Below are 72,089 nucleotides of genomic sequence, written 5' to 3'. Positions count from 1 at the left end.
GAAAGAAGAAGGCATCATGTCAATGTCTGAAAACATGAATCCACTTCTACCTGAAACTGGCTTTAACCATTAGACTTCCCAGTTATATCAGCCAATATTTTCCTCTTTTATTTAAACTGATTTGAACTGGGTTTCCCTCCATTGTATGTGAAGTAACTTGATGAATACAGATTGCTGAGCCAATGCCTCTTTAACAGTTTTTTTAAAAAAATTCCTCTTTTATAAATTTTAATGTTTGGAACAATTAATTTAACTTAAAACACATTAGCAGAGGGCTATAATGCAGAATGAGCCATAGAGCCACCATGGACACTCAGAGGTGATAAAGCACATGATCCTGGGCCTTTAAAAACTTATAAAACTATTTTGTGAAAGAGAAACAGATAGGAAGGTAGACATCAATGATGTAAGGCAGAGTGTAAAGTTCTACACTATTAATTCAAAATGCCATGGGAATCACAGATAGGAAAAAGAATTCTACTTGGATATTGCATATTTAAAAGAATGTTTTCTGAAAGGACTAGGATTTTATCTGGGTTTTGTAGAATGAATATGATTCAAATACAGTTCAGAAAGTGATATTTCTGCCTGGTGAGGCATTAAAAAAAGGCATGCAGGCTGAATAGTGCAGAACATGTTAAAAATTAGGGTCTGGGCACAGTGGCTCACATCTGTAATCCCAGCACTTTGGGAGGCCAAGGCGGGCAGATCGCCTGAGGTCGGGAGTTTGAGACCAGCCTGATCAACATAGAGAAATCCTGTCTCTACTAAAAATACAAAATTAGGGTGTGGTGGCGCATGCCTGTAATCCCAGCTACTTGGGAGAATTGCTTGAACCCGGGAGGCAGAGGTTGTGGTGAGCAGAGATCGCACCATTGCACTCCAGCCTGGGCAAAAGGAGCGAAACTGTCTCAAAAAAAAAGAAAAAAAAATGAATGAAATCTAGGATATTATACAAATGGTCATAGGAGCTTGGGAAAATACTTGTTGGCAGGCAGTGGAGTACTCAACAAAGGTATAAGCTTAGCAACAGCAAGAGCATCAGCAGGCTTGGAAGGGGCCTTATGTTCAAGGCATACTATATAGGAAAAGTTTTCCTAAGCAGCACAGAAGAAAACATAGACCTATGTGACTCAATCACTGGGGTAAGAATCTTTCTATAATAAATACAGGCCTTGCTGTTTTAAACTCCAAGGCAGCCAGCAAGTTTTGAGTGTATAAAAACGCACTAATGAAGTTATAGCTTAAAGTGTTCAGGCCAGGCCTTGCTGTTTTAAACTCCAAGGCAGCCAGCAAGTTCTGTGTACAAAAATGCACTAACAAAGTTATAGCTTAAAGTGTTCAGGCCAGGCCTAGGTAGGCAATTAATGACAATTCCATTAAAACTGAAAATGCCTAAGCTCATTAAAGTGGCATATTATATAATTGCAAAGATCTTGTTCTCATTTTAGCACTGAAATACCAGAAACATAAGGCTCCAAAGAAAAAATCAAATTACAAATGGTATGCATATCTAGACCCTTACCCAAACCATTCCCTATCCTGAAAAATGATTAATAGATAAAGCAAAAATCAGGCATGAATTGAGGACTTATCTCAACAAAGTTGAAATATACTTGCTATGGATTTTGGACAACTGGAAGAAAGGGACAATATCTTGAGTGACACAAAAGCAAGAAAGCATTTGTTTTCTTTGTCCCCCATCTGTCGTGCTTTATTCAGATATCATTGAGTCTATGCTATGGTATTTGTCAATGATAAAAGAGGCTCTGGGACCATGGTATTTTCTGGATAGCTGTTTAAAGAGTTGGGCATTGGTTTCTAAATTCAGTGGATATAAATCCAATGCTTTGATACTCCTGAGTGTGCATTTCACTTTTAGGGATTATTAAAAAATGATACTCATAAAAGTAGGTATTATATTAATATAACCACCAGGAATACCATTCCACTGGAGAAAGAGCTCAGGTGGTAGTTGCTAAAGCGACCCCCCCACACACACACCTAACCTGTGTATTGACAATCTGGCACTCTTGCTAGCTAAAGCTGAAAAGAATAAAAAGTTAAAAATAGTTAATTTTAGACTAAAATTTAACTCAACACAATTTGAGTTCGAACTTCAATAACTTCAGACTAACATTCTTGAACTTAAAGTGCAATGGGAAATAATCTTTCAACTTTAATTTCTGTTGAGAATTTCACAATTAGAGACAGTTTACATTTAAATTTGGCATATATCTATTTTTGGCATTTTTATTGTCTGAGTATCATTGTGTATTGTATTATAGTATCTTAACTTTTCAACATTTTATTTTATGCAGAATTGTTGATAGACTGTATTGGACAATGCAGCTAGATTTAAGTTGGGATTGGAAATGGAGTAAGAAGTGACTTTTTAGTGATGTGTAAAGTGACAGTGGAATTCATATAATTAATGTCCCATCTGGCACTTTTCAGAGCCTTCTGGGGACAAAATGTAAGCTACAGAGCAGTGCTTTCAAAAAGGGATTTCCAAGGAGCAGTGGATGTCATTCTTATGTTAATTTTCCACTGATGAAAACCCATGCCCAGCAGTCCAGCAACCCAAGCCTTCTGAACAATGAAGAGGATGTTTTTCCTACCCCTCCACCTTTGCCATTCTTTTGTCTTATTTCTCAATTGTTCAGAGCTTGGGGAAGAAAGGTTAATGCCATTCATAGTGCAGTCTCAGATTCCAAAATTATTAATCAGATGAGCGTAATTTTTAGAATCAAATCTAATAATGCTGGAATCAAGGATTATTCTTTAAAAATAACAGAAAAATATTTTTAAGACATCACTTTACCAAAATGACAGGAAAAGGGAAGAATCTTTTATATTTTATTTGTAAATTAAAATTAAACAATGATGTTAAAGAAGTACACTGTAATAGATCTGAGTTGCAGGCATTATGCAACCTTTTACAGACCTCCTGGGCCACTCAGTTGATCTGTTAGAGTCTCATCTATAAAATAGGAATGATGATATGAGACTGGGCTGAGATTGGCATATTGGATAAGGTGGTGTTTTTAGGTATATTCAAGCTAAAAACCTACAGCTTGATTATGCATACATTGTACCCATTAGTATCCTGAGTAGGATTGTCTAAAAGAAATACAAATAGAATAACTAATTTAAAGCTTTCTAAAAGCCATATTAAGTAAGCAAAATAAAGCAGATAAAACTAATTTAATATTATATATTATTTGACTTGATATATTCAAAGCATTATTTTTAGTATTAAATTCTTATAAAAAGTATAATATTCTAGATTAGTTTTAAAATTGTCTTTAAAATATGACATGTATTTTATACCTCCAGCACATCTCAATTTGGACTAGACACACTTCAGGTGTTCATGGCCATATGTGGCTAATGGCTTCTGTATTAGCGCATAGAGAAATTAAGGCAGCTGGGGAAGAAAATTAGTACTAGTTTGATTGGAGCAACATAGGTAATATTCTCAAGTTGATGTCATGGTTTACAACTCCCATAGTCAATCATAACGTGGCTAAATTATAGAACAGTCATAAACTTTACATCTGGGTCAAACTCGAGAGGTCATCTGATCTAACCCTTTTGATTTTAGTTGCAGGAATTATGCTCAGGAGAAAATACGTGACCCACCAATGTCACACAGGGAATTGGCAAAAGGGCTGAAACCAAAAGCAAGGCCTCTTATTTTCCAGCTATGGGCACACTACACAAGATGGCTTTGGGGTGTCTCCCTTCTTTGGACCCCGTGAGAGCATTTAACTTACTTCTGAGTGACAAGAAAGAAAACAAGCAGTAATGGTGTTTCCACTTATGCTGGCTGCCTTATATGCTGTGTTAGTTCTTGCATTGCTTTAAAGAAATACCTGAGACTGAGTGATTTATCGAGAAAAGAGGTTTAATTGGCTCACTGTTCTGCAGGCTCTATGGGAAGCATGATGCTGGCATCTGCTCAGAATCTGGGGAGGCCTCAGGAGACTTTCAATCATGGTGGAAGGAGAAGGGGAAGCAGGCATAGCTTACATGGCCAGAGCAGTAGAAAGAAAGAGAGAGGGGAGGTGTCACACACTTTTAGGCCATCAGAACTCATGAGAACTCACTCACTGTGTAGTACCTATATAGGAGATGGTGCTAAACCATTCATGAGAACTCTGTCCCTATGGTCCAGTCACCTCCCACAATTCCCCTCCTCCATCAATAGGGATCACAATTTGACATGAGATTTGGGCAGGAACACAGAACCAAACCATATCATATGCATTCACATATCTTAGTATTTTGTTCTGTTTTAATGACAAATTATCCTTTTAGAAATGAAAAACACTCGAGATTTTTTTTCCTCCTAAAATGGGTTATTCTACAGTGGATATTTTGTAGCAGAGGTAGCCTCACCTCATCCTCCTGGAAGGCAAACATGATAAATACCATACTTGTATAATTGAATAGAAATGTCTTTTCCATTTTCAGGTTTTAAAATCTTCCACCTGCCAACCTCAATATTCCATTACCATCAACTTCTGCATTTCATTTATCCTGCAGATTAGATTTGCAAATAAGAATTGTGGATTCTCTCTTTATTTTAAACTAGGCTTTTCAAGTACTGCATTATGTTCCATTGAGCCACGTTTCAAGATGTGGAAATAAAACTCAATGAGAGATAGTCATAAACACTGTCTTTAACCTCTAGAATTATAGTGATATGTGGCATTACAGGAATCCTCAACATGACAGAAAGTCGTAAGATGGATTATGAGGTAAAACATCTGATGGAAGGAGAGAGTGTAATGGTGGGTTATATGAATGTAATAAATGGTACTCCAGAAGAGATATGTGGGAACTCTGAAGTTTAATGCAGACAGGTGCCCTTAGCTGGGTCAGCTGGGAAACGAAATCCTCAAATAACCAGAAGCCTCCTTCTAGCAACACCATCGTCTTAATGTGTGACCTTAGGCAAGTCACTTACCTGCACGGTCCTCACTTGCCTAGCTTTAAAATGATGCTCATAATCTATACATAACCAGATAATGTTTACGAAGAGCTCTGAGATACTTGGATGAAAGGCCCTATTTACATGTAAAATAGTGTTATTATTCAAATCCCCCCCTCTGCTAAATAGTCTGTAGCAGGTGTATTAAAAGAGAGCAAATGAGGAAGGAGAAAAAGGAAAATTGGCTCCTTAAGGGATGCAAATCTGATTATCCCAAATTGACTCGTTCTGAAAAGGGGGAAGAGGGTAGATCTGCTGCATTTAACCATTTCCAAACAGACTTTACTTTGAATAAGCGAATAAACAGAATGAGACCAATCTGTACATTTTCCAATCATGAGGGAAAAAAACATCTGAGATAAGAATAAGTCTACTAAACTTCTGAGCATAATCCCCCTAAAACCCCTAAAAACAGTTTCAAATACATGCATGTGGCTTCCATTAATATGTAGCACTATAAAAATTTAAAATACAACTATTTCACCACTTTCTTCTTGACTCGTAATGTGTAATTTTATATCAATAAGATATAAAATTGGGAAAATAGTCATTGACCCTACCACTGTTCAATTAACAAATGACAATAACATCAATGTTAATTTAGTTGCATGTATACACATGATTGCCCTGGCCAGAACTTCCAATACCGTGTTGAATAGGAGTGCTGAGAGAGGGCATCCTGGTCCTGTGCTGGTTTTCAAAGGGAATGCTTCCAGATTTTGCCCATTCAGTATGATATTGGCTGTGGATTTGTCATAAATAGCCCTTATTATTTTGAGAAATGTTCCATGAATACCTAGTTTATTGAGAATTTTTAGCATGAAGGGCAGCTGGATTTTGTCAGAGGTCTTTTCTGCATCTATTGAGATGATCATGTGGTTTTTGTCATTGATTCTGTTTATGTGATGGATTACATTTATCAGTGTGCATATGTTGAACCAGCCCTGCATCCCTGCGATGAAGCCAACTTGATCATGGTGGATAAGCTTCTTGATATGATGCTGGATTCAGTTTGCCAGTATTTTATTGAGGATTTTCACGTCAATGTTCATCAGAAATTTTGGCCTGAATTTTTTTGTTGTTGTTGTGTCTCTGCCTGGTTTTGGTATCAGAGTGATGCTGGCCCCATAAAATGAGTTGGGGAGGAGTATCTCTTTTTCTATTGTTTGGAATAGTTTCAGAAGGAATGGTATCAGCTCCTCTTTGTACCTCTGGTAGAATTCGGCTGTGAATTCCTCTGGTCCTGGCCATTTTTTGGTTGGTAGGCTATTAATTACTGCCTCAATTTCAGTACTTGTTATTGATCTATTCAGGGATTTTACTTCTTCCTGGTTTAGATTTGGGAGGTTGTATGTGTCCAGGAATTTATCCATTTCTTCTAGAATTTTTAGTTTATTTCCATAGAGTTTTTTATAGTACTTTCTGATGGTAGTATTTCTGTAGGATCAGTGGTGATACCTCTTTATCATTTTTTTATTGCATCTCTTTGGTTCTTCTCTCTTTTCTTCGTTAGTCTGGCTAGCAATCTATTTTGTTGATCTTTTCAAAAAACCAGCTCCTGGATTGATTTTTTTTTTAAAGGGATTTTCATGTCTCTTTCAGTTCTGCTCTGATCTTAGTTATTTCTTGACTTCTGTCAGCTTTTGAATTTGTTTGCACTTGCTTCTCTGGTTCTTTTAATTGTGACGTTAGGGCATCAATTTTAGAGCTTTCCTGCTTTCACTTGTGGGCATTTAGTGCTATAAATTTCCCCTAGACACTGCTTTAAATGTGTCCCAGAGATTCTGGTACATTGTGTCCTTGTTCTCATTGGTTTCAAAGAACTTCTTTATTTTTGCCTTCATTTCGTTATTTGCCCAGTAGTCATTCAGGAGCAGGTTGTTCAGTTTCCATATAGTTGTACAGTTTTGAGTGAGTTTTTTAATCCTGAGTTTAGTTTGATTGCACTGTGGTCTGAGAGACTGTTTTTTATGATTTCCATTCTTTTGCATTTGATGAGGAGTGTTTTACTTCCAATTATGTGGTCAATTTTAGAAGAAGTGCGATGTAGTGCTGAGAAGAATGTATATTCTGCTGATTTGGGGTGGAGAGTTCTGTAGATGTCTATCAGATCCACTTGGTCCAGAGCTGACTTCAAGTCCTGAATATCCTCGCTAATTTTCTGTCTTGTTGATCTAATATTGACAGTGGGGTGTTAACATCTATCACTATTATTCTGTGGGCACCTGTGTCTCTTTGTAGGTCTCTAAGAACTTGCTTTATGAATCTGGGTGCTCTTGTATTGGGTGAATAAATATTTAGGATAGTTAGCTCTTCTTGTTGCACTGATTCCTTTACCATTATGTAATGCCCTTCTTTGTCTCTTTTGATCTTTGTTGGTTTAAATTCTGTTCAATCAGCAACTAGCATTGCAACCCTTGCTTTCTTTTGCCTTTCATTTGCTTGGTAAATATTCCTCTATCCCTTTATTTTGAGGCTATATGTGTCTTTGCACATGAGATGGGTCTCCTGAATACAGAACACTGATAGGTCTTGACTCTTTATCCAATTTGCCCATCTGTGTCTTTTAATTGGGGAATTTAGCCCACTTACATTTAAGGGTAATATTGTTATTTATGAATTTGATCCTGTTGTTATGATGCTAGCTGGTTATTTTGCTTGTTAGTTGATGCAGTTTCTTCATAGTGTCGATGGTCTTTACAATTTGGTATGTTTTTGCAGTGGCTTGTACTGGTTGTTCCTTTCCATGTTTAGTGCTCCCTTCAGGAGCTCTTGTAAAGCAGCCTGGTGGGGGCAAAATCTCTCAGCATTTGTTTGTCTGTAAAGGATTTTATTTCTCCATCATTTATGAAGCTTAGTTAGGCTGGATATGAAATTCTGGGTTGAAAATTCTTTTAAGAATGTTGAATAATGGCCCCCACTCTCTTCTGGCTTGTAGGGTTTCTGCAGAAAGATCTGCTGTTAGTCTGATGGGCTTCCCTTTGTGGGTGACCTGACTTTTCTCTCTGGCTGCCCTTAACATTTTTTCCTACATTTCACCCTTGGTGAATCTAACGATTATGTGTCTTGAGGTTGCCCTTCTCAAGGAGTATCTTTGTGATGTTCTCCATATTTCCTGAATTTGAATATTGCCCTGTCTTGCTAGGTTGGGGAAGTTCTCCTGGATAATATCCTGAAGAGTGTTTTCCATCTTGGCCCATTCTCCCCATCACTTTCAGGTACACCAGTCAAACATAAATGTGGTCTTTTCACATAGTCTCATATTGGAGGCTTTGTTCATTCCTTTTCATTCATTTTTCTCTAATGTTGTCTTCTCGCTTTATTTCATTAAGTTGATCTTCAATCTCTGATATCCTTTCTTCTGCTTGATCGATTCGGCTATTGATACTTGTGGATGCTTTATGAAGTTCTTGTGCTGTGATTTTCAGCTTCATCTGGTCATTTATGTTCTTCTCTAAACTGGTTATTCTGGTTGGCAATTCCTCTAACCTTTTTTCAAGGTTCTTAGCTTCCTTGCATTGGGTTAGAACATGCTCCTTTAGCTCCTTTAGAGGGTGCTTGCTTCCCCTTTACCTTCCACCATAATTGTAAGTTTCCTGAGGTCTCCTCAGCCATACAGAACTATGAGACAATTAAACCTGTTTTGTTTATCAATTACTCAGTCTCTGGTAGTTCTTTATAGCAGTTTGAAAATGGACTAATACAACAGTTCTGGTGGTGATGAAATCCCTCAACTTTGGCTGGTCTCAGAAACTATTTCTCCTTCATGTTTGAATAATATTTTTACTGGATATACTATTGTAGGGTAAAACTATTTTTTCTTTCTATACTTTAAATAGGTTATGTCACTCTCTTCTGGTCTGTAAGGTTTCCACTAAATTGTCTGCTGCCAGACATATTAGAGCTCTATTGTATGTCATTTGTTGCTTCCTCTTGCTGCTTTTAGAATCCTTTCTTCATCCTTGAACCTTGTGAGTCTGATTATTAAATGCCTTGGGGCAGTCTTCTTTGAGGTAAATCTGCTTGGTGTTCTATAAGCTTCTTGTACTTGAATATTGATATCTTTCTCTAGATTTGAGAAGTTCTTTGTTATTTATTTGAATATGCTTTCTTTTACTCTATCTTCTTTTCAAGGCCAATAACTGAGAATTTTTCTTTTGAGGCTATTTTCTAGATCCTATAGGCATGCTTCATTGGTTTTTATTCTTTGTTTCTTTTGTCACCTCTGACAGTGTATTTTCAAATAATCTGTTTTCAAGCTCACAAATTGCTTTTTCTGTGTGATCAATTCTGCTATTAAAGAACTCTGATGCATTTTTCAGTATGCCAATTGCATTTTTCAGCTCCAGAATTTCTGCTTGATTCTTAATATTTCAATATCTTTGTCACATTTATATAATATAATTCTGAATTCCTTCTCTGCGTTATCTTGAATTTCTTTGAATTTCCTCAACACAGCTATTTTCAGTTCTCTGTCTGAAAGTTCACCTATCTCTGTTTCTCCAGGTTTGGTCCTTGGTAACCTATTTAGTTCGTTTTGTGAGGTCATGATTTTCTGGATGGTGTTTATGCTATCAGATGCTCTTTGGTGTCTGGGCATTGAGGAGTTAGGTATTTATTGTTGTCTTCACTGTTTGGGCTTTTTTGCACCCATTCTTCTTAGGAAGGCTTTCCAGATATTTGAATGGACTTGGGTGTTGTGATCTATGCTGTATCGGCTTTAGGGGACACCCCCAGCCCAGTAACACTGTGGTTCTTGCAGACTCATAGAGGTACTCCCTTGAAGGTCTTGGACAAGATCTGGGAGAATTTTCTGGATTACCAAGCAGAAACTCTTGTTCTCTTCCCTTACTTTCTCCCAAACAGGATCTCTCTCTCTCTGTTTTGAGCCACTTAAAGCTGGAAGTGGAGCAACACAAGCACCCCTATGGCCACCACCACTATGACTGTGTGGGGTCAGATCTGAAGCCAGCACCACACTGGCTCTCACCCAAGGCCTGCTGTTACCATTCCCTGGCTATTGCCTATGTTTTCTCAAGGCCTTGGGGCTCAACAACCAGCAGGTGGCAAAGTCACCCAGATCTGAGTCCTTCCCTTAAGAATGGTAAAATCCTCCAGGCTCTGGTTGGGTCCAGGAGTGCCATCCAGGAGTCAGAGACTAAAGTCAAAAACTTAGAAATCTACCTGGTGTTTTATTATACTGAGGTTGAGCTGCCACTCCTTCCCACCCTTCCCTCCCCTTTCCAAAGGCAGAGGAGCTTCACCCTGTAGCCACCATCACATCAGGCCATGAGGAGTACTGCCAACTGCTGCCAATGTTCCCTTAAGGCCCAAAGCCTCTTAGGTCAGCTTGTGGTGAATGCTGCCTGGCCTAAGACTCACCAATTATGGCAGTGGGCTCCCCTCTGGACCTTGGCAGGTCCAGAAATGCCATCCAAGAGTCAAGTCCTGGAATCGGGACCCCAAGAGTCTGCTGCTTGGTGCTCTACCCTCCTATGGTGTTCTCTTCTCCAAAGCCAGAAAATCTCAGGTGCTCACCCAAGGCCCTCGACATAGTACCTGGGTATCCCTGGTGGTTATTTAGTGCCCAAGGGCTCTTTAATTACCAAGTGACGAATTCTGCCAGGACTGGGTCTTTTCCTTCAAGCCATTGGGTTCCCTTCTGGACCAAGGTGTGTCTAGAAATGTCTTCTTGGAGCTAGAGACTGAAACAGGGGTCTCATGACTTGGACCAGTACCGTATCCAACCGTGGCTTGGCTGGTACCCAAGAGGCAAGACAAAGTTCTCTTCACTCTTCCCTCTCTTTTCCTCTAGCAGAAGGAAAGGGTATCTTTTTTTGAGTTCCAAGCTGTATAGCCTGGAGTTAGGAGATAGGCGATGCCAGCATGCCACTGGCTGCCTCAGCTGGCGTCACAGTATGTCACATGCTGCTCCCGTCCACGGTCTCTGAGCCCAGTCGAGCCCTAGGACCCACCTAAGACTTGTAGTCTTCATGGCCTGGACTGCCTTTTGTTTACCTGGAGACACAAACTACTCCAGCTGTCAGTGGCAAGGTTTGGAGGACCTCAAGATCAGACCACTGAGATTGGTGATTCCCCTCTGGCTAGGACTGGTTTAAATGCTCCTTCCATGGGCAAACATCAGCTGATATTGGTCTTGTTTTCGTTTCTGCTCCAAAGGGAAAACCCTGACTTCAGTGCCTCACAATTGCTGTGTTCTCCCTCCTCAGTGCTCTGAGATGCATTCTGGGGACTGGGGGGTGTAGGACATTCAAGACTATGTTTTCTATCTCTCCAGTGCCTCTTTCAGCAATACAAATATAAAACCAGGTACTATAAAAGCTTACCTAATTTTTGGTTCTTAAATGATGGTGTTTTTCTATGTAGGTAATTGTTAAATTGGTGTCCTTGTGTGGCAGGGAGCAGGGGCAATCAGTGGAGCTTTCTATTCCACCGTCTTGCTCTGCCTCCTCTCTGCCAGCTTTTAATGAAACTATCTGTGAAATAAATCACAAATATTTAGGGATGTACTTTAAAATTACCTGAGAATGAAGAGGAAGGGATGGGTGGGGTGCATAAACACTACATTTGGTATCTTAAGACACAGGTTATATTTCAAAGTTTTTCCAGAAAAAAATGTGCTGGATGAGGTCCAAAGAGCTTGAGACAATACAATGTCAATCTTTTATTTCTAGAATGAAAGGTTTCCACCTAGCATCTTGAGGATCTGTTCTAGGTCTTACATTCTGCCATTACTGGCTTTTTAGCATCCTCATTGTTGTTGTTAATTTATTTCATTCTCTTTTATCCCTTTATGCATATCTGCATATTAGCTTCTGCAATCCTTGTAATAACCCCACAAGGTAAGTGTTACTCCCCCTATTATTGCAGATGTGGATACAAAACAGGAGGGTTATGTTACCTGGCAAGGTCACACTAGAGGAGCAGAGGGAAAAGAATTTTAGCTAGTTCCAGGTGATCCTTACTCATAGAATTTTCCCACTGTACTAGACTACCTTTTAAAAACAGTGTTGTTCCACAGATCTCTCTCACTTCTGTGCATACCTATTTGGCATTCTTCACCTTGACACTTTTGTTAACTGTTTTGAAACAATGAAACGTGCATATAGAATTTGGTAGAATGAAAATTACTTCTTTGAGTGGCTTTCTGCAAAGATCTTGGCCTGTCTGAATAATTACTGTTGAAATTAATGTCATCCTGCTAACCCCTAAAAGCACCTGACATTCTATCTTTGTGACTAATTATTTTACAGAAGGTGCTTTAATTGCAGGATGTAGGAGGTAGTTTCTATAAATGCTTAACATTACAAGGGGACATGATCTGCAATCTTCAGATCATTAAACTACCAGGAATAAGCATGCTTTGGGGACCAATGGCGTTTGTCAAAAGAAGCTCATGTGTTCTGTGGAGGGCAGGAGGCTAGGCCCAGGAAAAGCAGCCTGATAATTGTCCTATGCTGAGTGCTTTTAATTATTTACTAGAAGGAAGATATGGGCAATGCAGGCCTTCTCCAGAGACATGGCTATTCAAAGAACAGGATATATAAAATCACTGAGTGAACTGAAATCGATGTCTAAAATAAATTCCCCAGGACAATTGCAGGTATTTTGCAACTACCACAAAATAAAAGCTGAGGAAGCTGGCTGAAGTTATCCTGTCGGAATTGCAGTATGGTTATTTATTACTTATTTACTGCCTGTCTCACCTATACTAACATAAGCTCTGTGAGAAGCAAGGGCTTCCTCTCCACTTTGCTCCCAGCTGTAACCTGTCATCTAGGGTGAAGCCTGGCACAAAATATGTTATTAAATTAATGAATAAAGGTCACTGGGTGGGAATAACCAAGATCTTGGTTTTAGACCTTGATCCAAAACTCCCTTGGTAGGGATTATTGTAAGATTTTATGACCCTTAAGGACTATGCAATGACAACACTGACATTTTCAAAATGTGATTTGTGGACTGCAGTATCCAGACAAGAGGGGTAATAATTAAAATGCACCTTGTGTCAGTCTACACTAGATTGACATGTTCAGGATATTTGGGGATAGGTTCTTAGAATCTCACCTGTAGATTCTTAAGCAGACCACCACTTCCAAGCCAACCACTGAACTCAAAGGCTGGATTTGTTTGTTCATTAATCTATTTCTCAGTCAACATATTTTCAATCACTTATTTAATCCATATTTACTGTCTTAGTCCATTTGTTCGTTAGTGTCACTATAAAATAATACCTGAGGCTGGGTGACTTATAAAGAAATCAGGTTTATTTGGCTTATAATTCTGAAGGCTGTACCAGAAGAATGGCACCAGCATCTGCTTCTGGTGAGGGCCTCAGGCTGCTTCCATTTATAGCAGAAGGCAAAGGGAGCTGGTGTGTGCAGGATCTTATGGCAAGAGAGGAAGCCTCCCATGGGAGAGGTGCCAGGCTTTTTGTTTTTTAACAACCAGTTCTACAGGGAACTAAAAGAAGTGAGAACTCACTCAGTTACCCATAAAGGAAGGCATTTATCTATTCATTAGGGATCTACCACCATGACCAAAATACTCCCCATTAGGTCCCACCTCCAACACTGGGTATCATATTTCAACATGAAATTTTAAGACACAAACACCCAAACTATAGCATTTACTATGTGTCAGGCACTCCTCTGAATGCCAGTATATTCAGTCTGTACCAAAAGAAGGTTCTGCTTACATGGAATTTATAATTTTATGAGCAGACATACAATGCACAAACACACACAGAAAGTGAATAAGTAAATATCCCAGAGATGGTTACTATTGAGTGTCAACTTGATTGGATCAAAGGATGCAAAGTATTGTTCCTGAGTACATCTGTGAGGGAGTTTCCAAAGGAGATTAACAGTTGAGTCAGTGGACGGACTGGGAAAGGCAGACCCACCCTCAAGATGGGTGAGCACAACCTAATCAGCGGCCAGTATGGCTAGGATAAAATCAGGCAGAGGAACACGGAAGGACTAGAGTGGCTGAGTGTTCCAGCCTCCATCTTTCTCCCATATTGGATGCTTCCTGCCATCAAACATCAGACTTCAAGTTCTTCAGCTTTTGGACTCTTGGGTTTATCCCAGTGATTTGCCAGGGGCTCTCAGGCCTTTGGCCACAGACTGAAGGCTGCACTGTTGGCTTCCCTACTTTTTAGGTTTTGGGACTTGGACTGGCTTCCTTGCTCCTCAGCTTGCACGTGGCCTATTGTGGGACTTCACCTGTGATTGTGTGAGTCATTACTCTTTAATTCCCCTTCATATATACCGCTATCCTTTGGTTCTGTCCCTCCAGAAAACCCTGACTAATACACCTATATAGTGAGAAATCTCTGTCCATGTCTTTTTTCTTTATTCTTGTCAAGCTCTCATTCTAACTCCACCTCAATGTCCACTGGTTTGTTTCTTATATAACTTCATTAAGTTTCTTTATACTTATATAAGCAAATCCAAATACAGATTCTTGTATTTTCATCCTACAGAAAAATAACAAAGTTTTTTTTTTATTTATATAATTCTGTTCCTTGCTTTTTCTTGCCCTTTTCACTTGCCAGTGTATGCTGCAAATACAGCTGACCCTTGAACAATAGGTGGTTGGGAGTACCAAGCCCTTGTGCAGCTACAAATCTAAATATAACTTTTAACTTGTCAATTATTTAACTACTAATTGCCTGCTGTTGACCAAAAGCTTTACTGATAATAAACAGTTGGTTAACATACACTTTGTATGCTATATATACTACATACTGTATTTTTTCAATTATGCAAGCTAGATAAAGAAAATATTAAGAAAATCAAAGGTATATTTGGAGACAGCAGTAAAGAAAAAGAAAGTCATAAGGAAGAAAAAAAATATTTACTATATATTAAGTGAAAGTGAGTAACCATAAAGACCTTCATCCTTGTTGCCTTCATGTTGAGTAGGCTAAAGATGAGAAGGAAGACATGCTGGTCTTGTTGTCTCAGGGGTAGCATAGGTGAATACAAATTTGTGTCTAAGTGCGCTCATACAGTTCAAATCTGTGTTGCTCAAGGGTCAACTGTATTTCCACTATCAGCCCATAAAGAGCTTTCTTGTTCTTTTTCACAGCCTCATGCCATAACATTATCCCATCAATTATTTTCCCAGTCCTCTATTAACAGATCCTCAACCAGCTCACAGCTTTTTTCTACTGCCAATAAGGATGCAATGGATAAACTTGTTCATGCATCATTTCACTAAAGTTCTTATGGACAATAAATCCCCAAAGTGAATTTCTAGAGTGACACCACGTTGTTGTGGTTATTATTGAGTTTGTTTTTTTTCTTTTTAGACAGAGTCTCACTCTGTCACCCAGGCTGGAGTACAATGGTGTGACCATGGCTCACTGCAACCTCCACCTCCTGGGTTTAAGTGATTCTCCTGTCTCAGCCTCCTGAGTAGCTGAGATTACAGGTGCCCACCACCATGCCTGGTTAATTTTTGTATTTTTAGTGGAGACAGCATTTCACCATGCTGGCCAGGTTGGTCTTGAATTCCTCACCTCAGGTGATCTGCCCACTTTGGCCTCCCGAAGTGCTGGAATTACAGGCATGAGCCACCACGCCCAGCCTATTATTGATGTTTTTGATGGTTTGTTTATTGGCTTCTTTGACTATTTTAAAAATGGAATCAAGTTGAACAAGTTAATTACAAAAGGGAAGGAACTAGCAAGAAGTAAAGATTCTCTCAGAAAAAGAATTTAAAGGGATAAAAAGAAATCAGCTTCCTCCAAAGGAGAAAACGGTAGGGAGAGCAAAATGACGACCCCAATAAGTAGTAGTCCTTCTACCTTCACAGCAAAAGATCAACAGAGTTCTCATCCAATTCTTTCCCCTACTTCTATGGGTGTTGAAGTTAGGTCACCTGTTAATAATGAGGGGGTTGTTGCTAGGATGAGGAAGAAGCTCGAGCGAACTGAAAAAATGTTAAACTAGATACTGTGGACAAATTGAACAGTAGCAAAGACTTGGAACCAACCCAAATGTCCAACAACGATAGACTGGATTAAGAAAATGTAGCACATATACACCATGGAATACTATGCTCATGTCCTTTGGAGGACATGGATGAAATGAAAACATTCTCAAAATATCCAAGGACAAAACCATGTTCTCATCATAGGGAAGCAAACCAACATGGCACATGGATACATATGTAACAAACCTGCACATTGTGCACATGTACCCTAAAACCTAAAGTATAATAATAATAAAAAAAAAAGAAGATGAGGGAAATGCAAAAATATTCTTGGCAATAGTCTGGGACCAATTGGAATCGGAAAGTGTGTTGATGCCTACACAGAGAACATCATCACAAATTCAAGTCCTGAAAATGTAAAATAACAGTGGCCAACAGGTTTAAAGTAAGCTTTAGAAAAAAAGAATACTAGCTCAATCCTCTTTTTTTGTTGTTGTCATTAACTGGAGGAAGCTTGAAACTATGAAAAGAACAGACACTTCCTGCTCCATCCCGGCCCTATCACTTCTAATGCAAGTGATACTGGAGAAATCCATTAATTTCCAGAGTTCCAGGATTTTATCAGCTGATTGAGTGTTCTATGTACAAAATTCTAGTATACGTAAAAGACTAAATGAGCTTTGGACCAAAGGCATACTTCTCTTGGGAAACTAACACAATTTTTATATATTTTATATATAAATATAAGTATATTTAAGTGCTTTCGGAAATGTAATATACTCTACATGCATTACCATCATTAGCTCAGAATGGTTAATTCTTGTCTGAAGTTATAAAATACATATGAGGAACTTATAAATAGTCAGTTCTCCTGAAAGTAAAAATTTTTCTGATTATATCATGAGTCATGATTATCACAGAGCTTGGAAATAAATATGTGCTTATATTTTATGTATGCCTGGGTAAATAGATAGATGTGATTTATGTTATTTTTAAACAGAATTTTAACTTACAGAAAGAAGAATACTTGTCTAAGTTATTACTATAGAAGTTTTTTTTACTTTTAAAGCAAGTACTTGACATCCACTAATCTATTATGTTTTATTATTTTTATTATATTCTGTGAACTAGAACATTTATAGATCTGTAATAGATGTAAATGTGTTTTACATGAAGCAGTATACTTCATTCTAACAACTAATAATGAAGATAACAGTATTACTTTAAAAGTCTCATTATGATAATTAAATAATACTATATATGCTTATTTGCATACATACATCCAGCACCTGGTCTCAAAATTAGCTGATGTTCAATATACCTCACCTCCAACATAAATCGATTCAATCAAATTAGGGAAACAAGCCAGGCGTGGTAGCTCATGCCTATAATCCCAGCATTTTGAAAGGCCGAGGCAAGAGGATCACTTGAGCCCAGTGGTTCAAGACCAGCCTGGCAATATAGTGCAATTCCATTTCTACAAAAATATTTTAAAAATTTGCCATGGGAATGGTGAATGCAATTTTTTCCCACAAGGTCTGGCCTGGGATTCTGGCAATTAAAGTGAGTTACCTCAAAGGTATGGTCGGCTCCTGAGGTGGAATGTAGTTGATACAAGTCATATACAAGTTACTGGTGCACACTGAGAAGGCAATTTCAGAAGGTTTGAGGTTTTAAGGAACACAAAAGAGGCAATCACACAAATTCCAAGGAAGATTGAGTGCCACTTTGATGTTCGTGTAGAGCATGCATCCTCTCACTGTGTTAAATGCAACCGGCAAAGCTCTGAATAGGCAAAAGGTTATCTATTGTCCATAAGGCGGAAGGCTGAAGGCTTCCCATAGCCACTCCGGTAAAAAATGTTTAAGGTATCAGAAATACCTCTACTTTTTTTCAAAAAGAAAACAATAATTTCAAAGACAATATAATAGACCCCTCAAATGAATTATAATGGAATTCACTACAAAACCTTAAAAAAAAAAAAAAAAAAAAGCAACTCCATGGTTTAAAAGCCTGACAAAAAAATTCACTGAAGATTTTCCAAGACAGAGGTCGTTTTGGAATTGATGTATCTATTGTGGGAATGTATGTATTTCTTGAGTGTAAAAGTATAACCGAGCACCAACCACATACCAGGTTTTGGTAAGAACTGGGCATACAAAAATGAAGAAGATATAACCGAGGCCCCAGAGGAAAAAAACCTATTATGAGAGACTTACACAAATTAAAAAATGAATAGTAAAACCCCCTAGGGTAGTGTAATGGAGATTTGTGCAAGGTCAAGACTCCGAGACGAAGGCAAAGGCATTGGCCAGCAAAAGAATTTCTTGAAAAATCCAATTTTAGAAACATATACAGATATTTGCCGGAGATAATTGATGGGCATAAAAGTAATAGAAGTCATGTTTGCCAAAATGAATATTTATGTAATGTTTTACTGTAGTATATGATATAACATACCTGCAATATAATACAAATTATATATATATACACACACACACATACACATATTTTTTTCCCAGCATCTGCTGTGATACATCCACTGAGCTAAATGCTTTGTGTTTTCCAGACTCTTTCAGTAGCAGAAAGAAACCAGCATGTTAGAGAGCTCAGCGTTTCAGGAACTGTCAGTAGTTCACACTGATGGGTGTAATGGATACGTGCACATTTTGCACGGTGCAGGTATAGTGATAAGACAATCCTGCAGAAGGAGGAGCAGACAGTCTCTGAAGTATATTCTATTACTTGCTAAGGCATTTGATATTTTCAAGTAAGAGTCCTATCATTGTCCAGAAATATCAACTGCCTAAGCATCTCACAGCCAGCTACCAGAAGGGTCTAGGACTTGTTGTATTTGCCCAAGGTCACATGTTAGGCACATCCATTTTTGTGTGTTGTAGCAGAGGTGGAGTGGAGTTAGGATATGATGTGCATCATGGAGTGTATATTTTTATAAACCCTTCTGTGTATATTTGTATAAGCACACTCCTTCTGCCAAAGTGTGTTAAGTTATAAATATACTGGTGTATAACAAATAATCTCAGTGTGGAAGTTATAAAACCCAACCTCTCTATGCCATTTATAGCATCTTCAACGTTTAATGACTCCCATTGCCTTGTTAGTGCATTTCCAGCCTTCCAGCCTGAAATTTAAACGTTTCAATAGCCTGTCCTCATCTCAGTCTTTCAAGTGAATTTTCTCCTACTAAATTGCTTCTGATGATCCAAGATGTTTTCCTTCTTCAGAATCTTTGCTCAATTGAATTACCAGAATTCTACCAGTGGTTTTGGGAATTTCTAGCTGTTCAGTTTTGCATAAATTTTAAAGCCACTTTGCAATTTACCTTCCTCTGCTGCAATACAGGGAGAATAACCCCTGCTCCACCCACCTCACAGAAGTGCCTTTCTGTCATTCACCCTAATAATATTTACTGTCCAACTATTATGGGTCAGGCACTGATCTAGGCACTGAAGATACAGTAGCGAACAAAGGAGATGAAGGGCTCCACCTTGGTGGGACCTATAATTTAGTGGGTTGGTACAGAAAATAAAAATTAAAAATGAATTAATTTTTATGCTACTAGAAGGGAATAAATGCTGTGAATTATGGTAAATTATGGAAAGAGAGTAAGGAATGACAAGAAATTATCATACGTATCGAATTGATGCCATAATAAAAATATATTACAAGTGATACATAAATGTTATAACAAAAACTGCTACACTGGTATTCAGAGAGTGATCAAATGTGTCAGACACTACACTAAATGCCTTAGGCATTTTTTTTATTTAATTCTCCTAAGAAACTTAAGCAGGCATTATTGCTATTATCTCCGTTTTATGAATAAGAAAATAAAGATATAGAAAAGCAGAGCATTATAATAGTTGTCAAACATATACACGTATACTATTTATGCCAGTTGAAGAGAAATAGTTAATCATACCCTCCAAAACTCACACACACAACCCCAACATACACACAACCTCAACATGCACACATAAACAAATGTTAGCTACTCAAACAGGTAGATATGTTCCTCTGAGGCCCAATGACCAGTTTCAAGGACACTTGACATCATTTCATCTCATTTGGAAGTTACTCATTGTCCTGATGCTTTTTAGGCTAGAGAATTTTAAGTAGAGTAAAATGTGGTTTAAAATAACACTAGAGAATAGGTGAGAGCAAACCAGAACTGTAGGAATCCTCTTTTCTGACAATGATTTTGCCCCTTGACAAGTAGGGGAGCTGAGATCTGCCCTCATCCTTCTGGTCCATTCTAGCTCAAGCCATCTATGGTTCTGTAGTTGCATTTTTCACGTGGTAAGTCAACTCTAAAGACAGAACAGGGGTAAAAACTTGAGAATAGTGGACAAGAAAAGAGTGTGTGAAGAAATAAGTTGTATCAAATTATAACATTGGTCAAAAATGGCAGTACTCATAATCCTGAAGGTAAGCCGTATTGAGGCTGCTGAAGACCTAGAGTAGCTTTTATCCAATTCGTGTTATGGCTGGAGAACTTTTCTTACAATTTGAAAGGACATTTACAGAAGGCCTTTTCTTGGAGAAGCCTGGCTAGTCACCAGAGATATCTGCCAATGACGCTGGTAATTTGGAAATGTCATCCATTTCCAGGGAATAGTTCTATAAACTAAGAAAGTTAGTAATACATCCAAAAATGAATGTGCTTCCGAGGAATAAGCCATGCTAATTCCTTACACAAGAAGGTTGCATATAAACCAGAATACCAAATTGCTAAATTAGTATTTATATTGAGAAATGTAATGTATCAGGTGGATTACATAACCAAGTTTGTTGGTCAGTGCATTTGTTCTGCATGACAAATCTATTCCAGAAATAAAATCATAATCAGAAAGTTATTTTAAAATGAGCATGGAGCCAAAGCAGTGCCAGTCCAATCAGAACTGTGGATGCTACTGAGATATGATGGTTTACCGTGCACATTTCTACCACATGGTCAGATTTGCAGACATGGAGAGACAATTTATTTTTATAAAATATAATCTCTCTCTCCCAGACAGCGCTAAAGACAAATGGGAACCTTTGTTTCAGTGGCTTCTTCTATGACATTTCTGATTTTACAGCCAATATTACCTCTTAGTCTTGGTTGCTGTGTGTGTTTTATGAATGTTAATACAACTTCATTATTTATAAATTATATAGGCTTTTAGAAATGTACGTTTTACAAGTGCAGACTTTGGTAGATATGCTAAGTACATAGACAATAATAACAGCAAGTATTGTACTTCCTATATGTTAGGTATAGTTTAACTTGTTTACATTCATTCATTCATTTGTAAAAGTCTTATTAATTATTTTAGCAAGCTTAGAAGTAGTCACCAGCTTGGTCCCTTTTGCATATGATGAAACTAATGCTAGGACAGTTAGTAAATTGCTCAAGTCTCCCTCTTCTTTACCTTTGAACCCACACTGTCTTGCACTAAATCTCTAAAATAGACTAATTATCTTTTCTCTATGGCTGAGGTCATGCTGTGTTTTATTGTGTTGACATAATAATTCAAACAAGAACAATGAAGTAGGGGAACTTATTTTAAGTTAAAAATAGGAGAAGATACTAGAATTATTTGTTTCATTAATACATATTTTTGATTAGTATCACCCACCTTCCCTAGCAAGTAAGAAGACCATCTCTCTCCTAGTCTACTTACTCTTATGTAACCTTCACTCCTACGAAATGATCATTTCAGCCTCCTGCAAAGCCAAGACAGATTACATTCAATATTACTTCCTCCTCCTGTCAGCTCCTAACTTCCTTAGAGACTACAGTCAGGTGGGTGTAGGTAACCTATCTTCTTTGAAATCTTCTCATGATTGGCGGCTCAGGATGATGCCACGGGTGAAACTTATCAGATTCCCAGAATAGCTGTCTTTGGGAGAAATTGTTTTTCCCTCTTTTCTGGATACTCATGGCTTCCTTCCATTTTATAATCAGAGCACAGCACTTCTACTGCATTAATGCCACAAATAGCTAATTGTTTCGCCCTATCATAATTTCCTTGAGAAATGAATTAACACAACCTCATAGGCCTCATCAGTCTGAGAACTCTGTTTTATTAATTGAATGCACAGAATAAAGCCTTCGTATCTTTTCAAAAATCTAACTATAAAATATACAAGTATAAATTGCAAAATTTTACACTTGGAAAAATAATTTAGGCAAATTTTCCTTTCTTTACAAATTAAGAAAATGAGGTCCCAGGACAGGTGATTGTCCAAAATTGCTCAGTAAAAAGAGACAGAATCAGAACTATAAATCAGGGGTATTAAGTGTTTGTCTAAAACTACTGAATGGACACTAATATTTTGCAAAATGTTTTTGTTTAGTTTTTTTTTCTAGTATTTATTGAGAAGCTTTCTTGAGGGTATATCAAAATCCTTGACATCTGTTTATGGACTATGTGCAAAAAATATAGTACATCATATTTTTTAAGGAATTGAATAAAACGTTACTTATCAATTTATTGAATTCTGAAATTTATACTTTGAGAGACATGAGATGTGTTGGTCACAATCTCTGATTTCCCCAGAAAACTCAAGTTCTTTCATTTCACAATGGCCTTGATGAGAAAAAATTTTCTGAAATGGATTAGCAACAAAATGAAACCCCCAAGAACAGAGTGGAGCTTCTATACTAGAGTGGAAGTCTTCTGACTTCTGTGGTTCATTCATATTCACTTCCAGGAAGCTGATAAGGTGAGTGGTAACAGGAGTTCTGGAGATAAATTCCAATTAGTATATGTTCCTTTCCTTGTAAAGGCAAATGTGTGCAAGGCAAGATAGAGAGAAAAAATAAATCAGCTGTGAGTATCTTGGACCATTTGTGCCATGTGTCGATTTTGTGTAGATTTCCTCCCTGCCTCCAAGCCTCTTAGAAAGTCGTCTACAGCTGATAAGGTCTGTCTCCAAAGTTCTCCCTCTACCCTTCTCCTTTCAGTCAGACTTGGCTTCCACCTACTCTGCTGAACCTCCATTTGCTGAGGCCTGTAGTAATTCTCATGCTCTTCATCAAAGAGGCCTCACTGCTACCTATTTAACTTGAGCTGTCAGCAATTTTAAGCATGTGGCAGGCATTTCTTCATAAACTCTGACTTTCTCTAGCTTTAAAACCACATGGTTTTCTTTCTATTCTTACCAGCCCTTCCTTGGTCTTTACTGGTTCATTCTTCATTTCTAATGAGATGAGGGACTTTCTTGGAGCTAATATTAAACCCATTTCTTATGCTATAATCTTTTCTGGAAAATAATCTTACCCTGAGTGTTATAGTTTGTATATTTTTGTTGTGGTATTTCCAAACGTACACCCTATATTAAGTCTTTCCATCTTAGCTTTACAAATCCAAGCTCTTACGTGGATTGTGCATTTGGATAACTGAGAGGCACTTCAAAACCAACATGCGAATAACTGAATTTAGTATATTCTCCCCAAATTGTATTCATTCTGTAGTGTTATCGATCTCAGAACATTGGGTCATCTTTCATGGGCTCCATCAGAGAAGCAAGCTAGATGCCATTCTGCATAGCTCCTGCTCTCTGACTTCCTTAAATTCCTGTAGTTTTCTAAACATTTCTCAAGACTTCATTTTTCACAATTACAATCTAAGTCCATTTCTGAACACATTGCTGTCTTCCAAGTTCGTTTGCTCTTGAAATGTCTTCTCTTTCTCATGTCTAAGAAACCTTTCTTCATTAAATTTGTGACTCCTTTCAAATATTACCTCACTGAGAAATCATTTTTTGACATTCTAGCTGAAGTTAGATGACTGCTTCTATAGTTTTATAGAACTATGCATACCAGATGGAAAGACATACAAACATGTCACAGTGTAAAGTTGCATGGGTTTTTTTTTTTTTTTTTTTTTTTTGCTATCATCTAAATGTCTTGTCTTTATATTATAAACAACAATCATGTTTGTATCTCCAATGCCAACTATAGTGACTGGCAAACAGCAGATGCTTAATACTTGAAGAATGAAGGAATGAATTTCTGAGTGAAAGCAAGGTGATTTAATGGAGATATGGGGTAGACATCAAGAAAGTAAGAAACCTTGCTTACTGGCAAGCAATATGTATAGAAGGATGCTTGTGGTCAGGCACAGTGTTTCATGCCTGTAATCCCAGCACTTTGAGAGGCCAAGGTGGATGGATCACAAGGTCAGGAGATCGAGACCTTCCTGGCCAACACGGTGAAATCCCGTCTCTACTAAAAATACAAAAATTAGCTGGGCGCGGTGATGCATGCTTGTAATCCCAGCTACTTGGAAGGCTGAGTCAGGAGACTCGCTTGAACCCGGGAGGCAGAGGTTGCAGCAAGCCGAGCTCGCACCACTGCACTGCAGCAGCCTGGTGACAGAGCAAAATTCTGTCAAAAAAAAAAAAAGAAGAAGAAGGATGCTTGTTTACTCATTTGTTTTGATTTGATTTGACTTGTTTTACTTTGTAATTTTAATAAGATATTTTAGGGCAAATAGAATGAGTTATGGAAAAAAGTAATACCAAGAAAGGGGAGAGGATAATTGCTGAATCAGGGACCCAAAGAAATTTTAAAAAGGATTTGAATCAATGATGAAATGAATGAGAACATTCATGAAAAATATAATGCAAAAAAACCTCAGATCCAGCTCAAACTTTACCTCTTCCATTTAGATGGAGTCTTTGTCATAGCCTTTATTATTTTTGTCTCAACTCATCAAATTTATTTACTTGCATGTCCATCCTAACTATTGAAGTAAGATGTCTTAGAGAGAAAAGGTGTTTTGTTCACCTTGGTGCTTTTAGAACAATGTCTGGCATCTTAAAGTATGACCAATATTAACATTGAATAAGTGATAAGTAATGAAGGTGTCAGAGGCGTTTGAATCCGAGTGACTCCATTTTGAGTGAGGGCTAGGAAAATGAGGCTGAGACTTTCTGGGCTGCATTCCTAGGAAATTAGGCATTCCTAGCCTCTAGATATTTATGGTTAAGGGAACAAATTAATAATTTGACTAAAACAGACCCAGACTTGAGAGTGTCCAGATATCTTGATATCTGGAGAACAAAGGCATTCCTAATTTTGCTTTAAAGATAATAATATCAGTTCTTGCAAAATATAGTAATTAAGAAAAATAATCTTGTATCACAAACCTTTGTAGCAGAGCACATCTCCCCAAGATCTATTTTTATCATATATACATATTTTATCATATATACACATATATATATATACACACACACACACACACACACACACACACACACACACAAGGACTGTACTTAGGGCAGACACGTTCCTCCTCTTACCTTCAAGAACATGCTATTCTGTCTATGGAGTAGTCATCCTTTCACCACTTTACTTTCTTAATTAACTTGCTTTTACTTTGTACTGAGGACTTGCCCTGAATTCTTTCTTGTGAGAGATCCAAGAACCCTCTCTTGGGGTCTGGATCAGGACCCCTTTCTAGGAACAAAGGGGCTGGTGTTCATTATCATATTAAGGCTGGAATGCAAGAAGATTCAAAGTTGCATTGTATATTTAATGAATAGGTAAATTTCTGTTTCTAGAAATGTTAATCTTGAACTAAAATTTGATGAACACTTACTTGTCCCAAGTACTTACATGACTAACCACCTAAAAGTGTGCATGTATGTTAAACACTTTATTTCATAGCTGTATTAGTCCAGTCTCACACTGCTGTAAGGATACTACCTGAGACTGGGTAATTTATGAAGAAGGTTTAATTAACTCACAGTTCCACCTGGCTGGAGAGTCAACAGGAAATTTACAACCATGGTGGAAGGTGAAGGGGAGGCAAGGCATGTCTTACATGGCAGTAGGAGAGAGAGAGAGAATACAAGGGAAATTGCCACTTTTAAACCATCAGATCTCATGAGAACACCCTCACTATCATTAGAACATCGTGGAGGAAACCACCACCATGATCCAATCGCTTCCCACCAGGTCCCTCCCTCAACATGTGGGGATTATAATTCCAGATGAGATTTGCATGGGAACATAGAGCCAAACCATATCAGTAGCAGCTTAGCTAGATCAAACAATTTAAGCTGGCTTTGATTCTGGGTATTTCTTGAGCTCATGCTCTTTTCACTCTATATGGATTCATTACTCCAGATAGGTTATGCTTATGCTGCGGTAACCAACACAACACATACAAGTTTGCTTTCCACCCATTATAAGTCCAGTGTGGATTGAGCAACCCTCTATGGCAGCTATGTCTAGAGTGATGACTCACACAGGCATGCTACTTCCATCTTGTGATCCCGTCCTGGCACACAGCCTCTGGTCAGCCACTCCCCAAAGTGAGGAAAGGAGAAAATAGAATGGCAGGGGTTTTTCCCTGCCTAATCCCAAATTGGTGCAGATCACTTCCACTCACATTGTGTTATCCAAAAATGTCCTATAACTCTACCTAACCACAAAGAGTTGGTTCAGTTTATTTTGTGTGACTAGATGGAAATGATAACAAATGAAACTGGGTAAATCCACATCACATCCAATATAATACTGAGGTAAGAGACTTGGCTTTATGGGAATAGAGACACTGTTGGTAGGCCAGGCAGTTAACGAAACAAATATTTACTGCACCCCTACTGTGTGTCAGGCTGTTTCATTTGCTGAATATACAGCAGTGAATGAAACATAGAAGGCCCCCCACAGTCATGGAATTTGCATTCAAGAAGGAGAAGCAAACAAACAAACCTCAAAATGCAATCATTTTAAAAATTAAAGAAGTACAGGTAGGCGTTTGTACAGAATTATCATAGCATTATGTGACAGAAAGTTTCCCAGTAGCTAATTTAGTGTAGGTAGTCGGCAAACATCTTTGTGAGGAGGTGATATGCAAACAGAAATCTGAATGACATGAAGGAGCAGTACATAAAGTTAGGAAGAGACATTCTAGACTGAGCAGAGTTATCTCAAAGACTTTGCTACAGAAATAAACTCTGGGTGGCAGCAAACCAGAAAGTAGGTCATTGTGGATAGAGCAGAATGAGAGAGAGAGAATCATAGTATTATATGTTGTTGTAGGAATAGGGAGAAATCAGCACTTGCATATTTCGAAGGAAAAACAAAGAGTTTTGAGTACAATGAGAAACCATTGGAGAACAGTAAGCAGTAGAGTGACACAATGTGATTTATGTTGATTACTGGCGCAGTTCAGTCTTCCAAACCTTATACATTCCTGAACCCTGAAAATAGAAGCTGAAGTGATAGACATCTGTGTGACAGCCAAAGGCAATATCAGAGTTGAAAAGTGCTAAGCCCCACTTGCTTTCAATGGGACTGTCGGAGAGAAATGCGCTGTTACTGAAAAATGCCAGAGTTGGCAAAATCTAGACTTGCATGAAAAGCTACAAACAAAAAAAAAAAAAAAAGAAAGAAAAAGAAAAAACTGCAGGTGTGTAAAACGCTACTCTAGAATTAGGAAACTCAAGTCACTTAAGCTGGCAATTAAACTGGTGGCACACAGCCAGCCACCCGTCTGGTATGTGGAGTCTCAGAATGCTTTTACATGGATGCTAGATTGAGTCAAGGTAAGCCAAGGTCATGTGGATGCTTGATTCTGTGCTGGCCCAGTCTTGGAACAAGATGGGGAACGGAAGAAGTGGGAGGCATTGTGGGGAGACATGTTCATGATGTGCAGAAATGGCCACATTAGCCAGCAGAGGCGGATGGAAAATTCTTCAGTTGAGCTGTCAGAACTGCTTCAGGAAAATAGCTATCGCTGCAGATTATTTCATACGTAGATGTATGCAATGATGTAACAAGGAAAGTGGTTTTAGGGCATATATTTCAAACCTTGTTTTCTGGAGCCTTCAGGTTCAAAGAAAATAGCTTCAGGAGCCACCATAGTCCTGGAGAGTAAGGAAAAGAAGTGGCATTCCAATACACAGCGGCTCTGTTCTAATTCATCCAAGGCTGTTCTTTATATGTTACGTATTAATAACATTGGGGTTGTAGGTGAAAATTTATTTGGAAGAAATATTCCTACTGAAAAAGGCACATTTTGAATGTAATAAGAGCACAGTATTGAGAGGCATAAGGTTGAAACCATATAAATCACATACATCTGGTAGCATTTTATGCTACTTTATTTAATCCTCACATTTTATAGATGGCTACTCTAAACCTCAATTGACATTTGGGAAAATTGACAATAAAGAAGTTTAAATTCCTTGTTCAAGGTCACACAACCATTAAATGGTAAAGATGAGACTCAAACTTGGATTTCTCATCCCAAGGGCCACACTTTCTTTTCCTGTTATCCCATTAAGTCATGCATGATGGACCCATATCCATCATTCACTGACTGTGATCTCTAGTAGGTACCATCTTCCCAGAATCTCATTTTTATCATTTATTAAAGAGTAACAGAGCACTTAATGAAAACAACCTCATTATTTTGAGGTTCAAGTGATATAATATGCTTATGAGAAGAAACTAGCATGAGCTAAGTGCTAGACACTTTTACAGATGTTGGCTTATGTAATCATCCCAGAATACAATGAGGGGACTGATGATGTCCTACCTTACAGATAAGGATATCAAGTCTAAGCCTAAACAGCCAGAAGTAGAGGGGGCTGCTGACATTTCAATGTGAGTCTCAGTCCATTCATGTGAACAGGGCTTCACCTAACTTTCATGGTGACTGAGTGAGAAATAAAAAAGGAAACTGATTTATCATACATTTAAAGAGTTGAACATCATAAACTAATAAATACATATATAATAAATTAATATATAACTTCTATATTGATAAATATACCTTCAAGCCAAAAACGTGTATAGCTTTTAGGTGACTGAAAGTCAAAGTCAGTCCAAAAATATCAAAAAAGATCAAATTTGTTATTATTGTGCATGTCTAGGTGTTGTACTTATGAAAGAATGATGATTGGATGATTAGAGACATACATAGTTAATACATTACTATATATTTACTTCATGGTTTACCTTCATTTCATCAGCATTGCCATATTTTATAGTCAATATTTTCATATATATATATTTATATTTATAATTGTCCAGCTGACCAAAAATAAAATGTAAATGTACTCAGAGATTAGTAAATGTTAATATTTTATCCAAAATGTAAATTTCAACATATGTAAAATATAAACACTGGAATTATTTTATATCTATTCTCAAACATATTTTTCCTTACAAATATTCAAAACTGACAAACATCATAAAAGCTAAAATGCAAGTTTAATAATATTAATTTCATATCAAAATTATTTTAGATCTTAAAATGCATTATTAAATATTCTTATAAAATATAACTTCCTAATTTTCACATTCAATGTGTATCTACTTGCCAAATTAAGGAATCAATATCACACTTCATGCATGCTATGTCTAGACCAACAAGTATATAAATGTAGGAGTCATATGAATTATTGTAAATTACACAATGTTCATTAGTTGCTATGTATGACTACCATATGCAAGTAGCATGCTAATTAGTCAGTATGTCCAAAGCAGGAATTGGAACATTACGCAAAGAGAAGATGGGCACTAGTTCAACTGAAAAAAATGATACTTCGGTTATGTAAGAATATATTGTGTTCATGTTGAAGATTTGATCTGTGTGATTATTAATTTTATGTGTAAATCCCTGGACCCTTGATTATGCCAGGAAATGCCTAGATATCTGCTTAAATATTATTTCTGGTTATGTCTATACAGGTGTTTTCAGAAGAAATTGGCATTTGAATCACTGAACAAAGTAAAGCAGATGGCCCTCCTTAATTTGAGTGGGCCTCATCCAATTCATCTAGGGCCTGCACAGAGCAAAAAGGTAGAGGAGGGTTGAATTTTCACTTGGTTTGACTATTTGAGCCTTGATGCCTATCTTCTCCTGCCCTTGAACTGGAACTTACTACCAGCATGCCTGGTTCTTAGGGCTTGGACTGGCATTTACACCACAACCTTCCCTGAGTCTCCAGCTTGCAGACAGCAAGATCATACAACTTCTTAGGCTCCACAGTTGTGTGAGGTAAGTCCTTATAGTATCTCTTTCTGTAAAAAAAAAAAAATATATATATATATATAATATATATATAAATATATATATACACACACACATATTTATATGTGTGCATATATATATGTATATGTGTGCATATATATATGTGGATATATATATCCTATTTGTGCTGTTTCTCTGCAGAACCCTAATATAATTCATTGATTAATTTTCTTTTACCTTTACACTTCTGAAGCTGTATAGCAGAAGAGGCATAACGCATGCAACTTTGACTTTTTGATGCAGTGTGTTTTTTGTTTAGTTTTTACATATCTTGGGCCATCTGCTTGTTTTTGAGTATGCAAATGTAGAGATCCTCTCCTTGGGCTTTGCAGCGTTAATCCAAAGAGTGAATGTTTGACAGAGTTACTGCTCCCACCAGGCTGGCCCTGAAAGCTGGATAGCAGGTGATTGAGGTACTTACCTATAATTGTTTGTGTGTACGTGTTTACCTATTTTTGTGATATGACTGTATATAAATCATAAATGTCTATCTAAATTCAAGTCAACAATTTTTTTTTCTGAAAAGGGCCAAATAGTACATATATATATATATATATATATACACACACACACACACACGCACATACATATATATATATATATAGCCAAATGGTCTCCATTGATATTACTCTATTTTGCTGTTGTAGTGCAATATTAGCCATAGATACCATGTAGACAAATGAAGTAAGCATGGCCTTATTTGAATCATAGAAGGCCAAACTTGGCCCATGGGCTGTAATTCATTGACCTCTGCACTGAAGCATGGGATCCTAAATTCTCCTTCCTAAGTTTAAGCAGGTTACTGCATGCAGATGTGCCTTGTAAACAAAACAGAAATTCATAAACTGTTTAATTAAATAACTGGTTGGAATGATCTTTATTATTTTGCTGTTTGAGAACCATGCTCAGTGACAAACTCAATTCACATAATCATCTTTTATCAGATAGCCAACTTGGTCAAGATTTGAACATATTGGGCTTATCATTAACAGTAAATTTGTATGAATGTTAGGTGACAAGATATTCTCAAACTCTGCTATGGTGGTCTTCATTTATTTCTTTTTGCTTGGTTTAACTATGTTTGGGGTCAGAAGAACTACTGACTTTGGGCCAGCCAGTTATCTTAGAACCCTGATAACGACAATATCAAAACTATGACCAACAATAACAGTTCAACAAATGACCAAGAAGTGCTAACAGTTAGCCAGACATTATTCTAACAGCTTTCCTCATGAGAACTCATGTACTGAGACAAACTGCAGTTCTTAATTTTTAGCGAATACTTATAATCCATATATTCTTAAGAGCCAGCTCTGTGGAATGAGGGACCTCATGGAGACGAAAGACCAGGTTCCAATTTATCCATCTGATACTTCTCAGCTAGATAGGCTCTCTGATTCCTTGTCTGTATCAAAGGGAAAGACTTGAATGCTGTAGTGAGTACGAAACAAGGAAAGGTTTGTAAAACACAGTTTTAGAAAAGTGTGAGTGGGGGCCAGTTGTGGTGGCTCACACCTGTAATCCCAACACTTTGGGAGGCTGAGGAGGGGGGATCACTTGAGGTCAGGACTTCAAGACCAGACTGTCCAGCATGGTGAAACCTCATCTCTACTAAAAATACAAAAACTAGCCAGGAGTAGTGGCTCATTCCTGTAATACCAGATACTCGGGAGGCTGAGGCAGGAGAACTACTTGAACCTGGTGGCAAGGTGGAGGTTGCAGATCATGCCACTGCACCCTGGGCGACACAGAAGAGAAGAGAAGAGGAGAGGAGAGGAGAGGAGAGGAGAGGAGAGGAGAGGAGAGGAGAGGAGAGGAGAGGAGAGGAGAGGAGAGGAGAGAGAAAAGAAAGAAACAAAAAGAAAGAAAAGAAAGAAAAAGAGAAGAAAGGAAAGAAAAGAAAAAGGAAAGAAAGAAAAAAGGAAAGAAGGAGGAAAAAAGGGAGGGAAAGAAGGGAAGAAAGGGAAGAAAGGGAAGGAAGGAAGGAAGGAAGGAAGGAAGGAAGGAAGGAAGGAAGGAAGGAAGGACCTCATGACTGTAATCCCAGTTCCAATACTTTAGAAGGCTGAGGCAGGTAGATCACTTGAACACAGGAGTTCAAGACCAGCCTGAGCAACACAGAGAGGTCTTCTCTCTACAAAAAAAATTTAAAATTAGCCTGGTGCAGTGGCATGTAGCTTTGGCCTCAGCTACTCTGGAGGCTGAGGTGGGAGAATCACCTGAGCCCAGGAGGTTGAGGCCACAGTGAACCATGATTGCACCACTGTACTCCAGGCTGGGTAACAGAGTGAGACCTTGTCTCAAAAAAAAAAAAGAAGAAAAGTGTGATTACTATAAAAATATTTTAACTAACATATATTTTCACTCTTTATCAGTATTACAGAAGAACAGGAACTACATCTTAAATAATTTTCTAAATGTGTCTTTCTTTTCTGCCTTCTCTTGCACTGAAAATAAAACAAAAAAGGAACCCATTCACACTCCTCATGATCACAGAACCCAATCTATCTTACTTAAGCCTTCAGCTGTAGACTTCGAACTTTTATTTTTAAGCACGTTTTGTTTCCTCTATTGTTTTTAAAATGTGGCCTTTCAAGAGGTTTGGAATAAGCTTGCAACACATACTAACACTGGAAGTTAATATATGTTAAATCAGTTCCAGGTATGGAAACAATCCTTGCTGATTTGAAGGTAATATATGGTGCTTGTCATTGGAAATGTGTGTGCAGGTGCACTGTCTGCCGACAATGTGAAATTGGCATTAGCATTAATCACAGATTTGAATTTGGCAAATGCGGATTTCAAAGCAAATATAATCCAGTATTACTGCAAAAGGCAATTATAAAACTTCTCACTTTTTCTGAGCAGCAAATTAGAATGTAATTAGAATCACATGCATTAGAGGTGTGTGTGTGTGCGCGCATACGTGCATGAGTTTGTGTGTGTGCATGTGTGTAGGGGTGTGTGTGCATGTGTGTAGGGGTGTGTGTGTGTACGTTTAATGTTTCCTTTTGTCTCTTTATAGCACTCCAAACAAGCAATACTAACAATTTAAATTTAGAGTTTTCTTTATATTATCCAGATTCAGGATACACTCTTCATTCTTACATAGATTGCCTCAATATTCACAATACTAGAACCTCCTTAAATGCATAAACAATGTTCATTTCTACGTTTCTGTAGCTAACTCAGTCTCCACAAGAAGGATAATATCTTCCCATAATTAATACTTACTAGGATTTTTTTCTATGGACTCATAAAGTGAGTGCTGTGTAATTTTATAAACATTATTCTTGACATTGTGCTCCAAATAAATGCAATAATATCATACTTTTTATAACCCATCAGGTTCCTCAAAAATGGCCATTAGAAAATATATCAAATGGCAAGATCAGAGGTTTATTCAAAATTCATCCATTCAAAAGGTACTTATTAAACATTTATTTTATGGAGAGCTATAAGAAGCAGAGCAGTGAATAAACAGAATGTCTGCATCTATGCAAGTCACAATTGATGTAAGTGTTCTAAAGATGTCTATAATAAAAGCTTAAGCACAGAAATCAAAATAGGGAAGCTGAATTTATGGAACTTTCTATGTGCTAGAAATAATTTGAAGTATTTTATGTGCTTATGATTTTATTCCTTAAAACAACCGTATTGTGATTTTACAAAGATGAAACATGTACACAGAAGTCAAGTCACTGCTACACCTAATGTGCAAATGACTGAACCATATTTCTAGTCTAGGTGGTTTAACTAGAGTCCACACTATTTTGGCTACATTATATTGCATCACTCTTGGCTTTACTTGCTACAAAAATGTATGCCAAGCCTTCAGTCAGTTACATGACTTGAATATCTGTTTTTTATGACTGTTATTTTTCATGACTGAACTTTGAATATGAGATGGCAGTGGAAAGTTCTAGGTGTTATTGCCTGTCAAGTACATGAGATCTGGGTATTCTTCTATTCTATTAATATAACATAGAACCATATGCTTTAGCAATCAACTGGGTGAAAGGCAAGGACTTCATCCTCATAAAAACTAATGAACAATAATTTGTGACAAAAAATAGTTACCACACATTTTTCTGAGGGTCATCAGCATGTGGGATAGCAGGTTCAGAATTTCTCAGGTTCAGAATTTCTCTCAGAAATCAGTTCTGGGTCAACTCTAAGACAGGAACAATTATTTGAATGAAGAATTGTCCAAGCAAGTATGGATAAGGCCAGCAGGGTAGTAAAAAACAAATAAGAACTGTGTAGCAGAAAGCAAATACCTAATCTGAAGTTACAGAATATTCTAGTCACCTTAAAAAAGAATCTTATTGCAAAATGTACTGAAAGAGAACAGACGAGTTCACTCATTTCTGAAGGTGAAAAAAAATTTGCCACAAATTGTGATGTTTATCAGAGTGGATGATCATTAGTTATGCATCCTGAATGCATTTTAATAACAAGTCTGTTGGATACATTCCTCATTTAGGACAAAATTATGTCTTTGACATGTGAAACATACTCTGTTTGACAGTAGACATGATTTCATCTGCTCCTGATATTTTTTGGGGGGAGGAAAAGATTATCTGATTGTTGGATGTGGGCTAAGTACTTAGACGCAACTGGTTCAGTTCCACTTTGACAGGGTTGGGAGGGAAGAATCCAGAAGCCAAAACAAACAAAACAAAAACAAAAATTTAATTTTTTTTTCTGGCTTCAGACATGAAATAAGCTTAAGTGGACAGGTTCTGGCCCTGCAAAGTGGTAAGCAGTTGAGAGCTGGAGATTTCTTGAGTTCATTCCATTTCATTACCACCCTATCACTGAATGACAAACAGACAGAATGCTTATTTGGAAGCAGATTGTTGCCTCACATGTAAGCCAAAATCTCCAAACCAAGTTTAATTTGGTAATTAAGCTATGTGTGTGTAGTATCCATCTGCTGCAGGGCAGGTTCTTAGCGTTGGTCAGGAAAGAATTCAAGTGTGAGCCAGTGGTGGAAAAAAGCAGCTTTAGGCTGGGCGCGGTGGCTCACGCTTGTAATCCCAGCACTTTGGGAGGCCGAGGCAGGCGGATCACGAGGTCAGGAGATCGAGACCACGGTGAAACCCCGTCTCTACCAAAAATACAAAAAATTAGCCGGGCGTGGTGGCGGGCGCCTGTAGTCCCAGCTACTCGGAGAGGCTGAGGCAGGAGAATGGCGTGAACTCGGGAGGCGGAGCTTGCAGTGAGCCGATATCGCGCCACTGCACTCCAGCCTGGGCGACAGAGCGAGACTCCGTCTCAAAATAAAAAAAAAAGAAAAAAGAAAAAAGCAGCTTTATTGACGCTGCAGAGTTACAGCTCGGTAGCTGCTCCTTGAGTAACACAGCTAGCCTATAGGCAATGAGCTGAGAATAGCAGCTTACCAGATGTTGGCTAGCTGTATTTCTACCCACTTTTAATTGCATGCAAATTAAAGGGAAGTTTATTCAGAAATTTCTAGAAAATGGGCAGCTACTTGTTGATGTTGTCTTGGAAAGGGACAGTAACTTCCAGGTGTTGCCATAGCATTTGTAAACCATCATGGCGCTGTCGGGAGTGTCTTATGAAGATGGGCAGCGAGGGCAACTAGACATCGCTTTTCGTGCCACTTGCTGGTTCTGTCTAGTCTCCTATCTTGTCCAGGAAACAAGTCCTACCCATCACCTATCTCATATCTTTTTGACTCTTGTGTCTTTCAGTTACTTTCAATCTTTAGGTCAAAACAGGGGTATTATTTAATGAATTCCTTAGAATCCAATAAGAACTTCAGTCCTTTAAGTGGTTACATTTTAACAATTGCTAACCATGTGGCTCACACCAACTTTTTCACTAAGTAAGAAGAGTAAATTAAGCTTCGCATTATTTATGTTAAAATTAATTTGAATAAATTGGGGAACTATTAATATACAATGAGGATTTGTGGTGTCAGGATCTAAGAAAGAAGCAAGCTCATTTCAGTCTGTTTTTCCAATTGAGTTATTGCTGATTTCTAAAGAGAACTGAGAACTATTGAGGGTCTCACAGTACTGGAAAAAGAAAAAAAAAAAAGAATTTAGAGTTTACCAGAGAGAGCCCTGATGAAAACTGAGGTCTGAGTTGAGACTCAGAAGAGATAGTCTCAAAGTAATAAAACACCAGAAACATATTAACACTCATAGAAATCGAAGCCCACCTCTGAATGATCTCAATTTCTGATATGATAAATATGATCTAAGACTACTCGTGCCTTTTTCTGCTTTACTTTCAGAAAGCTCAATGTTTCTGGTAAAAGAGATAATTATGCAGAGATTATTAAAATAACCAAACACACAAAGATGAAAGGTATAATTGAAAACAAATAGGAGCAAGACACAGGAAATCTGTTATCATGCACGTAGTTTAAAATATCAATGATTAATATACTAAAGCAATTAATAAAATAAATTGAGATGATTGACAGCCAACAATAAACAATAATCTTGCTAAATATATTAACCCACAAAATAAAATACTCAATATATTTCTATATATCACCAATTAACCCTTAATAAAATGAAATGTAGAGAACTTTTAACAAGAAAGACTTATAAAGTACGCTATAATAAAATTAGAAACTTCCAATTTTTAAAATATGCCATAAGGAGGCAAAAAAGCAAGCCACACAAGGGAAATGATTTTCCAGCAATAGTAACTGGCATAGTTCTTGTTTGCAGAATATATGAAGATTTCTACAAATAACTTGTAAAGTGTAAACCATAATATAAGGATGCATAAAATACTTGATAAGTCACTTTACAAAAGAGAATATCCAAATAAAACATTAAAAATAATGTAATCATAAATGCGATGCAAATTAAAACTATAATAAAATGATTCATACCACTATACAGTACCTGAATTGCCAAAATTAAAAATACTGTAAATGGTATTTTCAAGAATGTGGACCACGTGGAATTCTCATATACTACAAGAGAATATTGTTATAACTATTTTTGAAAACTGCTTGTCAGAATTTACTAAAGATAAACCTACATACCGGCATACAATATAATATAGCATTCAACCCAGCAACTACATTCCTAAGCATATACCTAACAGGGATGCTTACGCATGTGTGCCGAAAAATACAAGATGGTTCATAATACTATTAAAAATAACCAAAACTGGGAAACACCCCAAAAATTCGTCAACAATTGAATGGACAAATTCATTACTATTTGTAAGGATAGTATACACCCATGAAAGTAAGTGAATTTCAAATAAACTATAAATACTGCAAATACAATTTAGAGAAAAGATGCAATAGATACCATATTTTATGATTCTATTTCTATAAACTTGAGAAATGGGTAAAAGCAATTTATGGTGTGAGAAACCAGAATAGTGGTTACACTTAGGAAAGAGAATGTGGTTCTTTGGGGAAGAGAATAAGGAAAATAATTGAGAAGGAGTAAGAAGGAGTTTCTGGATGTTTCTGGACAAGCTTACTGACTTGTATGGTACTACATGAATGTCCTTATCTTTTGGTAATTTTTACAGCTACACACTTGTGATTTGCAGATGTCTCCCAGTGCTTGTTATTTCTCAGTAGAAATACTTCCAAAGGTTGAAAAAAGCTTTAATGTTCAATTTAACAACATAAAAAAACCATTCTTTATACATCTTTAATTTGCCAATTTACCATTATTTTCTAGGTTACCTGAAATCTTATTTTGCAGATCCCGACTCTCAAAAGTATATGGAGATTTGCATTAAACTCATACAGCTTAATCTCAACCAAATCATTGTCCATGGAATTTGCAGTCAAGGAAGGATTGATACAGTGGCAGTTTCATGTTGGCTCTGAGAGCTTTTGCCACAAGATGGTAAAGAGTATGAGTTAAATAATGGAATATTTAACTATAGATTATATAGAGGCAAATCAAATTGCAAAGATGAATATCCATCTTTTGGAGAAAATTTACAAATGTTCTGGAAGATGACATATTTCTTAATGAATTTTTCAAACACAAAGTCTGTTATGTGAAGACATTACTAGAGCCTTTTCTTTCAATGTCCAGTGTTCTGTAAAATTATGAACAGTTGAATTTGTTTTAAAAGTCTTCTTCAAATGCCCATATAGCGTATCCCTGCTACAGTGCCCAGATCTTGCACTTGCAGCCAGAAGTACTCATTTCCTCACCTGCTAGGAGTATGCACTGAGTTACTCCTTGGAAATTGCCTATTGAAAAAGGCAGCTGCTTTGCTCATGGTTCTACCTTTCCACCTGTAGTAACCTGCCCAAAATAATGGGAGCAAAAGAAAAATTGCACCAGGCACGTAAAACAGCAAGAACGACTTTATCAAAGACTATCGCGATAGAGCAGAAAGATTAAGCTGAACTCCACTAAAAGAAGAGAGGAGATTTTTTAAGTACTAGGGAAGACAGTGAAAAAATGCTAGATGATGTCAGAGAGGAGGTTGATCACTTTGATTCAGTCATCTGTGTTTACTAGTTGGTGCTTATTAAAGGTAGGCTCCTCCCCTTCACAAAGACTGGGGGATACAAGTACTATCTTTCTTGATGATTGCATTTCTAAAGGATGGCTCCCTGGTCCTTGGGAAAGACATTCCTGGGTGTAAAACTGGCAAGAGTTTGGGTAAAGATATATATCTCAAAGGAACAGTAGAAGAATTTATACTTACAAGATTCCCAAAGCAAATGCTCTAAGAAAAGGGAGGGCAGGTACCTATGGTCAGGAAGAAACCTGTCTCAAGTTTAGTCAAGCTGAGGGGAATGCTAAAGCCATCTTGGTCACTAGTCTATGTAAGACTGGCCCCTGCTCCAATGTGGGATATCTCTGAAGGGCCATCTCTGTTCCAGAGACTCCACGGAATCAGATGTGGCCCCTGTTAAACTGCATATCAACCCAACATTTTCCTCTGCCTACTGCTGCTTCCCAATCTCTCATTTCTTGACAGGAGTAGCTATTCAGAACACTCCCAGTCTGCCTTGAGGAAAATTGCCTAAAATCCTGCTTCCCAGGGAACCTCCCTGAACACAAAGCATCTACACCATTTTCACCAGAACAATGCCACTCATTGTTATAAAGTTAGATGTATAACACCTTATCAGAAAAGACCTCTACCCTTATTCTCTACTTCCAGACGAGAGCTAATTTAAATTGCCTTCTTCATTTCCACAACACTCCTGAGCTTGGAACATTATTTCCTAATGCTTTTGTTTCTTTCTTCCCCACTAGCATAAACCTTTTGAATGAAATAAAGATACCATATTGATTTATCATTGTATTTTGCTAGTAAAAACAACTGGATTTGGAATAATTATATTGCAAAGACAAATTAAACACTTTTTAAAGTGAGTCATAATTCCACTAACCGTCTTCACCATGCAGCTAACTAGATACTTTGGTTTTAATTATGATTGAAACGGTAAAATGTTTGTGTATTTTAAAGGATTTTTATTTGGTATCCAGTAAGGGTCATATCAGGAATAAATATGTGTGTTAGTATTTTAACTTAGGTGATGGGATAGCTGCCTTTAAAACAGCTGAATTTTAAAAAAGATTCTACTTCAAAATTTTCATTATTTTTTAATCTTTTAAAACTAAGGCAGATCTTTTTAGCTCTCTCACATATTCTTCAAACTGAATATTAAATTATTTTAAAATTAACAATTGATTCTAATTTATTGTTAAAGGTTAAAAAAGAAGAATATTTCAGAGATCCTCAAGTTGCATCTATAGAATTTGAATATTCTAATATGACTCCTTTTTTACCTTATATGTTTAGCTAAAAATAAAATTAGCTTTGAAATAACTATGACAAAGGCAAGAAGTATGAAAAATAGATTAGATCATTTTTTCACGTCTTACAGAAAGTACTTAGCAGAAAAGGTATTTTAGACTGAATATTGTTATTTCTCCAAAACACATACGTTAAAATCCTAATTCCCATTGTGATGGTTTTAGGAGACGCACCCTTTAAGGATAATTAGCTCATGAGGGTGAAATCTCATGACTGGGATTAGTGCCTTTTTCAAGGAACCCCCTAAAACTCTCTTGCTCTGTTTTTCACCACGAGGATGAGGATGCAAGGAAGATGGTTTCCTGCAACTGGGAAGATAGCCCTCACCAAAATATGACCACATTGGCACTCTAATCTCAGATTTCCACCTTCCAGAAATAAAATAAATACCCTTCTGTTTCTTATAAGCCACCCAGTCTATAATATTTTATTATGGCAGCACAAACTAAGATAGAAGGTTAACTACAATAAAATAAAAAAGATTGATTCACCAAGTAAAAGCATCATAGGAGCAAATTATATTGATCAACCAATCAATTAATAACCTAAAAAAGTATGATGTATACAATTAAGGAAGTGATGATGTTAATTACGTTATTCCATGCTATGATGCACTGAACACCTTGAAGAACGTATTTGCTTCATTAGAAGTAAATATATGGAAGTAAATATATATTTAATTATCTATAAGTAAATATATTATTTCTTCTAAACAGAATTATGAGTTAACTCAAATTCATATATTCGTAAGTTTGAAGGTGTCAAACTAGTACTGAAACAACTTAACATTAAAATAATTATAAGTAATATAATATTGTTATAAACTTAGAATATTTATAACTAAATAATAACAAAATCACTATGTATCTAACTTGGGGGATGCTGTTAAAGTACTACTTAGAGTGAAATTTGTAGCCCTAATGGAAATTTTGAAAAACAGAAAATGTTAAAAATTAATGATCTAAGAAATACATTTAAAACATTAGTAGCAAAATAAGTAAAACAAACACAAATAATATGAGAAATGACATAAGACATTCACAAGAATACAAAGAAAAGAGAATCTGCAAGTCAATAGCAGTTATTCTGAAAATACACATCTATGAAGACTTTGGTCAGCAAAAGAGAAAATGACACCACAAACAAATTTAAGGAAGATATTGAGATTTATATTAATATATAATTTTAAAAACAAGAATAATTTCATAGTGCTTTGGAAAATTTAAATCAAAGGGACAATTGCCTAGAAAAAAAAATCTCACCAAACCTGGCTCAAAAATGAATACAAAACTAAAACACATCAGACTAATATGCATTTACAAACTAACATCAATAAATAAACAATTACTGATCTAACAAAATCAAAACCATGTTTGAAAAATAATAATACTGATAGACGTTCTTTAGGACACCTAAACATTACTGAATATGCATATAGAAATCAACAAAAATACCTATGACATAAACTAAGGAGCAGAACAAAGCAAAAAATAAAAATAAATAAGGAGCTAGACTGTGACAGAAATGACAAACGAAACATACCCCATTATATTACATAAATGGAACTAGTACCAGAACCACAGATTTTCCCACTAGATCTCTTTTAATTCCACACCAAAGTCAATTTACACTTCATTAAAAACTTGAATGTAAAGGAAAAATGGCAAAAGTCTTATGTAAAACATATTTTTATAATCTTTCATAAAGAATAATTTTTTACATAAACCATAAAAAATTACAACAAAAAAGATTAATATATTGGAACATATTAAGTTTTTTAAATGTTACAGAACAAAAGACAGCATAAACATCATAAAAAGTCATACCTCATATCTGGCATGTAACCAAAGGTTGAATCTAATATATTTAAAAATATATATATATATATAAATCAATTAAAGACAAATAATTGGCTGGGCGCGATGGCTCATGCTTGTAATACCAGCACTTTGGGAGGCCGAGGCGGGCAGATCACGAGGTCAGGAGATCGAGACCATGGTGAAACCCCGTCTGTACTAAAAAATACAAAAAATTAGTCGGGCGTGGTGGTGGGCGCCTGTAGTCCCAGCTACTTGGAGAGGCTGAGGCAGGAGAATGGCGTGAACCCGGGAGGCGGAGCTTGCAGTGAGCCGAGATTGCGCCACTGCACTCCAGCCTGAGCAACAGAGCAAGACTCCGTCTCAAAAAAAAAGAAAAAAAAAGACAAATATCACAATAGAAAAATAGAAACTATAGAAAACTTATAGAGAATAAAATATAAATGGCCAAAAAAGAAAACAAAAACATCAAAACATGCTTATTCTCACTAAAAACTGTCAATATCCTAATTTGAAATAAATAAGGTTTCATCTCTCACTGCTATAGTCAAAAAATTAATGCTAATATTTTAACCAAATATTTTCAAGGCTATAGAGAAATGGTGAGAGTATTATTGACAGTAATAAAAATTACTACAACTTTTATGACTTTGGAAAGCTATTGATAAATGGCTGGTACCTCGTAGAATTATATAATCTCTAGATGAGTAGTATCTGTCTTGATTTGTATGCCGGAAAAAACACTCACATGTATGAAAAAGTGAGGAATGTTGCATTGAAGCAGTGATTGTAACAGCCAAAGTGGAATAAACTTTCTCAGTAAGAGAATAATTCAGTCAATCATGGTTTATTTATATAATCATATTCTATATAGCAGTTAAGATAAATTATACTCATATGTATTAATATGAATACATCTCAAAATCATAAGAGTGAATAAAGAAGTATGATTCCACTTGTGTAAATTTTAAAGCACACAAAAATAACAACTATATTTATTTATTTATTTTTTTTGCTTCAGTTGGGTTCCCTGGAAGCAGACTCTGAGATGGAAAGTTGTGTGCAGAATATTTTGAGGGGAATTCCTTAGGAAAGTGTCTTATTCTCTTCTTGTGTTGCTAAAACAGAATACCTGAGACTGGGTAATTTATAAAGAGAAGAGGTTTAACTGGCTCATCGTTCTGCAGGCTGTGCAGGAAACATGGCACTGGCACCTGCTCCTGGTGAGGCCTCAGGAAGCTTTCAATCATGATGGAAGGCAAAGCAGGAACTGGTGTATCACAGGCCCAGAGCAGAAGCAAGGGGTTGGGAAGTGCCACACTCTTTTAAATCACCTGATTTTACATGAACTCAGAGACAGAGCTTACTCATTACCATGAGGACACCAAGCTATTCATGCAAAATTATTTGCCTCCATGGCCCAAATACCTCCCACCTCCCATAGGCTCTACTCCAAACATTGGAGATTACATTTCTACACGAGACTTGTAGGGGACAAACTTCCAAACCATATCATTCCACCCCTGACTTCCCAAATCTCATGTCCTTCTCAGATTGGGAAATAAAATCATCTGTTCCCAATAATCCCTAAAAGACTTAACTTGTTCCAGCATTGTCAATCAAAAGTCCAAAGTTGAATGTCTCATCTAAGACTTGAGGCATATTCTTTCCACCTATGAATCTGTAAGATCAAAACCAAGTTACACATTTCCCAGATACAATGGTAGTTCAGGCATTGGGTAAACATTTCCATTCCAAAAGTAAGAAATTGACCAAAAGAATTAGGCAACAGACCCCACGTAATTCTGAAATCCAGCAAGACAAGCAGTAAATTTTAAAGCTCCAAAATAATCTCCTTTGACATTATATGCCACATTCTGGGCATACTGGTTTTCTAGGCAGGTTCCCAAAGCCTTCGGAAGCTTTACACTTGTGGCTTTTTCATGCTGAAGTTGCAAGCTGCTGGTGACTCTAGCATTCTGGTGTCTGGAGAGTCATAGTTCTGTTCCCCTAGCTCCACTAGACAGTGCCCTGGAAGGGACTCCATGTGAGGACTCCAACCCCACATTTCCCCTTGGCACTGCCCTAGTAGAGTCTCTCTGCTGGGGCTCTGCCCTAGTGGCAGGCTTCTGCCTGGGCACCCAGGCTGTCTGATACATCTTCTGAAATCTAGGTGGAAGCTGCAAAGCTTCTTTCACTCTTCCATTCTGTGCACCTGCAGGCTTATCACCACATAGAAATCACTGCAGCTTATGGCTTGTGACATCTGGAGTGGTGTTCCAAACTGTATCTGGGCCCCTTTGAGCTGAGGCTGAAGCCAGAGGGCCCAGGATGCAGGAAGCATCCTGAGACAGAGTAGGAAAGTAGCCCCCTAAACCTGGCCCCTGAAACCTTTCAGTCTTCCTCATTCTCCAAGCCTGTGATAGGAAGGGCTGCCTTAAATATTACTAAAATGGCTTCAAGATCTTTTTGCCATTGCATTGGATGTTAGCACTTGGCTCCCCTTTAGTCATGCTAATCACTGTAGCAAGTTGTTGCTCCACAGCCCACTCATATTTCTTTCCTGAAAATGTCTTTGCCTTTACTCCCACATGGCCAGGCTGCAATTTGTTTTTCAAATTTTTATACTCCCCTCCCCTTTTAAATATAAGTTCCAATTTTAAGTCATTTGTTTTCTCCCATATCTAATCATAGGCTGTTAAAAGCAGCCAGACCACATCTCAAATTCTTTGCTGTTTGAAAATTTCCACTACATACCCTAAGTCATCACTCTTTAGTTCAGCTTTCTACTAAGTCCTAGGATGTGGATGCAATGCCAACAAGTTCTTTGACAGGGTGTAACATGGGTGACCTTCAATCCAGTTCCCAATAAGTTCCTCATTTACATCTGAGACATCATCAGCCTGGCCTTCACTGTCCATATTTCTATCAGCATTTTGGTCACAACCACTTAACCAACCTCTGAGGAGTTCCAAACCTCCCTGTTTTCCTGTCTTCTTCTGAGCCCCAAACTCTTCCAACCTCTGCCCATTATCCAGTTCCAAAGCTATTTCTATATTTTCAGGTATCATAGCAATGCCTCCCTGCTCATTGCCAATTTTCTGTTTTAGTCCACTTTTTTGTTGCTATAAGGAAATACCTGAGGCTACATAATTTATAAAGTAAAGAGGTTTAATTGGCTCATGGTTATGCAGGCTGTACATGACAACTGGTACATAAGCATGACACTGGCATCTTCTCAGCTTCTGGTGAGGACTCAGGAAGTTTTCAATCATGACAGAGGACAAAGGGATGCTGGTATATCACACAAAAAGAACAGTAGCAAGGGGGGATGCAGTGCCATACCCTTTTAAACAACCTTATTTCACATGAACTCAGAGCGAGAACTCACTTATTACCACAAGGAGGGCACCAAGCCATTCATGAGGAATCTGCCCCCGTGACTCAAACACCACCCACCAGGCCCCACCTCCAGCACTGGAGATTACATTTCAACATGAGATTTGTAGGGGATATACATCTAAACCATTTCAGGAAGTGTAGCCATAAGAAAGTAAGATAACAGATTTAGGGAAAGCTAGATGCTCAGTTGCAATATGGTTGTAACTGAGATTACATTTTAATATACAGGGATGATATGGTTTGGCTGTGTCCCCAACCAAATCTCATCTTGAATTGTAGTTCCTATAATTCCCAGATGCTGTGGGAGGGACCTGGTGGGAGGTAATTGCATAATGGGGGTGGGTCTTTCCCATGCTGTTCTTGTGATAGTGAATAAGTCTCAGAGATCTGATGGTTTTATAAAGGGGAGTTTCTCTACACAAGCTCTCTCTTGACTGCAGCCATGTAAGATGTGACTTTGCTCCTCATTTGCCTTCTGCCATGATTATGAGGCCTCCCCAGCCATGTGGAACAGTGAGTCAATTAAACTTTTTTCCTTTATAAATTACCCAGTCTTGGGTATGTCTTTATTAGCAGCACAAGAACAGACTAATACAAGGGATTTTTGAAGTTGGAATTCAGCATTACTCCACATTGGAGAAAAGGGACTTGACATAACACGTCTCTGAATTAGCAAACCTTTCGCCAAATTAGGGAAAGGCAATGCACAATATCTGAAGGCAATGCTCAGCCAAGGACACAGCTATCAGCCATCACAAGCTGATGTCAACAACTGATACATGCAAAAGACCTAAAGAGAGTTCCTTAATGGAGTACCACCATATCTACATTACCAACATTTATATCTATGCAACAGAAGTACTACATATGCATATATATGTCAATGATGGACACTGACTTCAGCATAGTGGGCACTGATATGCCTTTGGCAACTACATTACTTCAATATTTATGTATATTTGAAGTGTGGCTTTTTTCAATCTAGTCAGATTGCAGAGGGGTAAAATGATACTTAAAATTTTTTTAAGGGTTAAAATTGATGAAATATCTATTTTTAATTAAGGAATCAGAAGATTTGGTCACAATATTATGATTGTTTTAAAATTAAAATTCTGGTTGGTGAGCTACCTTTAAAAGTTGTTTAAACATATTTTCTAAAATTTATTTTAACTTAAGAGATACATAAATACACAAACACATATACATTTATGCATTAAGCTATCTACAATCTTTATCAAGGCTACAACTTGAGTTTCAACATGCTGGATAACAGCATCCAGTAAATGGATTAGTTGTGAGGTTAGTTGTGATATCTTAGGAGCTTTGGGAATCCAACTCCAGCTCACCAGAGCTGCAGAGTTGGAACCACTGCTCAACGGATCTGGAAGAACATAAAACCAAAGAACATCAATCTCAAGGCTTAAAATACAGTGAAATTTGCCTTGTAAATTTTGGATTTGTTTCAGCTGCGTCACCTTTTCCTTCTTTCCTATTTTTCCTTTTTGAAGTCACAGTACTTATTCTGAGCCTTCCCTGCAATTTTATTTTGTAAGAATATGGCTTCTGTGGTTTCAGAATTTCACAGATTGAGAGAAATTTTGGCTCAGGGTAAATTGTGTTTCCAGTCTCACCTATATCTGATTTCGATGACATTTAGATAAGGCTTTAGATTTCAGAGTTGGTGCTGGAATGAATTAATACTTTTGGGACAGTTGGACAGAAGGAACATATTTTGCATGTGAGAAGGACATGAATTTTGGAGGTTCAGGTATAAAATGCTATTGACTCAGTTTTGTCCTTCCCCAAATTTATATGTTGAAGCCCTCACCCTCCTATGTGATGGTATTTAGAGATGGGATCTTTAGAAGTTAATTAAGGTTAGATAAAATAATGAGGGTGGAAATCTCATAATGGGATTAGTGAAGAAGAAATGAAAATGAAGAAGAGGAAGAAGAAGAAGAGAAAGAGAGAGAGAGAGAGGGAGGGAGGGATGGATGTCATTCCTTGTTGTGAGGACACAGTGAGAAAGGGTCAATCTATAAGCCATAAAGTGAAATCTCACTCAAAATTGACCATGCTGACACCCTGATCTTGTACTCCAGTATCCAGAATTATGAGCTAATTAATTTCTGTTGTTTAAGCCACCTATCTATAGTATTTAGTTATGTCAGGGCAAGCTGACCAAGACTACCAGAAACAAACATGGGAACAGGATTTTAGTATAAATAGTTTATTGGGGGGTGATTCTAGGAAACATTGATAGGAAAATAGAAATGAGAGATAGGGAATGGAAGGCATCCAGTAATTGGGTTAGTTGTGAGGTCAGTTACCACTGTGGGTAAGTGAAATTTGAGCACACTGGGAAAATCTAGGTCCCGGATAGAATATGTCCTTCAAAGATATTTTGCCTATGGGGCTATGGAGTAGAATATTTATATACATACTCCTGTCAATCATTTGTTGACGGTATCCCCAAGGAATATTAATTTGGAGGAACTTCTGGCTTCCCAAGCTGGTGGGGAAAAGGGCTCTGGAAATAAAGGGTCTTACACCAAGAAGTGAAAATGCAGCACCAGAAATTTTTGCTGGTATGCATGAAGATTGAGACTGCCAAAAGAATGTGGGTGGATAACTAAGGAGCTTTTCTCCATTTCTTTTACACAACCACGTATCTACTGTGATTGCCACTCTGCTTTCTTTGAGAGAGGCAGGAACTTAGAAAACTACCCCTATTTTAAATCTATTTCACCCACACGTAGTTTACCATTGTTTGGTAATAGCTCAACTTTTATTAGTCTTTCCAAATGATTCAATTCTGCTGTTGCATGATTGTGCATGCTACTTAATCATTAAATTCCGTAATTACAACAGCAAGCACATTTCGTGTGAACAGGTTTGGAAAAAAAATCTTTGCTATTTGTAGGATTATAACTCAAGTCTGGAATCAGAAATGCATGGGCCTACTGCCTAGAAGCATTTAGTATGCAATGAGCATCAGTCAATATAAATTCCAGAGGGAGTGAAGACATTGGTTAATCCAGTGAGTCTGTTGAGTGGAGGTAAGTAAAAAGAACTCTTCGTCTCTAAGAACAGCTGTTGCATGGAAAATAAATTTTACTTTCTCCAGAGATAGTAACTTTGATTGGAACTGGGGGAAGAACATCAGCTTTGCTCAGTATCAGGTATGTTTTTCTCACAAGTACATTTTTCACAAAAACAGAAAGGGTAAACTAGGAAAACTATAACTTACTGTAACTAGGGTATTCAAGCAAAATGTACTTCACAACTCAGTATGTGTCTGTTGGGGGTCATTACTTTTCAGTGTCATTTGTTAGTTTATGCTAAATGGTCTCTATGGGTTCTTCATTTCTTTACATTTTCAGATTCAAAATACAACCCAGTTGTTATTTGCCCGTAAAGCATCATTCAGCTCCACTGAGCTTTATTAGAGAACTATATTTACACTTTATGCTTCTTAGGAATGAACGTTCAGGCAAAAATCAAGTGTTTGTGTTAGCTGAGCCATTTTAGCATGAATCGCTCTACTTTCCTGCCAAAGTCAAAAGACTTAAAAAAATCCTAACATATTCCTGGGGAGAAGCTTTGTATAGTTTCCAAAAGAAGCTGGCTTATGTTGTTCAAAGACAGAATGTTGAATTTTTCCCTTCTTGTGCCTCTGATAAATTCTACCTTCAGTGAGAGAACAACTGTTTATTCATGTCAAGTTACTGAAGCAAGTGCCCTTATCTTTCCTTTTTGTTAGGAACAGTTTTGTAAGTCATCACCTGAAATGTTTGGTTGACATTAAATAATTTCTTGTCTGCTGCTGGTGCTGCCAGATCAGTGTTCATGCAGGGGTTTGTATTCTAGGGGCCCCATAATGTAGCCCTTATATTCTTCCAGTAATATCGCCTTTCTTCTTCTGAATAAACTTCTGGCATTTCCCACCCCAGGTCTTTATTGTGCTGCTCCCTCGCTTCCAATTCCTTCTCACCCTGTTATTCTCAATTCACTCTGAAACACCTTGATTGTGTTCTAGTACCTGGCTGTTCTCCAGCCTGGGTGAGTTCCTCTTCATCTTATTCCTATAGCACCTTGCACAGGCCTCTGTCATTTAGACATTGCTTGTAGGCCTCCACCTCTCCACTACTACAAAGAAATATATGCAATGGCATTAATCATGGTGAAAGAGAGTTAATGTCATAGGAAGTGGGAATGTATATAGCCCATCTTCCAATCTTATCACAGTTCCAGGATCTCAGGGAAGACTGAGCGGTTCCTGAACAAAAAACGGAGTGTGACAGGCATGAATCTTTGAGAATATCATCCTGTGTATCAAGACTTGTCTCGCTAATTCGTTCTCCAATGCACAGAGTTAAATGGCTTTAGCTTTGCCCATTTTATCTATATTCCAGAATGTAGAAAAATACTCTGTACTAGTTTGATTAGCTCATCTGGTTAAAAATCTAGTATTTGGAAGTCAAAGAAATACTTAGTTCACGAATATATCTGTCATGGTTCCTTAATTCCACTCCAATATTCTGCATTCTGAGATACCTCCTGCATATGAGGAACACAAAAAATAAGGTATGGTAGACTAATTGAGTTGTAGGAAAAATTCACATAAGCAGAGCCTATTGACAAATGTCAAGAAAGTTTACATAAAACATATAGGATGTGGCCTGGTGCAGTGCCTCAGTCCTGTATTCCGGTACTTTGAGAGACCGAGGTGGGCTGATCGGGTGAGCCCAGGAGTTGGAGACCAGCCTGGACAACATGGTGAAGTCCCCTTTCAAACCAAAAAAAGCACAAAAATTTGCCGGGAATAGATGTGTATCCCTGTAGTCCCAGTTACTGGTGGGTAGGGGAGGGCTGAGGTGAGAAGATTAATTGAACCTGGGAGGTCAAGTGACAGAGTGTGGAAAAAAAAAACAAAACAAAACATACATAAATCAATAAAATATATAGGATTATATAAGACGATTAGAATAAATCTGATATTTAATAACTGCACATTGCGATATTTAATTTTTAGGCAATGTCTTATATACGTTATTTGGTATGAAACGCTAGATGCTACTGTCTATGTGTTGTTTTGTTTTGTTTTTTTGAGACAGAGTCTCACTCTACCACCCAGGCTGGAGTGTGTGATCTTGGCTCACTGCAATCTCCACCTTCCAGGTTCAAGGGATAATCTTGCCTCAACCCCCTGAATAGCTGGGATTACAGGTTCATGCCACCACACCAAGCTAATTTTTGTATTTTTAATAGAGATGGGGTTTCACCATGTTGGCCAGGGGGACTTGAACTCCTGACCTTGTGATCCACCTGCCTCAGCCTCCCAAAGTGCTGGGATTACAGGTGTGAGCCACCATTCCCTGCCTCTATGGTTGTCTTTTAACTTTCCTATATTAATAAATCTTTCAGAAAGTAGTGTGCATGAAATCATTAAATATTACTTCATTTTGTGTTGAGTTTATAATGAATATAATAAACTTAGAGCAAAAGTCCAAAAGATAATTTTAGAAACCCCCATTTAATATTAGTCAAATATCAAAATATAAGGAAATGATTTTTATCAAGTATTTAGATTCCCATTTTTTAAAACAAAAATACCCTCTGAAACCCACTAGTTTACTCAAAATATTCTACCCTTTTGGTTTTTACAATGTTCTGCAATAAGTATTACTATTTAGGATGACCTCCTTTGAGAAGTATAACATACCAGAGGACACAAATGTTACATTTGTTAGTATATGCTGTCTAACGAAGGAAAATAAAAGCATTTTAAATATGGAACAAACTCCATGACATTCACTTAACTCATTCCCCTTACTTGTTGTTACTTGCCTTAGAGGAAATACTTACTTCAATAAATTTAGGTTTAACTCATCACACCATGGAGAATATAACAGTGTTTACCATGAAGAGCTATCATAAGAATCACATGACTTAATTTATATAAAGCTTTTAGCATAGCACCAAACAATTAAAAATTATCAAAAAGTTATTTATTATTACGATTACCACATGCACTCATTCATTCAACTATTATCCCTTCATGTAATTTACTGAGCTTTCAGTGCTCATGTAGAGTTCAGTGAGGGTATAAAATAGTAATAAAACATGCAATTTTTCTTTTCTGTGGTGCTCCTAGGTCAGCTTGGGCAGGTTCCGCTGTTTTAAACCAACAACACTGGTGTTATGGTAACTGTATGAGCTATATGTCTGCCACGGGAACACAGAGGAAGGAGCATCTACTTTATCCAACATATGAAGGGGAAGACTTTCCAAAGGCAATTCATGCTGGATAGGTCTTTGAAAGATGAATAGATTTCAATAGGTGAAGGAGGAGGAAGACACCCTGAAAACAGGCCAGGAGAGGAAAGCCTATTTTGAAATTAGAAGTAGTCCTCTGTAGCTGGACCATGGGGTGCATTGGATTTTAGTTCTGGCAAACTGACATCATCATTCACTTTGTGTGGGATGCTAAGGGGTCCTCTTAGTTTATGCCACGGAAAATGAGGAATCTGGAGAATGATGGGAGGTTTTGAAGAAGGAGAATAATCACCTACAAAAATAGATGTGAGAGAGATAATTCTGGCTTCAGCATCAAAGACAAATTAGAAAGATAAAAAATGGAGAAAGTGAGACTGTTTAAAGAGTCCAGATAAAATTATGTTGGCCAGAAAAGTGCGAAAGAAGTTGGGATAAAGATAATGGATGGATGAGAGAGACTTTGTGGAGATTAACAGACACATCCATTTATTCAGGCTAATTCTGACATGAAGAGAAAGTGCAAAGGGATGAATTCATCAGGTACACATGAAGAACCTGAAGCTCAGGCGTGTTGAATAATTTTTTTCAAGGCCAAACACCTTACAGGAATCGTAGCTTATTCCCCTTGGGCTTTCTTACTCCCAGTGCTATGAGGTCCTCTCCCCACACTGTCCACTGCTTCTCTTTTGTCAGTGAAGATCTCATGTGCAACCGCTCTAATTTTGTGAATGTTGCCTTTCGTGGTCCCCAGGATACATTGTTAATATTTGTTAATATTTAAAATTAACAGCCTGAATGTAAAGAAGCCGATCTCACTCACTTCTAGTTTACAGTATGCAGCACAAACGGAGCAAGAGCACTGGGATAAGCTCTGTTCTCAACTCTACTATGTCATGCACGTAGATTAGCAGCAAAAATAGAAATGCACATTTAGTTCCTTATTCATCAAGAACTGGAAAGCCACCAGATTATAGGCACAGCAGAATACAAAGATTGACATTTTGACAAAGCCTTCTTTCAGAAATGAACACCCAAGAATGATGACTCAGGCAAATTATCTCTTAATCACTGACCAGTTTTTAACTGGGTCAACCCCAAATAAGGACATAAATTGAACTGGATGGAACAAATGCTTGTTACCTGATTTGGTTTAGAAGGACTTGGCAGAATTGGGATTAGATGACAAAAAATATTTTGGGCTAGATAGTGATACAAATTTAATGACTCAAGTTATTAAAGAAACATTTATAACATAAGATATTATCTTGGGAAAATAAAATATTTTATATGTGAATATTAATTTTCCATTGTTCCATAACAATTTACCACAAGTGCTACAGCTTAACACAACACAAATATATTATCTCACAGTTCATGGTCAAGATTCCAAATACATAATTAGCTGGGTCCTCTGCCCTGGGTCTCAAAAGGCTGAAATCAGAGTATGGGCTGAGGCTTTTCCAGGCTAACTGGTTGTTGGTAAAACTCAGTTCCTTTTGATTACAGAACAAAGGTCTTCGGCTCTCTGAGGTTAGTCTCCATTCCCTGCCATATGGCCCTCTTTATAATATGACAGGTTTATTCTTTAAGACTAGCAAGACTACATCTCTGCTGCTTCAGCTCTATCTTCTTTCATCTCTGACCTCTGGATCCTCTTTCATAGGTCTCACCTGATGAGATCAGACTCACCAGGAAAGCATCTATTTTGATTAATTTAAAATAAATTGATAAGAGGCCTTATCACATTTGTAAAACACCTTCACCTTTGCAATTATTGAAAATAACCTAAACACAGGAGGGACGTTCATAATTACAGTTTCTTTCTTTACTCAAGGTAGTATATGAAAGCGTATACTAGGGGGAGGAAACGCTGAGGTCCATTTAGAATTCTGCCTACCACCATGTATTTCTGGGTAATGGTGAATAGATGCAGATGTGGAGTTGTCCAAATAACACTCTATTTTGAGGCAGGATCTAGATTCTAACCTAGAATCTACTCCAGAATGTATTCCTGATTCTAAGCCTACAAGTTTCCCTCGAAGATGTGAAGCTATTAATAACAATGTCTCACTGTCATGGGCTTCTAATCATTATAAAACGAAATCAAGAACACCTCCTGACACACAGCGAATGTTCAAGAGTTGGTGAATAAATGATCCAGTTGTAAGCGCTAGCTAAATTTCCAGCCACAAGGGTATAAGTAAGCTATTTAAAGAGAATAGAAACACATAAGGATGGTCAACAAATTGCCATGTAATTTTGAAGGATGTGCAATAATAAGGATAAAACTGATTAGAGTTAATAGCAATTGAAGACCAAGTGGCATAAAAGAATACATATTATTAGATAATGAGGAAACATATCATATCTAATTAATGTAGTAACCTATCCAGGCTTATTTGTTAAATGAGTAGATTGGGAACCAGCAGGTAAATGGTAGAGAGAACTCCCAGATCTTGACATAATTGGCTCCAAAGTCCAGCACTATTTAGTATATCAAACTATATCTGAATTAGGACTAACCAGGATTAATTAGGATGACATGGTAGAAAGTTTGGCTACTCTGAAGTGAATATCCAGGGGTCCAGAAAAAAATATGTCAAAAGTTGTCATTTTGGTAACTTGCCAAGAGGTATGTGATATCAGGCCTACTAGCTTGGGATTTCTTTCTTACTCTGAGAAAGAGACAAGAAATAGAAAGGTCCTATTTCTGTGACTCTAAACCCAAAACATGGTGACCTGGAGAAGAATCTACCCACAGAAGTAAAATAGTTCTGGATAGTGTATAGTGAGTGTATTAGTTGTCTATTGCTGTGTAACAAATTAACACAAACTTGAGGGCCTTAAAAACACATGCATTTATTGCCCAGCAGTATTGTGGGTCAGGTAAAATGGACATGGCTTGGCTGGGTCTTCTATTTTTGATTTCTCATAAGGCTCCAATTAGGATGCTGCTCAGCACTAGGGTAGATCACTGAAACTCATTTCTCCAGTCTAACTGAAACTATGTACTTTTTGATCAACATCTTTCTTTTCTCTATTCCTCTCTTCCCCCTACTCCAACCTCCTAGCCCCTAGTAATTACCTTTCTACTGTCTATTTATATGAGAGCAACTATCTTAGATTCCACCTATAAGTGAGATTATACAGTATTTGCTTTTCTGTGCCTGGTCTATTGCACTTAGCATAATGTCCTCCAGTTCAATCCATGTTGTCACAAATGACAGAATTTCCTTAAGACTGTATTGCATTCCATTGAATATATATACCACATTTTTAAATCCATTTATTCATTGATGGACACATAGGTTACTTCTATATTTGGGCTATTGTGATATTGTGGATGCTACCTCTAACAGAATCTACCTTGTCAACATTTTGCTTTTAATTAATAAAGCAATATCATGATCTTGGAATAATAAATATCTCTAGTATTCACTTGTCATGTCAACTTAGGTGACTTACCATTTCTCTGCTCCCATTTTCTCATGTGTAAGTTGGTGATAACAAAGGTAATATTGGAGGACATTAAGTGATGGGCACTGGCAATGCTGTTGGTGTTCAAGACCCAGATCATTAAAGCTATTTCAATAGACCTTCTTTGACCACCTGAGACACTCGTTGTCACTTCACCAATTTCTATTATTGTACCAATTACAGTTTGTTTATGCCCTTTATTAGACTATCAACTGTGTGAAGGTTGATAGTTCAAGCTCCCCACCCCGCCATATCTCAACACAGAGCTTGCTACGAGCCCTAGGCATTCAATAAATGCATGTTTAATGTTAATTATAGTTACAAGAAGGGCTTGAGAGTCAGAGAGTCACTGATTAAATAACAATTTATTTTCCATATTGAAATATAAAATCAAATTTCCTTACGATAGTTAGCTGTGATAGAATTACAGATGGGTTAGTAATTCAAGACATTTCCAAACAAGACTCTCTTGCAGCCTCCTGCTCAGGTCTTCTTGAAGTGAAGCCATATATTCTGCATCTTTGAAAACTGGCTTTTAGATAAACATCTTCTCAATGAAACAAGTGCTGATATTAATGTTTCTCTAAGGATAATTTTTCCAATTGTCTTATTGCATTTGCTAAATTATGAACATTTTAGGAAATGTCCTGATTGGATCTTTGTTCTAATCTATGTCCATTAGCCTTTTACTGAACTTATTCATTCCTGAACATGTTAAACATATACTACACTGAGAACAGTTTGCTTTCTCCTTATTTTCTGTGCATACATTAAAGGTTCAATTTACAGTTTAAGTGAAAAATAAGTTAAAATTACCAGTAAGTGTGCCTTACTAATTTTATTTTAGACAGTAATAAATAACAAGGACCCATTCGGACTCTTCTAGAGCTGTGTTATTCCATTTTCTCTTGCTATAAAGAATATCTGAGACTAGGTAATTTGTAAATAAAAGAGGTTCATTTGGCTCACATTTCTGTAGGATGTACAAGCATGGCACAAGCATCTTCTCAGCTTCTGCTGCGGCCTCTGGAAGCTCCCACTCCTGGCAGAAGGTGAAGAGGAGCAGATGTGTCACATGGCAGGAGCAGCTGAGACTACAGGTGTGCACCCACACACCTGGCTAATTTTTGTATTTTTAGTAGAGACAGGGTTTCAGCATGTTGGCCAGGTTGGTCTCAACCTCCTGACCTCAGATGATCCACCCGCCTTGGCCTTCCAACATGCTGGGATTACAGGCGCCAGCCACCACACCCAGCCGGCGCCACGCTCCTTTAAATAACCAGCTCTTGTGTGAAATAATGGAGTGAAAACTCACTTATTACCACCTGGAGGGCACCAAGCCATTCATAAGGGATCCACCCCCAGGACCCAAACACCTTCCACTAGGCCCCAGTTTCAATAGTGGGGATCACATTTCAACATGACATTTGGAGGAAACAGATACCTAAACTATATCAAAAGCCGAAACACATTTTTTAATAATAGAGGAAGTTTCTTAAAAAGAAAACTGCCTAAATTATATATGCAATGGTAACATATTGAATGAAAATTCCAGTCATTTCCCCATTTCAAGGTGTATCAGACCAAATCTCTAATATGTGAATCCAGGTGGCAAACAAACATGCTAATTTTATGCCGAATGAATCTACCATGCCTTATAAATGGAGATTCCAGCAGTTTACATTATATTCTTGTATGACACATCAATAGACATAAGTATTTTTCATAGTCTATTTGGGCTGCTATAACAGATTATCAGAGACTGGCTAGTTTATAAACAACAGAAATATATTTATCATAGTTCTGAGACTGTCAAGTGCAAGATCAAATTCTGGAAGATCTGATGTCTGCTGAGAGCTTGCTTTCTGCTTCATAGATGGCCAATTGTTTTGCTGTGTCCTCACATGGCATAAAGGGCTAAAGAGCTCTCTGGAGTCTCTTTCGTAAGGGTACTAATCCCTTTTGGGCAGACCTATTCACCTCCCAAAGACCCCAGCTCCTAATATCATCACACTGGGGAGTGTTTTCACATGTGAATTTTCAGGAAACAAATATTCACTGTATACCAATAGCAAACTGCTAAAATACAATCAGAGATATTTGTACATGCAAAATATTAAACAAATTACCTATAGTTTCTGTGGCTATAGTAACTTTCCAACTTGCTTTCAAACCTGAAATATTTGTTTTTGGTGTATACTCTGCACCATGATTTGAGACTTATTTCTCAAACAAAACATAAGAATAATGTTTTTCTTAATTAAAAACAAGAACATCAATAGTGGGAAAAAATCAGGTAAACACATATGAGCTCCTGACTTGCAGTATTCCATTTACATATAAAAAGGAATGTTAGTATTTCTAGAAGTGTTTGCCTGGTTTTCTTTACAAAACTAAATTTGATACTCAGAGGACTTGAAACGTGATTCCCCTCTTCCTTGTCAAATGAAAACAGAAAAAGTCAATCATGTTGTAATTAGAATTTATTGTATTCAAACCGAATTAAAATTTGCATGACAGTGTAAGTGGTATTCTAAAATTGTGTATCAAAAGCACAAAGAACAACAAAGGATATAATTTGATAAATTATAAATATCTACATACTAAATTAAACTGTTATGTAACTTTGAAAAATGTACTAAGCAAAATAAAAATTTCTGAAAGCTTTAATATGCACAGCCATCAATTTTACAAGTACATTGAAAATATCAACTTCCTGTAATCAGATCGTAGGTAATTTCTACCAATACTGAAACACTGAAAGTGTGAACATCTAAGAAACCCCGGATAATACTATTTTACACATATGTTTAAAGGAACCAGAAAGGAAACCAGACAGTAAGATTTATGGGGGCCACAATCCAGAAGGAGGAGAAATGTTGAATGTGAAACTGACTTTAAAAAGCTCTTTTCTCCTAACAGCAATGGTAGAATTCCAGAAAAAGCTACTAAAATACCAAGAAGCCAAGCAGATAGTTTGAAAGTGTCTGTTTTGGACCGAATGTTTATATCCTGCCAAAATTAATATGTTGAAATAATAACCTCCAATTTGATGGTATTTGGAGATGAGGCCTCTGGGAGGTGATTAGGTCATGTGAGTAGAGCCTTCCTGGTGGAAGTGTCCTTATAAAAGGGACTCCAGAGAGGACTCTCACTCTCTTTCTGCCATGTCAAGATACAAGGAGAAGCCAACTGTCTGCAACTTGGAAGGAATTCCTCACCACAACTACTGACCCAACCATGCTGGCACTCTGATCTTGAATTTCCAGCCTCCAGGACTGTATAAGTTTCTGATGTTTAAGCCCCCTAGCCTATGGTACTTTGTTATAGCAGCTTGAGCTGACTACAGCAGCCTCGTTGGGTTAGGGGGAGGCAGAGAGAGGCTAGAATACTGGAGTCAAAGTCAGGGCAGGGGAGCTGGTTTTGGATCCACAAAGGCTGTATCCCAAAACTAAAGTAAGGAATAGACCAGCTCACACAAAGACTGAAGCCCAACTGTCAATCACATCTGTCTCTAAAATTAGATTAAGTTGATATTTCATGCTTGTGGCCACCTTCCATAGGAAAAAGCAAGTCCTCTCTGGAAGAGGATATTCACATGCTAAGCTTCAAATTGTCTCCAAAATATTTGTATTACATGTATAGCTTTCAAAAAAAAATGTAAAGCAATAATCATAGAAAAATAAGAAAATCAAAAGACCATAGACATATACTCACAGGATATTGTAATAACTTAAATCACAAACTCAAATAGACTTCCTGACAGATTAAACAATGATTAGACGCAAATTAGATGTAGGTGAAGGTCAACTAGATAGCTTAGGTAGAATATAGGACAGCATAAAACATATAGACTAAATTGGAAACCAAACATTTTAATATAGAAAATATTGTAAAATACATATTTAATATGGAGAAAATTTATAAAGTATAAAATATGGTATCCCAGAAGGAAGAATGAGGAAATGAGAAGAAACAATATTTAAATAGTTCATGCCCTGAATAATCTGAAATTGGCAGAAGACATTAAATATCTCAGATTCAGGAGGCAGTAGAAACGTATCTGGAGAGGATATTCAAATAAGATAATTACAACAAAACCAAAAACCACACTAGGCATACAATAGAAAAACTGCAGAAAACCAAAGACAAAAACAAATTAAACGCAGATGGAAAACAAACCACCAAAGGAACTGTATTAGTCCATTCTTACACTGCTAATAAAGGCATACCCAAGACTGGGTAATTTATAAAAGAAAGAGATTTAATTGACTTACAATTCAGCATGACTGGGAAGGCCTCAGGAAATCTACAATCATGGTAGAAAGGGAAGTGGACAAATACTTCCTCACCCGGTGGCAGGGAGAAAAAGAATGAGAATCCGGTGAAGGCGGGGAAGCCCCTTATAAAACCATCAGATCTCGTGAGAACTTACTATCACAAGAATAGCATGGGGGAACCGCCCCATGACTCAATTACCTCCCGCTGTGTCACTTCTGGGGCTTATGGGAACTACAATTCAAGATGAGATTCAGGTGGGGACACAGCTAAACCATATCAGTAATCAAAAAGAAAAAGAAACATTTATTACCTTGAAAGAAATACAATTAATACTGACAATTGACTTCAAAGACAAGCCAGAAAAATTATGAAATGTGATATACAATGTGCTGCAAGAAAATCACTATTAACCTGGAAATCTATATCCAGTGAAAATATCTTAACAATAAATGAGTGATGATGAGATAGACGTATGTTTAACCAAGCAAACAGACACTAAGAAAATTTGTTACCATTAGATTCACACCGAGAGGAACACTAAAGAATACCCTTCGGGCAAAGTCAAAATAATCTTAAATGGAAAACTGAAGATGCAGGAAGAAAATAAATATTAGGGTTTTATATATATAATAATACTATATATAATATTATATTATATATGTTTACACTCTAATGAATATTGACTAAATAATAATGTATGTGAACTTTCAAATCTCTTCATAGAATTAAAGTACAGGATAACACATAGGATAGAATAAAGAGGGAGTTTAATGAGGCTAAGGTGTTTCTTATATTTCTTATGTCTTTGTATTGAACTTTAATAAATCAAGAGTGTATGTAGTAATTTCTTGGGTAATTCCTAAAGTAAGATTCAAAGCAGATGAATAAGATTAGAGGATAAATGAAATAATCAAATATTCTAAAAATTTACATCCACATATTTAAATAAAACAAAAAATAACAGCTTGTGAAACAAATAGAACACACATAGCAAGATGATAGTTTTAAAACAAACCACCTTTTACATTAACTACGAACAGATTGAATGCTCTAGTTAAAAGCAAATAGTTTAACCTGGTATCTCCCACGCACATTCGTACCTACTGCTTACAAGAAAAACACATTCACTGTAAGAATACAGAAAACTTGAATGAAATGCATTGCATGGATCTTGTTTAGATCACAAAAAAAGACTTCGTAGAGGTGTTTTTTTTTTTCAGGCAATTATGAAAATTTAATTTTAAATAGCTTTTAGATACTAGAAAACTGTGAGACATGATTATTAATCTTGTTAATTGTGGTTCATTTCACTATAATGATGTAAGAAAACATTTCATGTTTTTTTCAAGATACGTGGTGAGTATATGGGGATAAAATGCCATGAGATCTGCACTTTAGTGTTTTTCAAATGTAAGAGTAACACGGATAGATAAAGAAAACCATGTCAAAATGTTAATAATAATTATTTTAAAGTAAGCCATCATCAAAACGTGAAAAATGAAAAAAAAAAGACACAATATGAGCTTAGGGTAGATGTCCAAATTGCCCTCTAGTTAAAATGTTAAAGAAACATTGTGAAGCAAGTTTATACACATGAGAAATGTGTAAAATGCTGGAAACTCTGTGACCCCTTCTCAGCCTCTCATTGATTTTTTTGAGACAGGTCTCACTCTCCAGGTTGGTTCAGTGGGACTCCGTTCACTGCAACCCCCTCCTGGTTCAGCCATTCTCTGCCAAAGAAAGTACAAAATGAAAAACTGAACATCAATCAGTTAAATAGAAAACAAAAATACAGTAGAGATGAACAAGATTAAAGGCTAAAACTGTTACTTCATAAATATATCAGCTGGTAACTGTAATATATGCACAAGGCTGACATTCATGATAGATAAAATTAATACATTGAAAAGCACCTCTCTCTCCCATTCCTGTTTTTCAAGAAGCTACAAGAAAACTGAGGTTGTGTGTGTTTTATACAAATCATAGCACTGTTACTCTTTGTGCTTTGCTTTTTTTACTTGAGAAAGGATCTCAAGAGTTTTTTCTTATCTAAACAGTAACGAAATTCTCACCTTGTTTTTAAAGCTTCATCTTGCATCTTAGGTGTGTATCATACTTTGTTTAACTAGGTCTCAATTGGAACATGTAATTGATTTTGTTTCTCTATCCAAGGTGTTGCTCCTAACAAACAATGCTGCAAAGAATTGTCTTCTACTTTAAAAACTTCTTACAGATGTAGATATCTATAGGGTACCTTTTAAAAATATAATTGTTCAGGCTAAAGGTATAGATACTTAGAAGTATGATTTGTCTTCCAGAGTGATTTTCACGGTTTACAACCACATGAACAGTAAGAATGTTTTTGCACACTCTCATTACCGCTAATACCAAGCATTTTAATATTGGCAACATGAAGATAAAAACTATATCTTGTGATTTTTCTCAGGACTGAGGGTAAACATTTTCTTTTACATATTTAAAAGCCACTTGTCTTTTTCTGTGTATTATCTGTTTATGTTCTTTGCTCATTTTTAAATGAGTGCTGATCTTCATCTTATTTCATTTTAAGTGCTCATTTACATACTAAATTAAACTAACTGGTCTGTAATTAAACTTCACTATGTGGAAGCATTCATATAATCTTTTTTTATTTGTCATTTGACTTTAATATTTATAGGCCTTTTAAATGCAGAATTTTCTCTTTTAGTTTATGTGTAGTGGTATTTACACTATTTTCTTTGACAACTTTTAGGATTTCTGTTAGAATTTTTCACATCAAATGATTTTTTAATTTTTTGGAACATGTATTTTTTTTCCTAATTTAAATCTTTTTCATGAGGTACAAAGTAGATATTCTAATTTTAAAACTTTTTCAGATGGCTATCTAGTTCTCTCACCAATTTTTAAACTATCTTTTTCTACAGCTTCATGACAATTTATAATGACTAGATACTCTCTCATTACCTTTCTTCTTAAACACTTTTTTCTAACTATTCATAATTTTTTTTAAAAATTCCATTTGACCTTAAGGATTTGAATTACTTAGTTCCAATTGAATCTTGGTAGTATTTTTATCAGGATACAAAAATACATTCATTTGAAGGAGAACTGACATTTTTGGGATGCTGTGTCTTTATACCCAAAAATATAGTTTGCCTTTTTATCCCACTGAAGTATTTTTTTGTGTGTTCCTCAGAGGCATTTAAAAATGTATTTTCGTAGATCTTGCATAACTTTTTGTTACTATTCTAAATGGAAACTTTTATATTAGTCACATATTATATTTATTTGTAATATACTTCATTCATAGTATATTATCATGTTTTGAATTTCTTACTATCTATAACTGAGTTCTAAAAGAGTTTAAAGTCAATTAAAAAAAATAGACAGGGTCTTGTTCTGTCTCCCAGGCTGGAGTGCAGTGACATGATCATGGTTCACTGCAGCCTTGACCTCCTGGGCTCAAGTGATCCTCCCACTTCAGTCTTCCTTCCGAGCGGCTGGGACTACAAGCATATGACACCAGGCCTGGCTGATTTTTAAATTTTTTTTTTTTGTAAAGACGAGTTCTCACTATATTCCCCAGGGTGGTCTCAAACTCCTGGGCTCAAGTGATCCTCCGATCTCAGCCTTCCAAAGTGCTGGGATTACAGGTGCCAGTTGCTGTGCCCAGTTCCTTATCTGATTTTTAAAAAGTTAAAGTGTTATCACTTTATACCATTTTGTATTTGATTTTAAAAGTATATGTAAAGGGCTTTTGCAGTAACTTACAACTGTGGTGTGACAAAGTTCACATTTTATGTTACTGTAACAGATCATGGTGCTTAGGTAAAAAAGTCAGGGGAAGAAGGAAAGATGCAGATAAAGTAAATGCTGATTTGAAGAAGAGCAGATCCCATGGACAGCTTCTGAAACTGCTTTTGAGCAAGTACATCATTGTAGTTTCAAAGGCATCAGGCCTCAGTCAAAACTATTACCATCAAAAAGAATGAGTTCATGTCCTTTGCAGGGACACGGATGAAGCTGGAAACCATCATTCTCAGCAAACTAACACATTAACAGAAAACCAAACACCGCATGTTCTCACTCATAGGTGGGAGTTGAACAATGAGAACACATGGACACAGAAAGGGGAACATCACACACTGGGGCCTGCCAAGGGGAGGGAGAGCATTAGGACAAATACCTAATGCATGCAAGACTTAAAACCTAGGTGACGGGTTGATAGGTGCAGCAAACCACCATGGCACATGTATACCTACGTAATAAAATAACATGATCTGTACATGTATCCCAGAACTTAAAGTAATAATAATAATTGAAGAAAAACTCGACTTTATAATAATCAGAAAAAAAAACTCTTACCAAAGCCATGGAATGCAGAAGAGAAGGGCATGATGATTGGTTTGTATTAGGGACAGAACACTCATAAGAATCTATGAACCACTCTGTGAATTTGCCGTAAAGTAGATGAGGATGTTGCTGGGGCTGGAGATAATGCAGGCAGGTGGACCTGAGGGCTCAATAAAGTCTATTAGTGGTAGTGTGACCTCATTTTTACCCTTATCCTGGAGCTATGTGGTAATATATCACATATCTTGTGTGCAAATATACACACATGCACACACATCACATATGCACACATGCATACACACACGTGCACACACACACACACACACACACACACACTACAGTTTTCTGGCATCCTGGTCCCTGTAGGATAAACTAAGAAGCAAAAACTCTCCTAGAATTAAGAGTAGAGTCTATTTCTTGGGTGTGGGAGGCACTGCTAGAGCCCTGTTTTTTTCCACAGCCCCTTTCACTATGCTCGTACTTGCTTCCAACTGCAAATATCTGCATGCATTCTTAAGTTCTCCCTTTCTTTCCAAAATTGCAGATAGTCACTGTGCCTCTGAATGAAATTTTGGGGAAATTAATGACCCATGGGAGTAGTCATTAGGCCATGCCTATTAGGAGTTGGTGTAGAGATATTCCAGTTGATGTACAAACATTCCTCATCCCTTGGGAAGAAGCAAATCTTAGGTGCAGCAATTCTTGAAGTTCCCCAGGGAAATTGCACTTCAGTTGCCCACTGTGATAGCTGGATTAATGATGTACCCTGAATTAGCTCTGGTTGCCATAAGAAAATACCACAGACTGGTGGCTTAAACAACAGACATTTATTTTTTTCACAGTTCTGGAGCCAAGAAATCTGAAATCAAAGCGCCAGCAGGGTTGGTTTCTGATGAAGCCACTCTTCCTGGCATGCAGACAGCCGGCTTCTTGCTGTGTCCTCACATGGCCTTTCCTCTGTGGACATGTACACACACACACACACACACACACACACACACACACACACACACAGAATGAGAGAGAGAGAGGTCTCTTTTTGGTATCTCTTACTCTTTTTATAAAGACTAGTTCTATAGGATACAGCCCCACCCTTACGACCTCATTTAACTTTAATTTTCTTCTTAAAGGCCGTGTCTCCAAGCACAGTCACATCGGGAATCTGATTTTAACATATGAATTTTGGGGAACACAATTCCGTCTGTAACGTACCCTTTATTAGCTGTATTTCCTTCTCTGGATCATACTCTGAACGTCAAAACCCTCTCCCCCAGAACAAAATCTACTTTCTCTAAAATCCTTTTCTAAAAGTGTCTATGGAAGAACTTATGCTAAAACATTGGCCACAGATGATTAAACAGTGACTAGGTCAAGGTAGGGGTTTGGTCATAGGAAAAAAGTAAGAATGAAAAGCTCATATATGAGTTACTGGACAGATTTCTTATTTTAATCTGTTTTATTTTCTACCTGTAGGTGTATCTATCTGTGTTTCTATGCATATTCTTCCCATCTGTCTTTACAGGGTTACTTTGCAAACATCAAAGCCACATAGAATTCTCCAAGATAGTTCCCTTCAAAAAGATTCGTTGTAAATAAATTATAGGCAGGAGGCTGAAGTTTCCAACTGTTATTAAGACTCCATTCAGAGTAACGTTTGATTTTTTTTTTCTGTTTTGATGGCAGCACCTCAGCAGGGTTCCAAGGCACCAATTTTTGCAGAGCCAAATCATTATTCAGTAGTCAGGTTTATATAGAAGGTACACCAAGAATGCTCAACTCTGAGTGGTGGCGTACCTTATTCCAATTAGGGTAAGAAGCACTCATTTCCCTCATGGCCATGTGGAGACAAAATTTCCCTAGGAGTAGAGATGGAAGCCCAATGCACTGATGGTGAATTTCTGAGGAAACATTCTTTATGAATCTTACATACGAAGCTGTAAAGTGACATGTCTAATTAGGGCCTTGTAGCTGGAAATGAAAGAAAATGTTGAGTTCACATGAATCTTATTAGGACACCCTGAGGTCATGAGGCTCTAAAGTTTTCACAGTGAACTTTGCTGGGGAATCTGTGAGCTAAGGCTCTGAAGAAATTGAAGGCATAAATCTGTTCATGAGTTATGTGATGCTCAGTCCTGCCATCTTCTTGGGCCTCAGTTTCCTTATATGTAATTGTGATTAATCTCTCCCGAAACTAGAAGACAAAACGTCAGATGGTACTCAAAGAAAAATAAAGAGTGATCTATCTGAAATATTTAGACGAAACTTCAGAAACTGGTTTGGTTACTGTTTGAAAATTAGTTTTTATGAGAAAAACCCATCATCTCTCTGGTATCATTCCCAATGACATACAACCTCTATCTAATTATGAGAAAACTTTGAGCAAATCCAAACTGAGAGACATTTGACAAAATAACTGGTAAATACTTTTCACATATCTCAAAGTCATGAAAAGCAAGGAGAAACTGAAGAAATTATCTCAGACAAAAAAAGCTGGGAGATATGATATCTAAATTCAATGTAGGATTCTGGATTAAATCCTAGAACGATAAGGGACATTAATGGAAAAATTGTTCAAATTCAAATAAAGTCCATATTTTAGTTTTATTTTTAAAGCAGCAATATAGGAACAACCCCCACATTCTGTCCTAATATAAGGACAAAACAATTAGTTTTGACCCCTAAACAGGAGCAAGTCATCAAGTGCTGTTCCTACAGTGTTAGAAGCTGTTGGACATTCATATTCTGCTGCATAATTACTGTGAAGCTCTGGGCAGTTTATCCTCATTATTTGAACTCTTATGAGTTGAATATATATATATTCATATTATATATTTGTTAATATATAGGTATAATTATATATATTCATGTTAATATATACAAATATTCATATCACATATGGATATAATTATATATATTCATATGAATGCATTTGAATATAGTTATATATTCATTAATACATACAATATAGTTATATATTCATATTAATACATATGTATATATATTATATGATATTTAAGACTGAGCATCAAATAACTCATATATATATATTCAAGAATTAATTCTGCAAAACTACTTAGCAATAACTTGGCTTCTAATAATAATACTTAAATAACTCCCAACAAAGAAAAGAAAATAATTTATTCCCTGCATTCTTTTATTGATATGCATTGCCTATGAAGTCAATTTCAGATGGATGAGCATGCTAGTCAATAGAATTCACTTGGATGTTTTTCTTGATTGCTTTATCCTGAATTTCAGTTAAACAGCCATAACATTATTATGGTCATCCTCCTTAATATTACCAGAACTACAAAATTTCAAATATAGATATTCTCAAATGAAAATTCATGTTGCCCTCTATAGGCCTCAGTTTCCTCTTTTGTAAAATGAATGAGTTTTATTCAAAGTTGCCTGTGTCATTTCTAATACTCTAAAATTATTTACAGTTAAGAATGATTAGCTCCACCAAGTATTGGTGCACAGATGTATTAATTTGAGCTACAGCTTTAAAGCATCTATAAAATATGTACTATGGAAGAGAAATAAGGGCAGCAAGAAAGGATCACCTGGGAAATATTGATGATTCGTTTGAAAAGTATTCATTTTAATTAGAATGTCCTATTTCAATTTATAATGACTTTAACCTCTGAAATTCAATTTTCAAAGTGAACTTGGTCAAGCTGGTTCCATTGAAGACTGAAACGTGATGAAAATCTCAACTGGAGTGAAGATTCAGTTATAGAAAAATAAATGAAAAAAAGATAGGGAAAAAATAGTACTGAGTAAAGACAACTGTTTCACTATTTTGCTTTTTTTTATTTTAAAGAAAACTGTGTGCTTAGGTGAAAAATATATTTTTAGTACTTCTTACATTTTCCATAATCCATCACTGCCTTTTCACTGAATGGCTAACAAGTGAAGATGGGAAAAGTTTGAATCAATGTGTCAGGGCCCACTTTTAAAGCAGTCATGTTTCACTTCTATATTAGGAACACAGCTGCCTTTTTCTCATGGAAATGAGATTTTCATGTTGAAAAAAAAGAAAAAAAACCTCTGCAACTTTAGAGGAGAAAATGTAGAATATTTGTAAGTGAATGTTGCCTTAAGAATGGATAAACTTTATTAGAAGGGGAACACACTTTTTAGATATGCGCTAAAAATACACATTGTGATTTTCAAATCACAAAGCTGTGTCTCAACATATTGGCCACAGGCATAGTGACAAATTACAGTTTCTTTTTGTTGTTCCCTGCTTACGTATGAACTGTGTAAATATGATCATAAGTTACTTGTGTTTGCACATGAGATATGTATAATTTTGAATTGTCATTGCAGAAGTGCTATAGTGTTGTTGAGTGAGTATTTATCAAGATTATTCTATTCAGTTGAAGAAAATACTTTTTCATAAAAATGAAAACTTGTCATTTAAGGTACCACTCAATAAGCAAGAGATCTGAAGAGATAAAAATGAACAAAATACATGAACAAAAGAGAAAAAACTGGGGAAGAGGGAAAAAGGAAGTTACCCTAAGAATTATATTTAAGCAGATTCCCAGAGTACTTGAAATACTAGTGACTGACACACATACTATTTTTCAAAAATACTCTGTTACTAATTCAAACCTGGTTGGCAGAACAGGAGGAGGACAAATCTTAATCAAGAGACCTTGTTTTGAATCAAGCTTTGTTGTTAATTAGCTGGGTACCTTTGGGGAAATTACACAATCACTCCCAGCCTCAGCTTCTTCATTTTGAAGTGTGTCTTGTAGAATGAGTAGCTGTGCCCTAAAAAGAAAATGGGCAATGCAGAAGTGTCCAAAGTAGAAAGTTCCCTGAGTAACGACTATCCTGCGCACTTTGAGATTCATCAAAAGACAAGTCATTGTGATCTTAATTCAGCCCCAGGAGACCTAAAATCCTGTGAATTTTTACAGTATGAAGTCCAACCCTGGCTGGATAAAGCATAATGATATTTTCACATTTATCCATGTCTTTTGGCGTAGAGTGAGCATGCCTAATGAGTCACCAACTTATAAAATCGTGACATCCTTCCATTCAATATATGGTAATTAACCACCTACTCTGTCTCAGGCACTGTTCTAACTAGGAAATTAGCAGTGTACACAACAGTCTCTATTGCCATAGAGCTTCCATTCTGGCTGGGGATGAGACAGACAATAGTCACATAAACCAACAGACTTGCTAGTTTATAAATACTATGAAGAAAGATCAAACATCAAGATCAAAGAATAATTGCCCCATTTACTGAATGCTTTTAATGCGAAATCATTTAACATACGTTTTATTCTAATCCCAACAAAAATTAACATCATTTTTTATTTTACAGAAAATGAAACTGAAACTCCTAAATTTTGTTACATTATCAACATTTTACAGTATAAAAGTAGAAACGCAGACTGGGAATTCAAATTGGTATTTTGACCACAGAGTCTCTTTCTACAACAATACACAGTCCCATTGACCTCATAAGCACTGGGCATACTTTTTTCCTTAACAGAAAACATTTCTTCACCTCATTTGGGTTATAATGGAAGTAGGCATAACAGTAGATACTTGTCAGGGAACTATAATTGCTTTTGAAAACATATTCATAAATCAGCACTTCCATACAAGAAAAGTGGCACACGTGCAGAATGATTAATCTGTAATACATTTTACAAATATTTAGGAACCCTCTACTTCGGTACCAGGCACTGCCCCAGACAACTGCTATACCACCATGTGCAAATGAACTATGGTCTCTGTCTTACTCCACCTGGCATGTACAAGTGGAAACACGCAAGGTACAGGCCAGAAAAAGATGGTGTGACAGGAGTGTTAAGTAAGAATATAGGCATTGAACCTAGTCTGGATCCGGAGGTCAGGGTCGGAAAGGTTAAAGTTTGTTGAATCTATGTGTGTTTAAAACTTTCAGATAACTTTGTACTCATTGTTTAACCAGTATTAGATAGATTCTTAGACAATTTAAGTCAGTTTTCTAAAAGGAGTAATATAATTTAAAGAATGTTACATCCAGTTCAATGACTCAACATTCTGACTATGCATTTGAGTAAATAATTTATTTTTGCTAAATCATGGGTTCTTCGTCTGTTTTATGAGTCTACTAATACACACTTATGCTGCTTCACGGCACAGTTGAAAGGCTGTAATGGGAGAACGGATGTAAAAGAAGTTAGTAAATCATAATATTTACATATCATTGTAATTCACTATAAGAATTATCGATTATCTTTTGCTCAATTGAATGTAGTTATGAGTGAAGAACAATCTAGTCATGCTAGTCATTACATGATGTATAACGAATACATGGTGTTGTAGGAGAAACCAGTATGAGAGATGACATTCCAGAGCAGACATTCAATGGATGAATTAGTTTTTTTGGAGAATACACAAATGGCAAGAAGCTGGGAACTACTGGAAATATTTATGAGAACTAACTTGTTTGATATGTACTATTTACCCTGGGCCTTTCTTTTCTTCACGTAACAAAAGGGACATTCCACTTTTCCCTGACAGTAGTTTTGGCAGCTTCATTGACAGCAGTGTCATCGTTAGATAATTAGAATTGTAAGCCTTTACTTTTCTCCATTTTCTATATAGGATTTACTATACTTCCAGGCTTGCCTTCTTTCGATGTATGAAAGGTGAATCATGTGAAAAACACACTATGAATTATTAATGTAAATAGTATAGAAGTAGTAATCATAGAATAGAACTTAACATTTGCCAAATGCATGTTCTACGCCATACTCTTGATTGTCTTGTTTGGGTTCCCCTAGAAGCAGGCCCTCAAACAAGGATTAGAGTACAAGTGGTTTAATAAAGAGATTATTCTAAGAAATATAAGTATTGGAATAGGAAAATAAGACAATAGGTAAAAAGGCTACGGAAGGTAGGTTGTCAGATAATTACTACAGTGGGCCTGCTTTCCCTGTGGGAACCTGAAACAAAGTATAAGATATGACCCTTACAGGTATCCTGCCTAAGGAAGAGAACATTGGGGCATTTAACTGCCAGTGCCCAACAGTCATAGTTGAGTCCTGCTGATGAGATAGAAAACCTGCAACCTGCCCTGTTTGCAGGCAGAACAGACAGTTAAATATATCAGCCAAGGAAGAGCAGGGGCTGGTTGCTGGAGTTTGGACAGTGGAGCCCATAAATGGTAGAGAATGGATTTGTCACCAACATCAACTTTGCATGTATTATATGATAATTTTTTATTATACTTTAGGTTTTAGGGTACATGTGCACAACGTGCAGGTTTGTTACATATGTATCCATGTGCCATGTTGGTGTGCTGCATCCATTAACTCGTCATGTACATTAGGTATATCTCCTAATGCTATCCCTCCCCCCTTCCCCCACCCCACAACAGGCCCCAGTGTGTGATGTTCCCCACCCTGTGTCCACGTGTTCTCATTGTTCAATTCCCACCTATGAGTGAGAACATGCGGTGTTTGGTTTTTAGTCCTTCAGATAGTTTGCTGAGAATGATGGTTTCCAGTTTCATCCATGTCCCTACAAAGGACATGAACTCATCATTTGTTACGGCTGCATAGTGTTCCATGGTCTGTATGTGCCACATTTTCTTAATCCAGTCTATTGTTGTTGGACATTTGGGTTGGTTCCAAGTCTTTGCTATTGTGAATAGTGCCGCAATAAACATACGTGTGCATGTGTCTTTATAGCAGCATGATTTATAATCCTTTGGGTATATACCCAGTAATGGGATGGCTGGGTCAAATGGTATTTCTAGTTCTGGATCCCTGAGGAATCGCCACACTGACTTCCACAATGGTTGAACTAGTTTACAGTCCCACCAACAGTGTAAAAGTGTTCCTATTTCTCCACATCCTCTCCAGCACCTGTTGTTCCCTGACTTTTTAACGGTCGCCATTTTAACTGGTGTGAGATGATATCTCATTGTGGTTTTGATTTGCATTTCTCTGATGGCCAGTGATGAAGAGCATTTCTTCATGTGTCTTTTGGCTGCATAAATGTCTTCGTTTGAGAAGTGTCCGTTCATATCCTTTGCCCACTTTTTGATGGGGTTGTTTGTTTTTTTCTTGTAAATTTGTTTGAGTTCTTTGTAGATTTTGGATATTAGCCCTTTGTCAGATGAGTAGATTGCAAAAATTTTCTCCCATTCTATAGGTTGCCTGTTCACTCTGATAGTAGTTTCTTTTGCTGTGCAGAAGCTCTTTAGTTTAATTAGATCCCATTTGTCAATTTTGGCTTTTGTTGCCATTGCTTTTGGTGTTTTAGACATGAAGTCCTTGCCCATGCCTATGTCCGGAATGGTATTGCCTAGGTTTTCTTCTAGGGTTTTTATGGTTCTGTGCAGTCTGTATTATTACCAATGCTAATTATAAATGAAGAAACTGAGGTTCAGGGAAGTTACTTAATTCTCTTAAGGCCACACATCTGGTAAGCAGAGGAGGTGAATTCCAAACCCAGGATTTCATCTGACTTCCATGCTTCAACTCTTGACCTCTCATTAATACGTTGTTTATTTGGCAACTATTCAGTTTGGAAAGTTGGCTTTCTCTGGGGAATATCATGGGGCTAATTGAGAGATGCTTTCAATCACAATATGTTAATAATCTACAATAATTCAAAAAA

General features: G+C 36.9%; 1 long non-coding RNA gene across 1 annotated transcript; it reads right to left on the bottom strand.

Annotated features, from left to right (window-relative positions):
* Nucleotides 1-19,935: 19,935 nt before the first annotated feature.
* LOC131381635 (uncharacterized) lies at nt 19,936-59,143 on the bottom strand. Its single transcript, XR_009210512.1, has 3 exons — nt 59,090-59,143; nt 21,607-21,694; nt 19,936-20,295 (listed from the first exon to the last, which is right to left on the bottom strand). It is a non-coding gene; the product is annotated as an uncharacterized LOC131381635 (long non-coding RNA).
* Nucleotides 59,144-72,089: the final 12,946 nt, after the last annotated feature.

This window comes from Hylobates moloch, unplaced genomic scaffold (genome assembly GCF_009828535.3).
Source record: "Hylobates moloch isolate HMO894 unplaced genomic scaffold, HMol_V3 SCAFFOLD_17, whole genome shotgun sequence".
NCBI lineage: Eukaryota > Metazoa > Chordata > Mammalia > Primates > Hylobatidae > Hylobates > Hylobates moloch.
Note: the sequence above shows the minus strand (reverse complement) of the source record. Positions and strands in the feature narration are given on the sequence as shown.